This window comes from Phalacrocorax carbo, chromosome 3 (assembly GCF_963921805.1).
Source record: "Phalacrocorax carbo chromosome 3, bPhaCar2.1, whole genome shotgun sequence".
Classification (NCBI taxonomy): domain Eukaryota; kingdom Metazoa; phylum Chordata; class Aves; order Suliformes; family Phalacrocoracidae; genus Phalacrocorax; species Phalacrocorax carbo.
This window is the reverse complement of record NC_087515.1, coordinates 125,692,642-125,748,787: the sequence shown is the minus strand read 5'-3', so window position 1 is coordinate 125,748,787 and position 56,146 is coordinate 125,692,642. Positions and strand designations below refer to the sequence as shown.

Genomic DNA, 56,146 nt, shown 5'->3' with positions numbered 1-56,146 from the left:
GGGATCCAGGTTGCTGCTGGTGCCTTTGGTACCAGGAGCATCTTTTTGGCTGACTCTTGATCTGCAACTGGCTTTTGACTAGAGTCTGAACACACTGTGCGGCCTGTTTGGGTGAACTGGAGCAGGCCTGTGAGTAACTCTCCCATGCCCTAGGAGACACAGGAATAAAGTTCAGTCTTTTACTCCTGGTAAAGCTAATTTGTATGACCAATTAATATCTTTAGTTTCATGTCTTGGATCCAGGTAATGTTCCCTGACACGTTTTCCTCTTGAGCTCTTCCGAAAGGGATTTGGTTTGTGCTGCAGCACAGGAGGGCTTTCACAGCCATGTTACCTTGCCTGCTCCTCCAGAGGGTATGTCCACGTGTCCACACCTCGCTGCTGTTCACAGCCCCGTGGAGGCGGCTGCTGGCTTAAACGTCTCTTCTGGGCTAAAAGCTTCAGTGGACAAGGATGTCCCCTTGCTGTGGCAGGAGTGTGTGGCACTGAAGGCTTTGGTTCCACAGTCGCTCTGAGCTGGTGCAAGTGTGGGCTGCTGTATCTGAGCTAGCCCAGACCGCGGAGAAGCTGAGATGTTAGCATGAGGTGGGAATGCCTCTTCTGGTGGGGTACCGTGCACAAGATTACTGTTGATTTTCACATCAAGCTATCTCAGAGCTGCGCCAGGTAGCTCAGAGCCCCGCCAGGTAGCTCAGAGCCTTGTACTGACTGCTGTGGAGTTTGAAGCTGAGCCTCTGGTCAGTGCTGGTCTCTGGGATTAGTCTGCAGGGGGAATTGGCACTGTGGGATGAAAGCCAAACCACAATTTCCATGTCCTGGAGCCTGCTTTCCTGTACACCCGGTTGTGGCAGAAGTCCTCAGAAGAGCCGCAAGTGACATGCGGCTGGGATTTCATGCCAGAAATAACCCCTTATGTACTGGGGTGACTTCCTGGAGGGAGCTACAGCATGCTGTAGGATGGTGCTGCTTCACCTCCCCCTCATCCAGAGCCTTCTGATCCCAGATGCTGCTAGTGGAGCCGATGAACACTCTCTAACTGGCCCCAGGCCATCGCAGTCAGTGGGGCAAGCAGCTGGTAAAGCACGGGGAGGGGATGAGCTAACTCTGGTGCCCATGAGGGAGCAGTGCGTGCCTTGGTGGCTGCATCAGGAAAAGGATGGCTCACTGTGGCCTGCACTGGTTCTGGCTCATGAACCTCTATGTAAGGTTGTGTTCCTCCTTGGTACTGGGACGTCAAGGCTGTGACTGAGGGAATGGTTGGAATTAGGAGCTCTCGTTCCTGCTGAGGAGAGGTGTACTAAAGAGTAATTTAAGGTCTTTGATGACTCCTGGAGAACCTGCAGTAGGAAAGGACTTCTGGAGATCCCCAGGCCAAATTCCTGCTTTTGTGGGGTGAAAACTACCATTGGAGCAGGTTGCTCAGGGCCTGATTTGATTGAATGATGAATGTCCCCAAGGATGGGAATTCCCCCACCTCCCGGGGCCTGAAAGGAACCTGATTCTCTCCATGGACTTTGCCACAGGGACTTGAGGAGGAAAACCAGGGTGAGGAGATTGTGGTGAGCTCAGCCTCTGACTGGTTTTGTATATTTCTGAGTTGCAGCTTTCCTTCAAGTCTAGGGCACCAAGAGTTAGAAGGACCTGATATTCCCTCAACATCTGCTGGCGATGCCGGAGGGCCCATCAGTGAGGAAGTTCCAGTTGTTGACCTCCCCTTTTGTAGGACAAGTGGTGGCCAAGGTGGGGGGAAGCAGCCGGAAGATCAACGTGAATGACCTGAATGCCCTGAGGCTCCAGGACTCCCAGGTGAGCTGTACTAAAGATGAATTTACTGGTCCATTACCAGGCAAGTCTGAGGCAAACCACCGTTGTCCTGCATCTGGATTACAGAAGGTGCAGAACCTGAGAAATGGCATCAAGCTTGTGTTTGAGGTGGACTGTAGGCTTTGTTTATAGCCACAAAATAGGTGCATGTGGCCAAAGAGATGTGAATACCCGTTTTGGAGTACCGCTCTGTGTTGTAAAGTTTGGGATCAAGGTTACTGTGGGGAGAGGCTGCCACAGTGATGTGGCTAGACACAGAGATGCCCGGAATTATTTGCAGTTTTGAGTCAGTCATGCTAATGCACTGGTTCTGTGCCTCTCAAGGGATGAGGAATTGGTGTTGGTGAGGGCTGTTTGTAGAAGAAAAGAGTTGATGTCTTCAGCATGTGGATGTCAGAAGCAGCAGCCTTGTTTCCATCAGCTGGGAACTTGCACAGTTGCTTCCCTTGAAATGTCTGTGCTGTGGGCACTGGTGAAGTAGTCACACTGGCTCAGTCCTGCTGGGGGTTTCGCTTGTCTGATGTCCTTCAGGTGATGATGTGGCCCTGACTGACCAAATGCTGGTGCAGCCTCACCTCTGATTACACGATAGTATCAGCTGGGGACACAGATGTGAGCACCTCAACAGTTATTTGTGGCTAGCCTGTGGCTTCAGAGCCACCCTTGAGTTAGGTCACCCCAGCCTGACACACTTGAGGCCAGCACAAAGTGGGGAGGTGAGTAAGAAGCTGTGGTGACAGACTTTGAAACCCTGAGTGTCTGTCCTGGTATGTCTCTTTGGCCTGAGAGGAGCCTCTGAGAGGGTTTCACGCTGGAGTGGCACCTGAACACCTTGTGCTTCATGTAGACAGAAGGGATGCTGAGGGGATGACTGTGGCTCGGATGGGCATGGCTCAGATGCTAATGAATCCCATGTTCAGGGTGCCTTCTACTGAAAAAAAGGTTGTAGAAAATAGTCACCTATATGGAAATAGCCAGAGGTTACGTGGGTCCTCAGTATATCCCACCTTTTTTCTCAGGTTCATGGGAAGAACTTGTACCTGGCATTTGTGGCAGCTGACAGTCCCTTAGGACCAACTGCAGAAGAGACAGTGCTGCAAGGAGAGGCTGCTAGTGGGGCAAGTTCTCCTGCCCAGGGTGGGCAGGAACAGGTTTGTGGTCCGCAGGCACGTCCCCAGGAGGAGGAGCTGCAGGGACTCCTGCGCTCCAGGTCTGAAGCTCCAGATGCTGCAGAGGGTCCTGGCAGCTGGCTACGCTTCCACTTCGGCTTGTTTGGCAGCATTCGGGCAAATGAGTTCTCAAGAGCAAACAAAGCCAATAAGAGGGGGGACTGGAAAGACCCTATACCCAGGTACTTGCTTGAGTCCCCACAAATCCTGCTTTCTCCCTGCCTCTCATTCTGGAGAGGCACTCTTCTGTCTCAGACTAAATTTGTCTGGGGATGCTCTTAGCCCTGTCTTTTCTCTGATAATTCCTAAGATAAGTAGGCATGAGAGATGGCATGAGTGGGTGTGGGGTGTGTTCAGCAAGGGAATCCACAACGCGCCTGTGGGATGCATGTTGCCTGCCAGCCTGGGGATCACAGTACCAGCTCAGTTAAGATTTTTATTCAGAGAGAGAATTTTTAGGATGCCAGACTGAACCATGCCCTGAAAACGCCAGTTTCTCCCAATCACACCTTTAAAAAAAGCCTTGGGTAAATAGCATACGTCTAGGGCAGCTGGAATTGCTGGTTGGACTGATGCTGTTAAGGGCAGTAGTGTGTTGAAAACACAGGGAACGGTCTGTGTCCTAAGTCCCACTGGAGTCATGCTGAATGACGAAGGGGTGAATACTGGAAGACAGTGTGGACTCTGCTCTTGTGAGCTGTTTAACCTGAGTGGTTAATTATGTACAAGGTGGGTGTCTGGCCCGTGTGTATGCGGTGGGCTTGGTAGGGCACACTCCCCGCTCCCCCATCCTGCAGTCTTTTGAAAGATTGCTTTATTTCAATGCAAATAGTTTCAGACATGGTCAGTTTTGTGCTACTCTGAGCATTAGTTTCCCTGACTAATATTTCCCTGACTGGAAATATTTTCCCTGGAAATACTCAAACCCTGCCTGGACATGGTCCTGTGCCCCCTGCTTTGGGTGTGCTCAAGCAGGGGGGGTGGATGAGATGATCTCCAGAGGTCCCTTCCAACCCCCGCCATTCTGTGACTGTGGACCCTACTGCTGGAGCCCTTGGTCACCTGGCTCGCCTGCTGGGGAGAGCTAAGATGCTGATACCAATCTCTGCCCGCTGCTGTCTCTTGGCTGGGGTCCGCAGGGCAGCAGAAGGAAAAATTGCCCACAAGTTGTGTGGGTTCACAACCAAGTTTCTTGGCTGAAATCATTAAAGAAGCTCCCTTGCCTTAAGACGGTGACCTGGTGTGTCGGAGTGCCTGCTGTGACCCTGTGCACGCAAGCGTGGGTAGTGATAAGCTGCAGGGAAGGGACAGCTGGACTAAGGTACCGGGCTGGGGGACTGGTACTTCAGGATGTCTCCCTGGCTTTCATGAGAACGAGTAGGCACAGGCTTTCCATGGGCTGATGTCTCGCTCTGTGCTTCTGCCTGAGCTTATGTCGTGTACGGGCTCTCTTCTCACCTTCCAGTGGTTTTTCACTCCGTTGCTACGCTGCTGTCTCTCTCTGCTCTTTCCTTCCTGTGCAAGTCCTTCAGCCAGAGCAGAATATAACAAGTGGTTCAGGGATGTTTCTGGCGCAAGTCTTTAACTTCTCTGCTTCTCTCAGGCTGGTTCTGCACTTTGAGAGCGGAGGCTTCCTCGTCTTCTATAACTGCCGGATCCACTGGTGCTCATCTCCAAGGGCTGATCCTGCTTCCGACATCCTGTCTGTGGAGTTCCACCGCGGCCGGGCACTGGATGCCCTCCGCACACCCGATCCCATCTGCCACACTCTCTTAAACCAAAAATATTTTTCAGGACTGGGTGAGTTCCAGGGCATAGTAGCAGAGCAAATATAATGAAGGAAGGTGGGTGGGATGTCTCCAGATCCAGAGCTGTGTGTCTGAACCTTTTGCTCCTTAGCCTTGTGGCTTCTGGTTGATCCAGCTGAGGGTATGTGGTCATCTGGCTGAGGACAAGGCTTGCAGTCAGTAGTCACAGGCTGCAGATGCTCGAGTGCACCGTGTGAGCACAGCGAACTGTCTTTGTGTGTGACTATGGATCGCCTTGTACTTGTAGAAGAAGCGAAGGTGTGCTTCCCACTTCTCATGTCAATGGGAAGAGACTTTCTTAGAGCTGAGGTTGGACTGGAAGTCTACTTACTTGTATGGGGAATGGCATTGCTAGCTGTGATACTTGAGGCAGAAGTCATAGTGATTGGAGCTGTAGGTCTTTATTGATAAGAAATACCCTTATGTCCTTATTTCTGACCCTTTCCAGGGAACATCATTAAGAATGAGATCTTGTACCTGGCCAAGATCCATCCGTTAACACAAGGCTCTGTCTTGGCGCTCCCGGATCTGGAGCGCCTGCTTGACTGCGCCGTTCAGTTCAGCGCAGCCTGGCTGCACATCAAGCTGCGTGGCAAAGGGCTGCACCCTCAGATCTACCAGAAGGAGCACTGTCCCCTCGGGCACGCAGTGATGAAGGGAACCCTTGGAGCCTCAGGTGGCTTTAAGAGACTTACGTGGTGGTGTCCTCAGTGCCAGCCTGTGGTGCCGTCAGGGGATGGGGATCCCGCCCCAGCCACTGAGTGACCCGGCTTCCTGCATTCCCCCTTCTCTGGAGGGTGTCTAGGTGGTCTCAGAACCACGCTCCGAGTTGTCCTGAAAAGTGCTTCATGATTTCTTTGAGGCTGTTGAATTTCCTCCTTAGGGGCAGTGAGTTGGCGGAGTTAAGTGCTCAGTGGAGGTTACAGAGTCACTGAAGTACTCTGTGCTTCTGGGTGCAAAAAGGAAAGCGGTTGTAAATGTCTATTTTTTTCTGTCACCGTGACTTAACAGTGTAAATAGTTTGACCAGTTCTGAGGTGCCTTGGTCCCCCTGTTCCGACTACAGGGAATGGGAAGCGTGGGTTGTCGAGTGGGTGATGACTGTGGTCTGAAGTAATCCTGTCCCTTGATGCTGGCGCGGGTGCAATGGCTTATGGTGGAGTCAGCAGAAAGGAGTGTGTCCCTCTGCCTAAATGGCTTGATTAATTTGGTACTAGACAATCCTGCCTCTGCTTGTACCTGCGTGCTGGGCTGCGATTTAGGTGTGGTTAAAAGCAAGTGGCTGTTCCCTCTGTCATGTCTTGCAAAAACGGCTGCCTCCTCCTGAGGGGCGAAAATAAGCCTCATCAGTGCTTGGTGGAGCTCAACTCTGCCTGCCTGTCGTGGTCTCTGCCCCCACAGGTTGGATTTTTGTGGCAAACTGCCAATTCCAGATCTCTAGATCTTAAAAAAACAACAACTTTAACAGATTATAGGGGTGGCCCTAAGGGGAGGGACTGTGAGGCTCAGTCAAGTTGCTGGTTACAGCTGGGATCACAAGCCTTGACAGATCTGTGGGGTGTCTAACAATGTTTGTGACAGGGATTGCATAAAACTCATGATCTTACAAAATAACCTAAAAGCAGAAAGGTTTGGAAATAGGGATGTGGTCCTTTGTTTGAGCTGTGTGTGTCTATGCAGTAAGCGGGAGCTGCTGCTGTCCTTGCTCTCTGGGTCTAGGTTTAATTTAATAATAGGATGTTGAATGTGAAAAATAAAAACTGGAGTTAGAACTGGTGATGTTCATCTTGAGTTTTGTGTGTCTTTTCTGGTTCCTGGTTGAAAAATTTTTAGTTAAAAAATGAGATGTAGAGGGCAACTCTAGCATTTGGTGCTGCCCTTAAGAGGAGGGTACCAGCAGCTTTCCTCAGCTGTATGGGTGGCTTGGCAGGAAAACTCTTTTCATGGGAATTGGATCTAAAGGAGGATTGCAAATCTACTAGGAATGCTAGAGTTGAAGACCTCAGCCTCTCCTCTGTGAACTGCAGCACACTGGGGGTTATAGGATTGCTGAAAAATCCAATTAATGGGGTTATAGAATCACAGAATCATTAAAGTTGGAAAAGACCTCCAGGATCATCAAGTCCAACCATAAACCCAACACCCCCAGGCCTCCTAAACCATGGCCCCAGGTGCCACGGCTGCACGGTGTTTGAACCCCCCCAGGGACGGTGACTCCCCCACCTCTCTGGGCAGCCTGTGCCAGGGCCTGACCCCTCTGGCAGGGAAGGCATTTTCCCTCACACCCAACCTAAACCTGCCCTGACGCAGCCTGGGGCCGGTTCCTCTCGTCCTGTCCCTGGTGACTTGGGAGCAGAGACCAGCCCCCCCCTCACTCCAGCCCCTCTCAGGCAGCTGCAGAGAGCGAGAAGGGCTCCCCTCAGCCCCCTCTTCTCCAGGCTAAACCCCCCCAGCCCCCTCAGCCGCCCCCCAGCACACTTGTGCTCCAGACCCTGCCCCAGCCCCGCTGCCCTTCTCTGGACACGCTCCAGCCCCTCCAGGCCCTTCTGGGCCCAAACCTGAGCCCAGTATGGTGCCAAAGATAGAACCATAGAATCACAGAAGATGGTGAATGGTAGAAGATGGTTAAAACGCCTCGGGAAGTGCCGCTGGGGGAAAGGGCTGAGGGTGACTTAAACTAAACCAAAAAACAGCCTGAAGCGGGGAAAGGGCTGCGACCCCGGCAGTGAGACAGGGGGTGTGGAGCAGGGCTAGTGGCGGGGTGCGCTCCCCAGGAGCCAGTGGGGTCCCTTCCAGGGGCTCCATGGCGGTGGCGGCGCCCACTCCCTCCCGCCGCCTTCCCGCTCCGCCGCCACCGCGGCTGACGCGACCGGTGCCGCTACCCAATCAGCGCCGGCCGCCGGCCGTCACACCAGCCCCGCCGCTTTCCCATTGGCTGGATGGCCCCTGGTACGAGCGCTCCTCGCCCAATAGACTCCTCGGCCGGCCCACCGAGCGATGGGGCGAGCGAGCTGATTGGCGGAGGGGCGGGGCGGAGGCGGCCCGAGCCGGGTCCGGTTAATGCGGGGGGGCGGTGGGAGCGGGCGCCGGTAGCAGCGGTGGGGGGGGATGAGCGTGGCCCCCATGGAGCTGCTGAAGACATGGCTGGGGCACCCCGAGGACATCTACAACCTGCTGCGGTTCAAGATGGGCGGATACCGGGCCGTCATGCCGCGGATCGACCCGGTGAGCGGGAGGGATGCGGTATCGGGGGGATGCGCTTCGCTGTCTCTGTCGGTCGGCAGGTGCACGGGGCCTGGCGCGGAGGGAGGGAGGGAGGGGGAGGAGGAAATGAGGAGGAAGGGGGGGCTGTCATCCCCCTGCGGCGTTGCCACAGGTGAGCGCTGCATGGCCGCCGTGTGCTGCACCGGCCCGGTGTAACCGGCGGGCAACACCTTTGCACGGTTTCGGTGCTTCCTGGGCGTTGCACCGGTTCGGCGGGCATCGCACCGGCTTTCCGTGCATCGCTCGGGGCCGGTACCCTGGGTGCATCACACCGGTTCCGAGTGCTTTGCACCGGCTTCAGGCTTTCCACTCGTTGCACAGAACCGGTGCTTTGCCCTGGTCGTTTCCTGCTTGGCGGCCATCGTGCCTGCTCCGGGCCCTATGCGAACCCGGTGCCACCGGCTCTGAGCATCGCACGCTTCCGATTCTTCACCCGCATCCCACTGACGCAGGGTATTGCAGAACCCGGGTGCTTTGCATCGGCTTCGTGCTTCCCGTGCGTTGCACCGGTGAAGCTTTTCCATGCATTGCACGGCCCTGGTACTTTGCACCGCCTTTGTGCTTCCCGTGCATTGCATGGCCCGGGTTCATTGCACCGGTAAGGCTTTTTCATGCATTGCACGGCCCCGGGTGCTTTGCACCGGCTTTATGCCTCCCGCGCATTGCACCGGTGAGGTTTTTGCATGCATTGCAAGGCCCGGGTGCTTTGCACCGGTAAGGCTTTTCCGTGCATTGCACGGCCCCGGGTGCTTTGCACCGGCTTTATGATTCCCGTGCACCGCACCGGTGAGGCTTTTCCGTGCATTGCACGGCCCCGGGTGCTTTGCACCGGCTTTATGATTCCCGTGCACCGCACCGGTAAGGCTTTTCCGTGCATTGCACGGCCCGAGGCTTTGCACCGGCTTTATGCCACCCGTGCATCGCACCGGTAAGGCTTTTCCGTGCATTGCACGGCCCGAGGCTTTGCACCGGCTTTATGCCACCCGTGCATCGCACCGGTGAGGTTTTTGCATGAATTGCACGGCCCGGGTGCTTTGCACCGGCGTTGTGCTTCCCGTGCACCGCACGGCCGCGGGCGCCGAGCGGGTTAAGGGGGCGGGCGGAGCGGGGAGGGGGCGGAGCGGGCCGCAGCCCCCCGCCGCCGCGCCCCCATGGCGGCCAGCACCAAAGCCGTGTGCCTCTTCAAGCGGACTCTGGCCCTCTCCCCTCCCCGGGGACCCCCCCGGGCGCTGGGGCGGCTGCGGGGCGGCGGGCGGAGGGTGCAGCAGCGGGGGACCGCCGCGCCCCCCGCGGCCCCGCCGCCGGCCGCGCCCCGCCTCCAGCCGCCCCCCTGTACCCCGCTTTGCCTGCAGGATTCGCTGGGACGAGGCCTCCGCACCTGCTACCGCTACCTCAACCAGACCAGCCGCAGCTTCGCCGCCGTCATCCAGGCCCTGGACGGAGAGCTGCGGTGAGCAGGGGGGGCTGGGGTCCCTGGGTGGGCTCCGCGGGAGGCGGTGGGTGCGGTGTCCCCCCCGCCACCGGGGCTCCGCGGGAGGCGGTGGGTGCGGTGTCCCCCCCGCCACCGGGGCTCCCAGGCAGAGCTGCCCGGGAGGTGGTCCATGCAATTGCCCCCATATGCCATGTTTCATCAGCTGAGCTGCTGGGAAACGCTCCCCTCCTCCACCCCAGTGCAGCAGATCGCCAGGGCACTGGGCTGAATTGGTGGGGAGACCCCCAGTGCAACCCCACCCTGGCCATGGGGGTTGTCACCTCCGAGCAGGCGGGCTGTACTGCGTCCCCGCTGAGCCGAGCAGGCCACGGGCACTCCAGCCTCTTGGCCAGCAGACAGTTAAACGCGGCACCCGGCCATGTGCTGTTTGTGACACCCTGGGAATGTGTCCTGGCAGTGCCGAGGCTGGCGCTGGCTTTCGGGGCTGGCCAGAGAGACGTGGCCCCGCCGGCGGGAGGAGGTGAGCAAAAACCCAGGGCTGACCGAGGGTCTGGACCCTGCCTGGAGGGTGCTTTTGGAAGCAGCTGCCTCAAAAACCTGTGCATTCATCTTGCTGCGTGCTCATTCTTTGCTGTACAAATTTTCCTCGCCGGTGCAGGAAAGCTTCAGATGGTAACAGAAGATGCAAAGCTGGCCTCAGGCCTCATGCATGCATATATATGCTCTGTATAATCCCTTATATTTATATGGTAATTAGTGATATCTGTATGTAAATCTCTCTCCAGTTAATCCCAAAATGGGTTAATTGTCAAAATTAGGGGGTTCCTATAAGCTGTACTAGACATGTCTAAGGCTGCGGTTGCGACTCCGCTGAGCAGTTGCAGGAGTCACCCTGAACACTGGCTTATCTGTTGGGTTTCTGAGCCCTGGTTTGGCATTTTGGACGGTGCCCCGTAGCTGTCATCCAGCATCTACGAAATGGTCGTCTGCAGCCTGTTTTACAGGAAATGCAAAGAAATTCAGCGGCTTGGCCGGGGTTGCATGGAAAGGTATGAGTGGGGCCAAGAATTAAACTTTTTTTTTCCATGCTTGGTATATTAGCTAATGTAGAAACTTAAAAAAAAAAAGGCCAATTAATAAAACACCTAGAAACCTGTCAGCAGCATCAGTATGCGGCGCGCTTGCCTTGATCATCTGCAGTTAGTTACCTTGTCTGTCTTTTCTGTTCTTTAATCCTTGCATTGCTGATCGGACCAGGAAAGCTCCCTCCCTCAGGGCACAGAAACTTCTGCCTGGCATCCTGAAAATGCTATTGCCGGATCTTTGCAACCTACAACTGTGCAGGGATTGCTGCTGAATTACAGCTGGCTCTGTAGTGGGTCAGAAGAAACTCATTTTCAAAGCGCAGTAGCTCCGCTGAAGAGTTTAGGAACGAAGGAGGGAAATGCAGAATAGGCAGAATGTAGGAATAGGCAGAGCAGCAGGCTCACCGGCGGAAGTAATTTTGCTGGATCATGGCAAAGTGCTTTCGTTGATGTTGTAATGGGGGTTAAACTGGACCCCAGTGGTCACAGACTGCTTAATATTTGCCTCTGTGCTTGCTGGTTGGAGAAGCTTGGTGCTGTAGGATGCAAAACGCAGTGCTGGTGCCCTGTGCTGCAGCCCCGTGCCCTGTCCTGCCACAACTTCGCCTGCGACTTCATTGGAGTGAAATCTCCTTGTTTGAAGGCTGGGGAATGTGTGAAGCTCTTGCTCCCCGGTTCGCGTCCCTGCTTCTGGGAGAGTTTCCATGCGTCGCCCAAAGACTGCTGGCAAATGAAGAGCGTCTGGATGAGTGCTGGGAGCGATGCTTCCCAGGCCTAGGGCACAGGGAGTGGAGCTAAAATGTTTGCTTTCTTCCTGCCTAGTTTTTTTTGGCCCCGTAAACTGTGTGTTTGGCTGACTAGGGCCCTGTCCAGCCCGTTGCTCCATGGTTAGGGTGTTTTCTTGGAAGGTGGGAGGCTCAAAACTGCAAATTTATTGGCAGCTGAGCCAACGTTGCAATTGCTGGTGTGGGGAGGAGTTAGGAGCCACCATCATAGCTCTTCCCCTGGTGACGGAGAGGAGGAGAGGTATGCTCCAACCTTCCTTCAGTGCTGGCCCTGCGGTCCTACCTGTCCCTGGGACCCTTCAGCATCAGTTCCGGCAGGTTCAGCTGCTTTGTGGAGAACACCAGCCTTGTGCTGGCAGAGGGTGAAAGTGGTGGCAAGGAGAAAGGAGAAGAGACCTCCTTGCCTGGGACATGGGGAGCTGCGCCTAGGACAGGGCTGGAGCTTGGAGCCCTGAGATGAAACCAGGCTTGCTCTTTGGAAGCGGGCGCTTCCAGTTGTGCGAGGGGGAGGTAATGGCGTCGTACCCTCTTCCCAGCACTGTCACCCATGTTTTCAGGTGAAGACAGTTTGGCTTTGATTGGCCCCGTCATCCCCATGGATCTCAGGTTGGAGCCCAGCTGGGACCATGGTGCCTGGGAACCTTGCAGAGAAGTGGGGAGCTGCAGGCAGACCACGCTCACTGCGTAGTTGGTTATATGACCTTATATTTCATAGAATAGTGTGGGTTGGAAGGGACTTTTAAAGGTCATCTAGTCCTGCACCTGGGTCAGGGCAGCCCCATCTATCAACACAGGCTGGGGGGTGGAGGGGTGGGGAGCAGCCCTGCCCAGAAGGACTTGGGGGTGCTGGGGGTGAAAGGCTGGACAGGAGCCGGCAACGTGCGCTCGCAGCCCAGACCCCCAGCCGTGCCCCGGGCTGCATCCCCAGCAGCGCGGGCAGCCGGGCCAGGGAGGGGGTCCTGCCCCCCTGCCCCGCTCTGTGAGACCCCCCTGCAGCGCCGCCTCCAGCTCGGGGCTCCTCAGCACGGGACAGACACGGGGCTGTGGGAGCGGGGCCAGAGGGGGCACAGAAATGCTCCGAGGGCTGGAGCCCCCCTGCTGCGAGGCCGGGCTGGGAGAGCTGGGGTTGTGCAGCCGGGGAAGGGGAGGCTGCGGGGAGACCTTATTGCGGCCTTTCGGGGCTTGAAGGGGGGCTGTAGGAAGGGTGGGGGCAGCCTCTTTAGCAAGGCCTGTTGTGACAGGACAGGGGGTGACGGTTTTAAACTAAAGGAGGGCAGATTTAGACTGGATATAAGGAACACATTTTTCATAGTGAGGGTGGTGAAAGCCTGGCCCAGGTTGCCTTGAGAGGCGGTCGATGCCCCATCCCTGGGAACACTCAAGGCCAGGCAGGACGGGGCTCTGAGCAACCTGCTCTGGTTGAAGATGTCCCTGCTCATGGCAGGGGGTTGGACTGGATGAGCTTTGAAAGTCCCTTCCAACCCAAACCATTCTGTGTTTCTGTGATAGTTAACCCCTCCACAACCTCTCTGGGCAACCTGGACCAGGGTTTCACCACCCTCATTGTGAACAACTAATTCCTTTGATATGCCCAGATCACCACGGAGCTAAATTCAGTATGCGATGGAAGCTAGAGATGCAGTCATGGTTTGGGTGCAGAAGAGGGCTTAAATAAGTGTTTTAACCATGCTGGGCTCTGGAGTTACTGTTAGCTCTTCACTTGGCGTGGTGTAGATGTGAGAGGTGCTTCTGGGATGGCGTTTCACCTTCTGCTCTGCCCTTCTTGGGTGCTGCTGGTGGAAGTTGCTGCTGGTAGAGGTAGCAGTGCTGGGCACTTGCATCGTGTCGGATGAACGTTTGCAGCCTGGTTGAAACGGAAAAACTCAGTCGTGCAAAGGAACAGGAGGGCACGAGGCGGCTGCTCATGAGCACTCGGATGTCTGGTTTGACAGAGGTATTAAACACCCTTCAGTTAAGAAAAAAATGCCAAATTTAACAGTGTGGGCTGTAAGAGCCAGTCAGTTTTCACTGGCTGCTTAATCACCGCTTGCATGTTGTCATCCCAGGAGAACAGCTTTCACCTCGTAATTAGTGCTTAAGCAGGCCAAGCTAGCTTCCATTTGTCAAACAATTAATAAATGCATCATCTCCTTGAAGTATCGCTCTGCTCATTTAGAGCTAGGGGATTATTTCATATAAATCCTGGAGTCAGAGCTGATATTTCTCACCATCAGGACTCTTTCTGGGTGGGTTGTTTTTTTTTTTTTGCTTCAGCTGCAGAAATGCAGAGCCTGGGTGGGGAAGGCGGAGGTGGTGGGACTGGAAGGGGATGTGGCTCTTCAGCAGCTTTCCGCTGGGGTGTTTGGACATGTGGGCTGGCTCCAGCATCTTGTGCGTGGAGATTTAAAGATAAAGCGTGTGTTGGCTCTATCTGCCAGTCCTGGCAATCCTGTTGGGCAGTAAGGCACCCCCTTGTCCCCCCCAAAACAGGATAAAAGGATGCTGGGTGTGGAGAAGGGGAAGTGATAGGAAAACCACACTTGCTTTTTTTCCCTTCCTTATTTTGCCTTTTTTTTTGTTGTTCCAATAAGCTGACCTCAGGCTCTGTCCTCTGGGTCCTAGTGAGCACTGGCCAAGAGCTTTGGATCTTGGTTGCACGGTTGGATCTTTCATGGAGAGTTGGGTCTGGCAGTGCCCAGCTCTGCCCAGGGAGAACTTAAAGGCCCATCGCTTCCCCAGTGTCCATCTTAGAAAGCCAAAAACCATGCCGTAGTTCTCTGCATGAAGGGAAAAACCTGGGTTTCCTAACCCGGGTCAGGTGTGCTGGATGGGGAAGGCAGGGACAGGTCAGCCCATGGTGGGTTTGTGCCGAGGCACCTCGGTTGCTCAGAGTGGTGGTTCAAGACGTGGACCTGTTGGAGTGGGTCCAGAGGAGGGCCATAAAAATGATCAGAGGGATGGGACACCTCTGCTGCGAGGCTGGGCTGGGAGAGCTGAGGTTGTTCAGCCTGGGGAAGAGAAGGCTGTGGGAAGACCTTATTGTGGCCTTTCAGTGCTTAAAGGGGGTCTATAGGAAAGATTGGGAGGGACCCTTCATCAGGGAGTGTAGAGAGGGGACAAGGGGTAATGGTTTTAAACTGAAAGGGGATAGATTTAGATTAGATATAAAGAAGAAATTCTTCACTATGAGGGTAGTGAGACCCTGGAGCAGGTTGCTCCGAGGGGTGGTTGATGCCCCGTCCCTGGAAACATTGAAGGTCAGTTGGATGGGGCTGTGAGCAACCTGCTCTGGTTGAAGATGTCCCTGCTCATGGCAGGGGGTTGGTCTAGATGGCCTCTAAAGGTCCCTGTATTGGGTCTGGCTGAGATGGAGTTAATTTTCCCCACAGCAGCCCCCATAGTGCTGTGATTTGTGTTGGTAGCTAGAATGGTGTTGGTAACACACCAGTGGTTTGGCTATCGCTGTGCTCCCACAGCATCTCCAACATTCCCCCCTCACTGGTAGGCGGGGCGTGGGCAAGATCTTGGGATGGGTCATAGCCAGGACAACCAACCCAAACTGACCAAAGGGCTGTTCCATACTGTGTGGCATCTGCTCAGCAATAAAACATAAGAGAAAGGAGGAGGGAGGGTGTTTGTTGTTATGATGATTGTCTTCCAGAGCAACCACTACACATACTGAAGCCCTGTTTCCAGGGAAGTACCTGGGCCTGGCCTGCTGATGGGAAGTAGAGAACAAAATCTTTGTTTTCCTTTGTTTCCGAGCATGGCCTTTGCTTTTGCTTTATTAAACTGACTATCTTGACCTGCAAGGTTTTTTTCATCTTATTTTCTCCCCCCTACCCCATCCTGCTGAGGAGGGGAGTGATGGGGCAGCTGATGTCCTGCCAAAGTCCACCCGCCACAGTCCCTTCCAACCCAAACCATTCCTTTATGATCACGGTAGGTGAGAAGTGCTGCTGTTGATGCTTTCCATCCCTGACCTGCTCCCATGACCCGGGGATTTGAGCAGTGCATTTCTAATGCATTTATTTTACATTCCTGCACGGCACAGCCACTGTCCCCAGATGAGGGCTGGGGAAGCTGGCACCCAGGATTTGATGGAGGAGGGATTGGATGTGGTTATCCCGTGACCAAAGCTGGCTTCCAAACTGTAGGAGACACTGTCAAACAACAGTGGGGGCCAGGAGGGTTTTCACGTCACGGCTTTCCATTCTGCTCGGTGGCTGTATCACTTGAAATGTGAAAGCGAATTATCCTGGAAGTGCTTGAATTCAGTGCAAGACTTCAATGACCATGGTGGTGCTGGTGTGTGTTTTATTGAGCTGGTACGCTGCTGAAGACTGTGTGGTTAATCTAAACTGCGTGTCCTGCCTAATAGCCAATCCCAAGTAAGAGACGATTGTTTTTTCTCCTCCCCCAGACATGCCGTCTGTATATTCTACCTAGTTCTCCGTGCCCTGGATACTATAGAGGATGACATGACCATCAGCTTAGACGTAAAGGTCCCGATGCTGCATGAGTTTCACTCCTATCTCTATCAGCCAGAGTGGAAATACATGGAGAGCAAGGAGAAGGACCGTCAGGTGCTCGAGGACTTCCCAACGGTAAGATGTCCACCTCCTTGCTTCCGCTGCTTTGTGCCACCTCTGTCTGCACGGTGACCTCTCCGTGTTACGCCTGAGCTCATTCAGTCCCTGGCAAGCCCGTAGCTCTTCGGAAGAGCTACATCACCTGCGCTTGGGGCTGGATGTAGAGCTGGAGTGACAAACCCAAACATTGTGCAACTCTCTATGTGAGCCAGAGATAACCTGGCTGTGGAAGAGTGCCAGCTCTGAAAAATGGCTTTTTGCCTCCCCTGTTGGAAGAGTAAATGACTGTCGTGTTGTGGAGAACACTGTGCATTGTATGGGTTGGGTGTCCTGTGACCCCTAACAGACAGGGAGAGGAGGAAAGCTTGTCTGGCATCTGGCTTGTGGATGGGCCAGCGTGGTCAGCGGTCCTGCAGGATCTGCTCTAGAGCTACAGGGTCTGTCTGAAGGTCTTTGACATGCACATAAGATAAAAAACACCTGCACAGCTACTAACAGTATTTCCCAGTCTTACTGCTCTAAGGATCCTTCTAAAAGGAAGCCACTGAGAGTCTGCATCTCCACTGGCAAGCTAAGCAGTATTGGAGCCTGGTCTCTGACCTGGAGTCCAGCTGGGAAAGTCTGTCCGTGTCCAAGCTGTTAAACTCTCTCAGCATCCAGAACAGTGTGGTTGCATCCCAGACCGTCCTTAAGAAGCAGTTCCTGGCCCACACTACTCTCTAAGCTCCACCTGGGGATTGCTTGGGGTCAGAAGCACATTGGGAGCCATGCTGATAGGGTAGCGGTGTAGGTGATTGAGGCCATGCTTGGTATTTAAGTTACTGGTGCAGGTGGAGCTGTAGGGCCTTGACTCCGTGCTGTAGGCAGTCAGGACGGCAGGCAGCAGAGCTGAAACCACGGTGCTTGTCCTGGGCTCCTGCCAGGTTTCAGCCCCAGCAGGAGCACTGGGATGATGGAGCTTTGCCGTGCTGAGATGCAGCATCTCCAGCGCCGAAGAGGAACCCACCTGGCCAGTCGTCTTAGAGGGGATCCATCAACCAACAACAGAAAGAGATGCTGTGGTTGGAAGGCAAGGCTGAGCTCTGCTGAGTGGGGATACAGACATCTGGTTTTGGTGAGGGCACAAGGACCAGCCTTTGATGGATGCTGCAGTTTTGTGGTTGTTCACGTTAATCAAAAATAGCTGAGTTTATTTTTTAGGGTTTTTTTCATAGAATCATTAAGGTTGGAAAAGACCTCTAGGATCATCAAGTCCAACCATCAGCCCAACAGTACCATGTCTCCTAAAGCTCTGTTTAAGAAAAAGTATAAAAGTTACGGTGAGGAGCATTTCATTTTCTAAGGAAGTTCTATTTTGTTCAGCTTTCTACCATCTTAAATTTATTCTGCCCTTATCGGGCTTTCCCTAGCAGTGGGAATGGGATAATTGTTTGGAAAACTGAGGTGTATTGTAAATTTTGATGCTCAGCCTTGGGATAACAGTGGCTGTGCCCTATCTGGGAGGGATGTGCGCTATAGGAGATGGATTCTTGATGTATAGTGATAGAGGTATGGTGGGTATGCCAGTGGCTTTGTACTTTAGAAGAGCTTTTGAGAAGGTATCTATGACACTTTGTTTTTTTCGTGGTGTGTATGTGTTATTCACTTGGGTGATCTGAGTTCGTATTCAGGTATGATTTTAGTAATATTTGGCAGAGGTGTACTTGCAGGTCATGCTTCTGTGTAGTGGATTGAAGCCATGGAGATGGAAACAGAGCTGATATGCTTATTTTTTACAGACAGACTGAGGCACAGGGCAAGGATGTGCCAGCAGCCGTGGCTAGAGTCAGGAGAGCCTGGATCTGCGGTTGTGTCTGAGCTGTAATCATTCGGATACACACCTTGGGCTGCCTGTAGTTACCCACTGATGGAGAACAAAGCTCAGCACAATAAAATGTGATGCTCTGCAGTTTTGGGAAGGGGAGGAGGCACTTTTAAATTTTTTTCAGTATGAGAGTGATTGAGTCACTTCCGTTTGTGGAAAATGTGTCCTGCGGAGCCAGAGCTGGAGAGGGCTCAGGAGAACAGAGCACCAGAAACCTCGCCTGTTTTTTCCCATGGTTGGCGTGATGGAGCGCTCTCACAAATTAAAAAAAAACAAACAACAAAACCAGCTCTGTGCACCAAGCATAGCTAGTTTTGTCCCGTCACTCCCCGATGGTACCGGTCCAAGGCCACAGAACCTTCCCAAAGATATTGCTGTGTCTGATCTATCGCCAGAGACCATACCGTTTAGACTGAGAACAGACTGGGGCTGTGCTTTAAGGGCCTTGAAACAGCTCTGGTTGTGGGAGTTGTCCTAGATCTCCAGCCAGGGTGGGATAAGAGCCTGGTAAACAGGTTTTTTTTATTAAGAAAACAGAAATGTTGAGTTCTGCTATTTTATTCCTGATGCTTTTTTTTTTTTTTTTTTCGCTTGGGGTGGTTTGCACTGCAGATCTCCATGGAGTTCAGGAATCTGTCAAAGGTTTACCAGGATGTGATTTCGGATATTTGCCACAAGATGGGCATCGGGATGGCGGAGTTCTTGGAGAAGAAGGTGGATTCTCAGCACGAGTGGGATAAGGTAGGTCAGCCCGGACAGAGGAATGGACTGAACGTGGGTAGGGTCTGCCTTGTCTCTGCGGAAAGAGGAGACATTGAGCATCCCTGTGGGAAGAGAGTTCAGCTGGATGGAGGAGGCTGTGTGGGCTTGGGAAGGCTTTGAGAGACTGCTGCTCCTGTGGGTAACAGGAGGATGGCGTGGATTGTTGGCGTTGCCCACCAGCACGTGTTTTGGGTGACCCATCACGTCAGCTGTTCCCGCGTGGGTGGTTCGTTTGGCTGGTGGAGGCAGAGTGGCACCTTGGTGGGACATCCTTGGTGAGGTGTTTGCTGGGCATGGGAAAGCTGAGACATGCTAGGGAGGGCCATGAAAACTTGCGGAAAATACACCGTAGTTGCCTCCTGAGCATCACTTTTGTAGAACTCACCACGGCAAACAGACAGCTCTTTGTAACTGTTCCTTTTATCTTGTTTTGTTTTTTTTTTTCCTGCCCCTTCCCCTCTCGGTGCCTCCCAGTATTGTCACTACGTTGCTGGGCTGGTGGGGATAGGACTTTCCCGTCTCTTCTCTGCATCAGAGCTAGAAGATCCGATCGTTGGGCAGGACACAGAGCTGGCCAACTCCATGGGCCTTTTCCTGCAGAAAACCAACATCATCCGTGACTATCTGGAGGACCAGCTGGAGGGAAGGGAGTTCTGGCCCAGAGAGGTGAGGGAAAACGCCACCTTGGGGCGAGTGTTTCTGCTGTGCCTCTTTGGGAAATGCACTAAGTCTGAAGGTACTGTTGTTGCTGCTCTGATACAGTGAGTTGCATCCTTTCCTTAGACAGGCTCCTGCTGGAATTTCCTTCAAAATCTCCAAAGCCAGGGGTTTTCCCACTCTTTGTAGGTGTCCCCTGACAGTCTTTCCTACTTGTTTCCAAGAGCTGTAATGGATGTAACCAACCAGCCGTGCTTCGCAGGACACCTGTCTCAGGAATGCATTACGGGGTGCATAGCGGAAGGTGCACAGCTAAAATCACAGCGCCTCTCATGTCCATTTAAATCAAAGTTAACAGGAGAGACTTGACAGTCTGCTTTAATTTTAAGACCCTACAGTAAAGCTGTGCTGCATAAGATTGCTACTGTTGGTTGTAGCAACCAAGGTATCTTCTTCATAATAACATAATGGCAGTTGGCTGAGAAGTTCCACATCTGCCTACAGCAGCCTGGGTACAGATGTGGGGACGAGGTGATGTCTCCCCCCACTGCCAAGAAAGAACTTGTTGGGCAGCTTTTTCCCCCCTCTCCATTACATCGGTTCTAGGAGTGAGGGAGGATGAGACTGGGTGAGATCTTGAGGGGTTGCCTAGACTGTTTCCAAAGGCAGGACCAGCTCTGCCTGTGCCTGACAGATGCTTGTCCACTGTTCTTGAAGCCCTCCAGGAATTTTTCACTCTGTCTCCATGTGTTTGATCTGCCTCGTCGACCAATTCTTGATGTCAGCCTGGTATGTGAGGTGTCTTTTCCTTGCCTTGCCTAGAGAAGATGTGGAGCTGAGTTGCATCCGTCTTCTTTACAATCCCTTTGCATATACAAAGGCCACTGTCATGTCTCTGGAGCCTGCCTGCCCTTTTCTTTAGCCTAGTAAGCCCCAGTCCTTCAAGGCTTTCATGGGTCTCTCGTGGTTCTTGGAGCTCTCCCAGACCTTGAACTGTTATTGACGTCTTGCTTACAGCATTATTTTATCCTCCAACTTGTGAGTCCTTATCTTGATGTTTAGGTTTGGAGCAGATACGCAAAGAAGCTCTCTGATCTTGCGAAACCAGAGAACATCGATATGGCTGTCCAGTGTCTGAATGAGCTCATCACCAACGCCCTCCACCATGTCCCTGACGTCCTCACGTACTTATCCCGCCTGAAAAACCAAAGCGTCTTCAACTTCTGCGCTATCCCCCAGGTGAGTTATGTTTTCAAGTGGTTGTTCATTGTCTGTAGCCCAGCTGATGAGAAGCGGGGTGAAGGAAGTTATGTATCGTATCAATATTAGCATGTTTCATTCACCATCTCTTCTGTCTCTTCCTTCTTTCACATTACCTATCGTTTCTGCTGTGAGATTGTGGCTTCACGCCAGAATGTTTTACCATCCCTTCCACTAGAGCCAAGGTTACTGCCTTGGCAAGATACTTGCAATGCAGTAAGGGCTCCCGGTGTTTCTCCTTAGGTGATGGCTATTGCCACATTGGCTGCCTGCTATAACAACAAGCAGGTGTTCAGGGGTGTTGTGAAGATCCGGAAGGGACAAGCTGTCACTCTAATGATGGACGCCACAAACATACAAGCTGTCAAAGCCATCATGTACCAGTATGTGGAAGAGGTAGGTTAAGCAACTTGCTTTGAGTAATCTACTGTAATAACTCACCCCGAGCGCTGTGGGCAGCGTTGGGCGCCGCAGGACATTGAGGGTATAAAGGTACTGGAGGGTGTCCCGAGGAGGCCGTGGAGTTGGGGAAGGGTTTAGAGGGGAAACCGTACGAGGAGCGGCTGGAGTCCCTTGGGTTGTTCAGCTGGAGCAGAGGAGGCCGAGGGCAGCCTCATGGCGCTCTGCAGCTCCCTCCCGAGGGCAGGAGGAGGGGCAGGGCTGGTCTCTGCTCTCTGGTGACCAACGCCAGGCCCCGAGGGAACGGCAGGGAGATGTGCCAGGGGAGGGTGAGGCTGGGCATTAGGGGAAGGTCCTTCCCCCAGAGGGTGGTGGAGCCCTGGCACAGGCTCCCCAGGGAGGCATCACGGCACCAGCCTGGCGATATTCAAGCAGCACTTGGACATGGCCCTCAGAGACACGGTGTGAATTTGGGGTGTCCTGTGCAGGGACAGGAGCTGGGCTCGATGGTCTCCCTCCCAGCTCAGGGCATTCCTGTGATTCTGTGAATTTCTGCCTGGTCCCATCCGCTTTCCCAGTGTGGAACTGGGAAGACACATGAATCTTAATCTTTTGTTACATCCTTCGTTCAGTGGTGCCAGGGCACAGTGACCCTGATATGGTTTTGGCTTGGACCAAACTGGGTGCACGATGTGTTCCCTTGAGTGTACCCTTGGTCTGTGCCTGTGTTGAGAGGTAGAGACTGAAGTCCTGCCGTCCTTCTGGTGGAGAACCAGAGGAGTCAGCTGTCACAGCACAGGGCTTCACCTGGGCTGAGCAGACACAGAGGACCTTTCCCACAACACACTTCTGAACAGGTTGCATCATCTCCACATGGGCTGCTCCAGCAAGCAGTCTTGTTTTCTCTGTGTCCGTAGTTGCAGCTGGCAGCATGATGTGGTGGTTGTTTCCTTGTGCTGCACGGCCAGCAGTAATAAGGGCAGCTCTTCACAGGTGGTTAAAGCAGTGGGACTCTCAACTCAGGGTACTGCGGAGGTTAAAAGTCCACAGGGAGGAGCAAGTAGTGGATGTTTAATGCAGAAAAAAACCCCAACCCCAAAACCCAAATCCAGTGAGGGCTGTTAAATTAAAAGACATCACTTCTGCACCAGGGAGACCCCAAACCATGGGTTATTAGAGCTCCCATTGTTGGCTGGCCAAGCCCATGGCAAGGGACAGTTATGCCTCAGCACCGTAGTCCAGAAGAGGGTCTCTGCTTGTGCATGCCTCCCTAAGACTCATGCAGACAATTCTCTCAAAGGCCATGGGGTTTGCAGACCCAAGGAGAAAACCGTAAAGACCACGGAGTTATCTCATGGATGTGGCCGTTTTCTGGCAGTCACACTGGTCACTGGTCCCACTGGTGTGTCCTCACGGGTTTGAGGTGGGCTGCAGGTCACTGGCAGCGAGGACTGTGGGGCAAGAACCGCTGGTCCCAGCCACACCAGTTGTGATTGAGGGATTGTGTCTGAGGCTGTGTGGTCCATCTCCCGTCACGGGGTGCCCTCAAGAGGCTGCTTGGTTTAGTGCACCTCTCAAGGGAAATGGGCCCTGGCCCCATCCAGGCACCCCTTGCAACTGGTCCTTGCTCCAGGGCAGTCCACCACTGAAGATGCTCTTGAGGACATGGTGGCCCTTTACAGAATCACACAGAATCCCAGACTGGCGGGGGTTGGAAGGGCCCTCTGGAGCTCATCCCGTCCCACCCCCTGCTTGAGCAGGCACCCCCAGAGCAGGGGCACAGGGCCGCGTCCAGGCGGGGGGTGAATGTCTCCAGGGAAGGGACCCCACAGCCTCTCTGGGCAGCCTGTGCCCCTGCTCTGGCACCCGCACAGGGAAGGGGTTTGTCCTCATGTTCAGGTGGAGCTTCCCGTGTTCCAGCTTGTGCCCGTGGCCCCTTGGCCTGGCGTTGGGCACCACTGAAAAGAGCCCGGCCCCATCCCCCTGACACCCACCCTTCAGATATTTATAGGCACTGATGAGATCCCCCCTCAGCCTTCTCTTCTCCAGGCTGAACAGACCCAGGTCTCCCAGCCTTTCCTCACGAGGGAGATGCTCCAGCCCCTGATCCCCTTGGCAGCTCCCCCCTGGCCTTGCTCCAGCAGTTCCCTGCCCTTCTTGCACTGGGGGGCCCAGAACTGGCCACAGCCCCGCAGCTGTGACCTCACTGGGGCAGAGCAGAGGGGGAGGAGAACCTCCCTCGCCCTGCTGGCCACGCTCCTTTTCCTGCCCCCCAGGACACCGCTGGCCCCCTTGGCCCCAAGGGCCCGGTGCTGGCTTATGATCAGTCTGCTGCATTAAGGCTTCCTCTTCCACCCCATGGTCCTGTTTGTCTCCTGAGGCTTGGGTGGGAACCATAACTCCTCCTTCCTCCCTCCCCAGATCTACCAGAAGATCCCGAGCACAGACCCATCATCCAACAAGACGCAGCAGGTCATCGCCTCCATCCGCACCATGAGCTTGCCCGGCAGCCCCATGGCATCACGCCACCACTACTCCCCCATCTACTTGTCATGCGCCATGCTCCTGGCCGCCCTGAGCTGGCAGTACCTGAGCACCATCTCCAAGGCCACCGAGGAGTACGTCCAGGCGGGCGAGAACTGATGGGCAGTGGGCGGGCGAGGGGAGAGATGGTCGGTGGATGGGCATAGGAGGCAGGAGGCTCCTTGTCCCCTGCCAGTGGGGATGGCCAGGCAGCGGGGTGCCACGGGGCCTGGGATGGTGACGAGGACGGGACGCCAGTGAGCTGCAGCCCGGGGGCGATGGCGCGGCATTGCCAGACTCCGCTCCTCGCTGCCCTTGCCATCTGCTTGGATGGTTACGAACACTAATCGGAGTCTTACTGTTGGGGGGTTGAATGTTTTTTTTTTTCTCCCTTCTTTCCCGTTGGACAGTTTACCTGAATTTTTTTGTTCTGATAGGATGGTTTTAAATAGGAACTCCAGTTGCCTCCTTTTCTTGCTTGAGGCTTGAGACACCTCTCCAGCTCAGAGCTGAGCAAAACCTGGGTTTTACCGCCCTTTCTTAGGCAGCCTCTTCCCCATCACCTCTGGTGCCTGCTCTGCACTAGAAGGACGCTGCTTCAGCCAGGAGAGGAATGCGCTTTCTTATGCAGGGAAAAGGCTCTGGCTACCTTCTCGCCCTCAGCCCAGGCTTGTTGACGTTCTGCAGCCTGGAAGCAGGCAGAGGCAATCTTCACATTTGTTGTTGTGCTGAAGAAGATTATTAGGCTTGAAACAAGCCCTTATAATATTAAATACATAGGAGGTGGGAATGCGCTGTTCACTTCAGTGTGCCCCCAGCTGGAAGTCATCTATTGCAGCCCCCTGCCCTCTAGCCGATGGCACCCCGTCCTCACAAAGCTTCATATTTCCGCAGGTGGGGAGGTGGTGAGGCAGAGGAGATGGGAGCTGCTTGTATGGTGCTCAGCTGATAACCCCATGCCTGACTCCACCTGCGGGGTCTGGGCTCTGAAGCCCTTCTTCAGCCCAAGGGGATGGGTGGCCATGGCAGAGCAGCACCACTGGGGCAGCTCCGAGTGCCTCTGCAAAGCAGGGGAGTGAGGGTTTGCACCGTGCTGTCCCTCGTGGGATGCCTTTTTTGGGGGCCCTGATGCACTGGCCACCCTGAAAGGCAGCAGTGATCCCTGCCATGGGCTGGGAAGGGTTGAGCCACCAGGGGGGCCAGGGCAGGTTTTCCTGGCCCACATGGCTCTAGGTTGGGATGATGCTTTGGATTACACTAACACTGCAAACTGGAAGAGGCTTCCACTACTGTTTTGAAACACATCAGGCTGGAGAAGACACAATTCAAGAAGAAACAATGCTTTAAAGGCCCATCTTGTTTTCCTGGGGTGGATTTTTCTTTTTAGGGTCCCGACCCACCCCCCTGCTTTGCTTTGGTGAAGGGAAGGACAGCCCCTGTCCTGGTACGGGACAGAGCTGGTTCCCAGGTGCAGTTCAGTGGCCTTTGCAAGGCCAAGCCCCTGTGGCCAGACTTACTCAGAAGGAGGACCCCTACTTCACAAGTACTGATGTAGATACTTTTAAGCTATTGTTCAAAAGAAACTTGTGGTAGCTCTCTTTGTGCAGCTTCCTGTCTTGTTGAAAATAAAGTTTTCTTTGGGGGGGGAGGAAAAAGTACTAATTTTTTTTTAGCTGTCATTTCTTTTGCATTGGCAATTCTCCACCAAGCCACAGGTTACAAGCCCTCAGCTCAGATGAAAAGCAGATGCTGCCTTGCTGCCACTCAGGGCATCATAATAAAGCCTTGTGTGTCAGACCTGAAGGAAGAATTTTAACCAGGGTGAGACACAGCTAAAGGTCAGTAGATTAACTTTCAGTGGACCTTGCGCTGCAGGCAGCAGGAGCGGTGGCACAGCCCTGGGCTGCAGACAAGCTCTCCAGTGCCTCAGGTGCATCCTCCTCCCCATGCACCTCCTGCACCAGCGTGCAGATGCTGGGGCAGGTGTGGCTGTGCTCTGGTCCACGTCAAAGCCCCTTCCCCATCACCAGGAGCTGGCAATGCCCAGGGGCTCCTTGGGGGTAACACAAGTCACACGGTCACCAGTAGGGCCAGAGGCCAGGGCTGTACACACTTGGACGAAGACATGGGTCTCACCAGGCTTCCACAGTGCACAGAGCAACAGACTAGTTTGGAGGTAGTTTGAAGTCAAGCAGAAGGAACCAAGGGCCAAGAGACAAGACGTTGGAGAAGTCGTTTATTGGCACAGTTGTTCCATTTATATATATATACCGCAATGCTGTCTCATGGGTCTGAGAAAGCAGAGGTAAGGGGCTATTTTACAGTGCAAGGGAGAGCCTGCATCACCCATTTCAGGCCTGTAGCCTCAGCTCAGCAATATACTTTGCTTTAAAATTTAAAAAAAAACCAAAACACCACTTTTTCTATGTTAGTGTTGGCAAATCACATGATGCCTCCTACGCAGCTATCACCCCTCCCCCCAGTAAAAAGGTTTTATTTCTTCCCTAATGCCTGTAAATCAAAAAAAAAAAATTATTCAATTGTGTGCAAGTTAGCAAGATACCTCCAAGCACCTGCATGAGCTCCTTGCAGCAGGGCTGGGGAACATCCCTCACCTCTGCTCAGCGGTCAGCACCTGCTGTCCCAAAGCACCACACCAGTTCTGGCTGCAGCACCCTCCCTTGCCAAGGCGTGACCCGCTGCACGCACCAAGCTGCCCAGCCATGGATGAAAAGTGGTTTGCTCTTTCCAGCGTGCTCCTAGGTGATTGCAGGACATTTGATCAAAGGCTCCTGGAGCTCCAGCCAGGCCCTTCCCTAGGATCAGTAACCCCAGACTACAGCAGAAAAAATAAAAACCAAATGAAGAGCTGAGGAACAAGTGGTTTTTAAAGCAGCCAAAAGGATGGAGCAGAGCAAGCGATGGACAAAGGACCTGTTGCAGGCAGGAGGGACCTTAACAGCTCAGGTGAGAGGCAGCCCCACATCAAGTTCGTCAGTATTTCTTCATTATTAGGTCTAAATTTAGCCAATTTAAGGCACACACCTACATACCCTGCTTGCTTCAGGTGATAACAGTTAGACCAACCCAGCCAGGGGTGCACAAATCATCCCTGGCCGTGGCTTCCCGGCGGGATCCATCTCCATTGCCCCTCCAAGTCCCTAGTCCCAGCACAAAGCTACTGCTTCCTACCCTCCCAGTAACAGACTGGGCTGGAAGGGGTCCAGGCTAACCAAATACCATGGTGCAAGAGGCCAGTGAGCCGTCCAGCAGTCCTTTGAGCAGGGAATGCCCCATAGCTGTGACCCACCAGGGGCAGAGGGCTTGCAGAGAGCAGTTCCACCTCCAGCTCCACCATAAAATTGAGAAAAAAAAAAAAAGATAAAAAGCTTTAATAAAGTAATCTCAACTATAGTCTCTTAGAGGCGGGGCTCTGCACCCAACTCACTATCAGTTAAAAGCATCGGGGACTCAGGATTATTTGTGGTTTGATCAAGGTTACACCCTCTTCCAGTACTGCTCCGGCCTGGGGAGGCCAGCCACGATCTCGGACTCGATGCCGCAGTGGTCCTCTCCTCGGAGGATTTTGAAGAAGCCTGGAAGCACACCAAAGAACAAAAGTCAACCTCCCTACCACACCAAGGAGGAGAATGGGGAGAGGGTTCCCTCCGGCAGCGCCCCCAGGCAGCGTCGAGGGGTGGCCTCACCGTTGTCCCCCCAGTCGGTGTTCCAGGAGTTGGCGGCCAGCCAGTATGGAGTGCCGTTGTCCACCCCCCAGCCCAAGATCCGGATCGCGTGGCCTCCAACCTGCTCGCCGGACACGTGCTGGTAGACCCCTGCAAAGCAACAAGCCAACGCGTCAACGGGCGCCGCATCTCCCCCCACCCCCAGCTTCAGACCACGGCTGGCTTGTGAGACGTTCAATACTGAAGCCCAGAAACGAGCTGAGAAGGTTTTTTTGGTTAAATGGAATCCTGAAACTTAATGCAGACTCTGGAGGAAGGACTGGTGTTACGCGTCAGCTCGGCACGCAGGACGCCCAGAGACGCTCAGCAAGGGGCACGAAGGCACATCCCAAGCAATTCAGACCAGGGAATCGGGGCACACCAGGAGAGCCACCTGCCACGGTTTTACCTAAAATCCTAGCTGTTTTTCTCAGCTGCAATTCTGGGGGGGTCCCCCACGGGGGCTTCTTCCCTAAGCCAGTCCCAAACACCTACTCCCCTTGCTATAAACCAACAGAGACAGGAGATGGTATCTGCCCTTGTTCTTGCAACACCAAATACAGAAGCATGAACTTGAGATCTCCCTTCAGACTCGAGTAGAGGGACAAGGGCCACAAAAGACAGACCCTGCGGATGAAGTAGGGAACAGGGCTCCCTCCAGCCTTGATGCCGATGCTCACCAGACTTGTACATCAGGAAGTCCTCATAGACAATAAAGGCTCCTTCCACTGGGCCATTCTTGTAGATCTCAGCCATGATTTCCTTCTCACTGCGAGGGACACCGTAGGATGTGATGCCTATGGAGAAAAAAAAGTCCTACCATTAGTATGGCATCTTCAGGCCACTTGGGTCTGGGGACAGCTGGGCAGAGACTGCTCAGTGTGCCCCTGCAAGAGGCCTTCTCCACTTAAAGGTTAAATTCAAACCCAGCCACTCCAGAGGCACTGACACAGCCAGGCAGGGAAAGCAGGCTCCAACCATCCCTCTCCTAGAGGGAATGATTTAACTTGAGTCCTTTACTCTGTACCCAAAGACTTATTCCAGACAGCTTCAGTGGGAGTTTTCCCCTCATACATCCTCATTTCCAAAACAAACCAAATTACTCGAAGCTAAGACCAATCTCCAAGAAGGAGCCAGACTCTCCTACAGGTATAGACTGGCTACCACCAAGGAGTAGGAAGGAGGTGGCTTTGACACCAGACTCCCCCAGGGCTCAGCACCGTGCTCTTCAACCCAGCCAGGTGCTCCATGCAGACTCAAATCTGTTCCCCCGTCTCAGCAAATACAAACTGTGCATCTTGCCACACTGAGGTTTGCTCCAGCACCACCCAATCCTGAGGGCACAGAAAACACCCACCATAAAACAGCTTCGAAAGAGGTCCAACCCCACCAACCCCATCGAGGTACCGCTAGGAGCAGGTCAGGAGCTGCTGTGCGTTGAGCTGTGTCGGAGACCACCTCCCTTACCATAGTGCTTGTCATCGTTGTACGAGGGCGAGTAGCCAGGTTCGCAGTGCCGGTTGCACCTGGGGGTTTCCCCCCCCTCCCCGGTGCACGGTGGCCGGGAGCCGTTGACATGGTGCTCGCAGGGTGGGATGGAGTAGGGACGGCAGCCTGTTGAGAACAGAGGCGGTGTGAAGTGGCTGTCCCCAGGCACCCCTGAGCAACAGCCACGCTGGAGAAGGCACCAGATGCCCCAAGAAAGGGTATGACCTTTCTGACCCAGAAACCCCACAGATCAGTGGGGTGTGAGCAAGAGCAAGTCTTCCACTGCCACATGAGCAATCCCTGCATCTGCAATGGGCTTCCCTCTGGACCTGCTTCCGACCACCTCCCTCCTGACAAGGTGAAGGGAAAGATGAAAACACAAACCAACTCATGGCCGCGCTAGGAGGAGGCAGAGGTTTCCAGTCTGGAAGTTGCTTTTTGAAGGGGAGACATGTCAGGAAGACTCCTGCCCTCATGCAAAGTGTATTGAACTGGTCCAAAACCAGCAATAACAAAACATTTACAGCCTGATTCCTTCCTGATATGGCAGCAGGAGCTTTGCGGGGTTTTTAGGTCTGTCTACTGTGCTCCCTTTCTGGATGGGTGTCCTGCCACTAGGTGCTGCTCAGGGACCCTTGTCCCAGAGCGGTGACCAGAGGCTGTAGGGACAGGAGCGGCCAGCTGGGATAGCAGAGGTGTTTGACCCCAGACCTGAAGGAGGGAGCAGCCACAAGGATGCAGACCAGAAGAAAGCACCCTGAAGGACATGAACCTGTAACCGAGCAGAGATGCTCCTCTTTGCTCTCACAAGGGTATCTGCCAGGACTTACCCACATGGGAATTGTAGAGACCCCCAGACACAAGGCCCCTCTCTGTCCAGTACCTCCACGCGCCAGAGGGATAACCACCGTTGCACCTGGACAAAGAGGCAGCAGTTCCAGCTCCAGCCTGCTCAGAGCCATCCCCTTTTGGAGGAGGCAGGGGAAATGGAGCCAGCTATGGATGGCTAAAGGGAAACTTTCAGCACGTCGATCCTTTTTAAGTCTGTCCCTGCCTTCCTCAGGATTTCTGGGCCTGGAGCCACTGAAGCCTTGGGGCGAGAAGGAGCTAAGAGCACCCACTCCTCCAAATCCAAGCAGTGGTGCCTTCTTGTCTTGGAGCCTCCTAACCAGGTCCCTGATCAGCCTCTGCTGTCAGGAGCAGCAGAAGACACACAACTTGGAGATCCAGCTCCCCACCCTGCTCTCAACAACTGCAAAAAGCCACAGGCAAAAGGCTTGTGCTTGAAATCCAAGGCTTTGGCCCTATTAAAGGTCCATCCTTTGGGTTAGGCAGCTGCCAACTATGTATGGGAAAGCATTGCTATGTGCTTGCCCTCCCTACACCATCCAGCTACTGCTGGGGCCCGACTGTGGCCCAGAGGGGCTTTTAGTCCATGCAGCCACCTTTATGTTCCCACCTAACTCCAGCATCTACAGCACAAACCACTGGCAGGGCTTCCTGCTCATTAGGGAGACCAGGAAGACAGGGCTGAAGTGATCAGCATCTTCAGGTCATATCCCCACTCCTCCCACCCACTTTTAAGAGCAGAGGTACCAAGAGCAGCTCACCCCATGCCACACTCGAAGCCACAGCATGACAGCAAGTCCTCCGCCGAGACCTCCACGCTCACCTTGGCATTCGTGTGAACACAGATTCTGTCTGAAATTGCTTCTACGGCACCAAAAGCCTGCGGGCAGCCCCAAAAATGCACGGGAAGACCGTTAGAGCTGGCCAGGGGAAGACAAACCAGGTAACTATCTGGAATGAGTCGAGCATGAGCCTGGCTGGGAGAAGCCCACCAAGAAGCTCAGACGCTGCAGGAACCCCTGTGTTCCCCCGTTTATGCAGTTCAGTAGCAAACCCAACAGCATGTATTTTTTTGTCCAAACTCTGTACCGATACGGCCTTAAACCGCCCATGCTCTTACCCAGCAAGAACCACAAGAGCCCTGGTCTCTTATCTCACTGATGGTAGGACAGTTAGGCCACTGCGTCCGTGAGTCAAAGTTATCAGGCAGTTCCATGTCTGCAGCAAAATCAACCCTGTAAGTGAGAAGAGGGAAGTCCTGTTAGAGGAACACCGGTGTAACAGGATTGGGTGCACAGGACTCTCCAACCTCCTCTGAAGGTGACCTGGAGGACGAGTACTCTTGTTGTTTGCTTACTGAAGGAGAATAAGTACTTCTGAACACCTCAGACCAGGTCAGCAGCTCCTCCAGTGTTTCAAGTTTCAAGGGGTACAAATTACATGAATGGTCGAGCATCTGGCAAGACAGAGGATGGATGTTCCCCCCATGCTTCCTTCTGGCTTAATTCTGTGCAGGACGTCCACCAAGCTGCACCCAGGGGAACCCTGCTCACGGTCTGCCAGGAGAGACCCTCACCCACTCCAGACACACCAGGAGCATCCACACAAGCTTATACAGGGCCCTCATCATCTTCTCCCGCCACTCACCTCTCAGGGAGCTTGGGCCCACCCAGGAAGGTGCCACAGAGCTTCTTCACATAGCTCATGTCAGTGTTATGGAAATTGTGCCCAGCCTGAGAAGAGACACAGAGAAATGGGACATGACGCTCCATAGCCATCAAGTGCATCGCTGGGACCAGCCTGGTGCTCCAGATCTCCCTCAAACTCAACTGGTGTCTGACACTTGCTATAAAACCCAGGGGCCAAGAGCCAAGCTGCCTACAGACACAGAACACAGCCCCTTCCAGGATCAGTCCATCATGACCAGTAAGCTAAGGTCCAGCTCTAGGCTTTGGCCACAGCAGCATGGCCAAGGTGGGTTTGGCCAGGTCACCAATATAGCTTAACACTTGATGCTTGTTTCCAGCCTCCCAGAGAGTCTCCTCTCGGCATTGCTACTAGTCTATGAATTCATCAGTACTCTGCTCCAAAGAGGAGAAGCTGCACAGTTACTCTCACTGCAGGAACCCCTGACAGCATCAACTCACTGGAGAAGTCAACTGGGACCAAGACTGGTTTGATGCAACCACCGTGGCAAGACACCCAAACCTCAGCTACTGAGTCCCACAGACAGACTGTCGATCAATGCATCCAAAAAAAACCCAATCCCCCCAAACCCCAAAATAAGCAACCCGGTACTCACCTTCCAGGTGGTGTTGAGCTTGTTTATGTGGTTGACCAAGTCGCTGGAGAGGGGAGGATAGTACGGAACGCTGCGAGCATTGGCGAAGGCCACCAGGACACACAGGATGGACACGGACGGCCACATCTTGGCTACAGAACGGAACACTCCACCTGCAGCCAGATTTGGGCACCATTGGAAACCTTCCCAAGGCGGGATCGCTCGGACCGCGAGCAAGGGCTTGGCAGAAGGACCGCTGCAGCAACACGTGGGAGGATAAAGCACGTGGCTGCACAAAGTCCCTCCCGATCCTGATTTACCCCAAAGGTCAGGAGAGATGCAGGAGAGGACTAATAACCCCCCTCCTGCAGCTCAGAAGAAATCAGACAAGGCAACCCTGTTCAGCCGACCACTGCAGGATTAGCGGCAGCAGGAAAGTCTCTTTTGAAGCAGATCCAAAGGATCGAATTTGGAGGGTATTAAAAGCTGTGTTTACTTCCACAACACGGAAGAATAAAGACCGGGAGAAGGAATAGGTATCTCCCTCCACCATGGCAAATTGCAGGCAGGGCTGCAGTCATGAGGACCTGCTGTCCCCCGCCCTAATGCAGTGCTCTTCCCTTTGAAGATTTGGAGTGATCTCCAAATCACATTTTTGGACTTTATGGCCTCATTTTGGCCAGCCCATTGCCCTGGGGACCCTGACTGGGGTCAGAGCCCCGGGGTAGCGACCCTCTGCCCATGCAGAGTGGGGTCCGCATGCACCGGAGCTGCCTGTGGCTGCTGCCTGTGTTCCCCTCCCACCAGGGCTCTTCTCGAGGGAGGTTGTGAAACCACAACCCTCGGCCAGAAAAGTCCCAATTTGGGGAACAGAGACGCAGGGGAAATCCAGGAGCACAGCAAGAGCCTCCCGTGCAGGAGCACAAGCATCACCCAGCCCAAAGATGCTCCAGGGCTCGGAGGTTTCCTTGCTCTCCTGCCTCCTTTAACCTAGTCCACATTAAACTGCCCAACTCCAATTTAAGCCCCAACACCAGCAGCCGCCGCTCGCTCCGCGTCCCTACGCCTGACTCAGACATGCAGCTGGGCCACGAGCTGCTCAACCTCTGCAACGCTGCCAGGGTGCCCTCCTCCTTGTCCAAAACCTCCCGGCTCGCCTTCCGCCGACCCCTCAGCCACCCGACGAGCTCTGCTCCTGCTGAGTGACCCGAGACCTCGCATACTCCACAGCAGCCTGAATAACAGAGATATTTAGGCTCTAATTCCTACTCATCTCAGCAAGCTGAACATGTAATCACCTTTGCAAGCCTGGGCTTAAACCCTTCTGGGCAAATACACCCGAGCAGCCGGACACACAGCTCTTTCCAGCAGCTCTCCGTCCCCACGGCAGCGAAGCTTGCTGAGCAGGGGCAGGGGACGGGGAGACACACACACATTTCCATGCAGGCTGCCTCCACCCACTCACTGCCAAGTTTAGCCTTTCCAGAAAAGAAAACCCAGCAAGTGTGTCCTACTTTCTGCCAGCGACAAGCCCAGGCAGCTGCAGCAAACTGTACAAAGGGGCTTTTTTTTTTTTAACTTCCCCCTCCTCCTTTCACCCATTTACGTATTTTTCTTCCCACTATCCGTGCTTTCAGCAGGATGCTCAGCCCAAAAGCTAGCTGAGTTTCAGCAGCACTGGGGTGCTACCCTTAAATCTCACCTCTTTGAAGGGGTTTCGTGTGTATTTGCTTGCTGAGAGGCTTCTCCCAGACAAGAGACTCGCTGGCACTGCTGGTGTCCCCGCCGTGCTCCCCTGCTTACACAGCAGGAAGGAAGTTACACCCACAGAAACAAATACACATTTCTAATGCTAGCGTGGTTTTTGCCTTGTGCCCCTTCAACATGGCCATAGAAAGCCTACAGGTGACTCGCCTGAACCGAAGCACCTTTCCTAATGAAAGATCTTTTTTAAAAACAAAACAAAGCCCCCAAACCTCTGCACTTCTTGCAGTCGACTTCGTATTTTCTGTAGCACAGAAGGGAGGCAGTTTTAAGGCCAGAAGCTACCCGATATACTTTTGTTTTCAGCAGGATGCTTGTAAATTTGCTGACCCGCTGAAACCTGCCCTGCAAAGCCTCCCACACCGATACAGCTGCTTGCACTGAGCTCTTGACAGGCGGACGGGGGACCTCTTGCATCCTCAGGTTACCAGACCACACCGGCTGCAGGCTGCGAGCTCCAGGCAACCTGAGACCAAACTGGAAAACCATACCAGGCAGTTTTCCCTCCGACAGGTGCTCGCCTTTTAAGCTCTGCTGCATTGCATCTGCCCCACGACGTGGCCAACAGCCAGCAAACCCAGCAGAAGCAGCGAGACATCACCCAGCTCCCAAATAGCTGGGAGCCAGTCGGTTGTTCTTGCCCTCCTATGGGCATGAAGTTTTTTGGGGGAAGCTGATAGTCTTGGCTGGACGACACAGATTATCCCAAAATCTGTGTCGATAAGGAAGAGGAAATCCTTGTTCTCATGGGGACAGACTTTTTAGCAGGGCCTGTAGCAATAGGACAAGGGGGTAATGGTTTTAAACTAAAAAAGGGGAGATTCAGATTAGATATAAGGAAGAGATCTTTTACAATGAGGTGGTGAAACCCTGGCCCAGGTTGCCCAGAGAGGTGGTCGATGCCCCATCCCTGGAGACATCCAAGGTCAGGTTGGATGGTACTTTGAGCAACCTGATCTGGTTGAAGATGTCCCTGCTTGTGGTGGGGGGTTGGACTAGATGGCTTCTAAAGGTCCCTTCCCACCCAAACCATTCTATGATTTGATTAAGTGTACGGGCATGAAGTTTTGGCAGGGGGGAGTTGACACTCTCAGCTGGATGGTATGGAGTATTCCAAGATCTGGGTGGAGAATGAAGGGGAAACCCTTGATCTCATGTGATTTCTTCCTCCCTACCTCCCCCCCCACCGCGGCTCTAGCAAGCTCCCTGCGTACAGCAAGTCTATATATAGAGAGCACAGGCATGGGACTCCCAGGACGAATTTCCACCAACAGCAAGTCACATGCAGCCGGAGGCACGCAAGCAAGAAAAGGCTGATGGTTTCCACTATCACCCCCCTTTTCCCCCGCAGATACGAGCGGTAAGACTTCCCGTGGCAGCGTTATTGTGTGCCTGCTTCCCCCACCACCATTATCTCCTCCGCACGCGCCTCCCTCCCCCGAAAGCCCCATGGCCATTTCAAATACCACCGAAAGAGCAGCACCAAAACCAAACTTGCGTAACAGCTGCTGCACCCGACAGATATCTGCTAGTCTTTCTGCACGATGAACGGGCCAGAGAAGTTTCTCCAGCAACCCCAGGAGATCACTTCCCTTTGCACCCCCCCAGGTCTCTGGAGGTGCCTTGCAGCTTCAGGATAACCCTGGCAAAGGCTGCCTTCACAGGTCACATCCCACAACAGCTCGAAAACAGAAGCAAAGCTTGGCTGTCGGACTTCTTAAGATACAGCAGCTTCACCCTCGCAAACTCTCCAGATGGCAGGAGGACGTTTGGGGCTTGCAAAGAGCCCCCTGAGCTGCTCTACCTCTTCTTGGGCTGCACACGTGGGAGCTGAGAACAAGTCCCCTGCTTTGGGATCCAAAGTATCTGGTAACGACAATTTCTTGAAGGATGAGCAAGAAATAACTCCAGAAAACTGCTACCCACCAGCGCACCTGACCCTGGGCAGGACTTTGTCAATTCATACAGCTGATTGCTTAAAAAGAGGAAATTTGGGCCACCTGAGTGCAGCCCTTGAACCCCCCCTCCCTCCCAGCCAGCAAGGAGGAAGCACTGAGGCCGAAGGCCCTCTGACATGAGCTGCTCAGAGCAGCTGCAGCGTGCGAAGGAGAAGAGTACCCGAACAGAGATGGCTGCGGCTGCACCACCCACCTGCAGTCCCTCTGCGCCGCCGGCTGATGCCTGCAACGGGAGGAGGGAAGGAGGTGACATCACCCAGGTGCCTCCTCCATCCTTCCAGATCAGGAGACCTTGAAGCCAGAGGCAGTTCCCTGCCTGCTTTCCCAGGGACAGGGCTCCAACTATTTAGACTGCATTATGCCAGAGATCAGCGGGGTCCCACAGCCTCCTCCCAGCAGCCGAGGGAGATGCACAGCGTCCGCAACAGCAAATCCCTCTGCAGAGCCCTACCACGAAGGTCTTCTCCACATCACCCAGAAATCAAAGCCCACAAGTCCCATTTAACTGGGCATTTCTCTGCACAGTCGATAAAACACCCCCCAAAACAGGCTATTTGAAGCCCAGCTCCCATGACTCAGTTTAGGCAGGTCAGGCCATGTGATAAGTCCTGAAGCACCGCTCAGCTCCTCCACTGTCTGGGCCAAACCCCTCCAGGCACAGACAGAGGCACCCACACACCCTTTTCCAAAGGTTTGAGTAAGATAAAAGCTGTCCCACCACCCTCACAGCTATAACACCCCCACCCCTCCAGGGTCAGAGGTAGCAAAGCCCAAGTCATGCGTCCTCCTCCAGCAAGCAGCCCTTCACCCAAGCCGAGCTTTGTCCTTTGTTCTGGCTGCCAGTATTTGTGTGTGACTCTAAGCCACAATAAAGCAAAGTGTATAAACAAAGCAATCTAGCTTAGCTTGCCGTGCCACCAGGTTAGCTTGGTGGCCCCACAGGCATGCACCAAACTCATGGCCTGGTGACTTCATTACAGCCATTACTGCATTAGAAGAGGTGATTTTTTTTTTGTCTTAAAAAAAAAAAAAGGAGCATGAGCCACTCTTCCCCACACCCATCCCTTTCCAGGAAAGCCAAACCATTAGCACAGGTTAGCTATCTGGCAAAATGAATACAACTTGAGACAAGCTGCAGCGCTCGCCTCTACAGCTTGCGTTCACAGAAAGCGCAAGATTCCTCCCAAATGGAGCTGCACTGATTTTTCTCTCTTTTTTTTCCTTCCCCTCTTACAGACCACTCCATAAACCAGAATCTTGCGCAAGACCTCAGTTGCTGCAGCAGACACCCTGCGCTATGGAAATTCCTCGCCCTCATCCGCACCCTCAACTTTGCAACCTGGAGGCAAATACAAGAAGGAAGCTATCTTTGCTGTATCACGCCTGCGGCGCAACACATACCCTGAGCGTGATATAGGGATGACAGATATATAGCACGGCCAGACAGAGGCTTTTATCCAACGCCACCTCCAAGCCACGGTCACGGTGTCAGACCCAAGTTCGGCCGTGCATCACGGGATGTTCCCAGAAGCACTTCAGCGGGTGCCAAACCGACCTCCTTAGTGTCGGCTGACGAGCTGAGCTGGGCTGGTTTGTTTTTTTTTTCCATCTTCATTACGAAAACAAGGTTTCCTCTCTTCCTCTACAGGAAGGTTTGCTGCTTTTGAGACGCCCTGAGGGTTAATGGCATTTTATCCTGCAGTAAACCTTACCTCTGAGCTGCAGAGCATCCCTCCCACACCCGCCACGGCCAAAAAAAACCCCAAAAACAGTTAAAAACCGCTGGGAGATGCTGCCGCTCCCCGAGGGAGTGCTTGGCAGCACCCCGCGGGCGCAGAGCGGGGGTCCCCCCGCAGGCGCAGGGCTCCCCGCCCGGCCCCGCTGCTCCCCGCGGAGCCGCCCCACGCGTGTCCCCCTGCCCCACGCCGGAGCAGCATCCCCTCCCCTTACCTGCCCCCGCTGCAGTGCCCGCACCCGCGCCCCGCTGCGCTCCTTATGCCCGGCCCGGCCCCCCCCCCCCCCGCCCCGCGGGACTCACCGCCCCGCACGGCCCCGCACACGCTCCCTCGGCAGCCGCGGAAGGGGCAGCTCTCGGCGGCTGAGTCACCCCGGCCCCGGCCCGCCTCCAGCGTGACTGCATCCTGCCTGCTCCCCGCCTCCAGCCCGCCTCCTCCAGCCTGCTTCCCTCCTCCAGCCTCCCTCCATCCCATCTAGCTTCCTTCCTCCAGCCTGCCTGCATCCCATCCGGCATTCCTCCAGCCTCCCTCCATCCCATCTAACTTCCCTCCTCCAGCCTGCCTGCATCCCATCCAGCATTCCTCCAGCCTCCCTCCATCCCATCTAGCTTCCCTCCTCCAGCCTGCCTGCATCCCATCCGGCATTCCTCCAGCCTCCCTCCATCCCATCTAGCTTCCCTCCTCCAGCCTGCCTGCATCCCATCCGGCATTCCTCCAGCCTCCCTCCATCCCATCTAGCTTCCCTCCTCCAGCCTGCCTGCATCCCATCCGGCATTCCTCCAGCCTCCCTCCATCCCATCTAGCTTCCCTCCTCCAGCCTGCCTGCATCCCATCCGGCATTCCTCCAGCCTCCCTCCATCCCATCTAGCTTCCCTCCTCCAGCCTGCCTGCATCCCATCCGGCATTCCTCCAGCCTCCCTCCATCCCATCTAGCTTCCCTCCTCCAGCCTGCCTGCATCCCACCACTATCCTGTCTCCATCCTACCTCCATCCTGCCTGCTTCCCAACTCCAACCAGTTTCCATCCTGCCTGCTTCTCTGCTCCATCCTACCTCCATCCCCCACCCGTCCCACCTCCATCCTGCCAGTGTTTTTTGAAGTTTTTACGGAATCATAGAATCATTAAGGTTTGAAAAGACCTTTAAGATCATCAAGTCCAACAACCTAACACTGCCAAGTCCACCACTAAATCATGTCTCCAAGTGCCACATCTACCCTTCTTTTAAATACCTCCAGGGATGGTGACTCAACCATCTCCCTGGGCAGCCTGTGCCAGTGCTTGACAACCCTTTTGGTGAAGAAATTTTTCCTAATATCCAACCTAAACCTCCCCTGACGCAGCTTGAGGCCATTTCCTCTGGTCCTGTCACTGGTGACTTGGGAGAAAAGACCAGCCCCCCCCTCACTCCAGCCCCTCTCAGGCAGCTGCAGAGAGCGAGAAGGGCTCCCCTCAGCCCCCTCTTCTCCAGGCTAAACCCCCCCAGCCCCCCCAGCCGCCCCCCAGCACACTTGTGCTCCAGACCCTGCCCCAGCCCCGCTGCCCTTCTCTGGACACGCTCCAGCCCCTCAAGGCCCTTCTTGTCCCGAGGGGCCCAAACCTGAGCCCAGCATTCGAGGTGGGGCCTCCCCAGGGCCGAGCACAGGGGCCCCATCCCTGCCCGGCTCCTGCTGGCCACCCCAGTGCTGACACAAGCCCGGGGGCTGGTGGCCTCCTTGGCCACCCGGGCACTGCTGGCTCATGCCCAGCCGGCTGTCAGCCAGCACCCCCAGGGCCTTCTCCGCCGGGCACTTCCCAGCCCCTCTGCCCCAGGCCTGGGGCGTTGCCTGGGGTTGGTGTGACCCCAGGGCAGGACCCGGCACTTGGCCTTGTTGAACCTCTTAAAATTGGCCTCAGCCCATCGATCCAGCCTGTCCAGGTCCCTCTGCAGAGCCTTCCTGCCCTGGAGCAGATCAACACTCCCACCCAACCTGGTGTCATCTGCAAACTTACTGAGGGTGCACTCGATCCCCTCATCCAGATCATCAATGAAGATATTGAACAGGACCAGCCCCAAGACTGAGCCCTGGGGAACCCTGTTTGTGACCAGCCACCAACCGGATTTAGCCCTGTTCACCACAACTCTCTGGGCTTGCCTATCCAGCTTGATTTTTACCCAGCGAAGAGTGCACCATCTAAGCCATGAGCTGCCAGCTTGTCTAGGAGGATGCTGTGGGAGACAGTGTCAAAGGCTATGCTAGAGTCCAGGTAGACACATGCACAGCCTTTCCCTCATCCACTAGGTGGGTCACCTGGTCATAGAAGGAGATCAGGTTTGTCAAACAGAACCTGCATAAAGTCATGACAACTGGGCATGATGCCCTGGTTGTCCTGTACATGCCGCATGATGGTACTCAAGATGGTCTGCTCCATAACCTTCCCTGGCACTGAGGCCAGACTGACAAGCCTGTACTTTCCTGGATCCTCCTGTACTGTACACACTGTACTGTGTCCAGTTCTGGGCCCCCCAGTGCAAGAAGGGCAGGGAACTGCTGGAGCAAGGCCAGGGGGGAGCTGCCAAGGGGATCAGGGGCTGGAGCATCTCCCTCGTGAGGGAAGGCTGGGAGACCTGGGTCTGTTCAGCCTGGAGAAGAGAAGGCTGAGGGGGGATCTCATCAATGCCTATAAATATCTAAAGGGCGGGTGTCAGGGGGATGGGGCCGGGCTCTTTTCAGTGCCCAACGCCAGGCCAAGGGGCCACGGGCACAAGCTGGAACACGGGAAGCTCCACCTGAACATGGGGACAAACCCCTTCCCTGTGCGGGTGCCAGAGCAGGGGCACAGGCTGCCCAGAGAGGCTGTGGGGTCCCTTCCCTGGAGACATTCACCCCCTGCCTGGACGCGGCCCTGTGCCCCTGCTCTGGGGGTGCCTGCTCCAGCAGGGGTGGGACGGGGTGAGCTCCAGAGGTCCCTTCCAACCCCCACCAGTCTGAGAATCTGTAATTCCGGCCCTTCTTGTATTTGGGCATCATTTTTGCTAACCTCCACTCATCCAGGACCTCCCTGGTTAGCCAGGACAGCTGATAAAGGATGGAAAGTGGCTTGGTGAGCACTTCCACCAGCTCCACCTAGGTGTGTTTCATCTGGCCCAACAGACTTGCGTGTATCTAGGTGGTGTAGCAGCTCACTAACCATTTCCCCTTGGATTATGGGGGCTCCATTCTGCTCCCGGTCCCTGTCTTCCAGCTCAGGGGGCTGGGTATGTGGAAAACAAGTGACCTTACTATTAAAGACTGAGGCAAAGAAGGCTTTATGTACCTCAGCCTTTTCCTCATCCTTTGCCGCCATGTTTCCCTCCACATCCAATAACGGATGGAGAGTCTCCTTGGCCCTCCTTCTGCTGCTAATGTATTTATAGAAACATCTTTTATTGTCTTTCACAGCAGTAGCCAGAGTAAGTTCTAGCTGAGCTTTGGCCCTTCTAGTTTTCTCCATGAATAACCTCACAATATCCTTGCAGTCCTCCTGAGTTGCCTGCCTCTTCTTCCAAAGGTCATAAACTCCTTTTTTTCCTGAGTTCCAGCCAAAGCTCTCTGTTCAGCCAGGCTGATCTTCCCCGCCAGCTTGTCTTTCGGCACACGGCGACGGCCTGCTCCTGCGTCTTGAAGATTTCCTTCTTGAAGAATGTCCAGCCCTCCCGGACTCCTTTGCCCTTCAGGGCTGCCTCCCAAGGGACTCTGTTAACTACTTTTCCAGCCATCTGGAAATCCAGCAAGTTTTTACTGTGTTGTTACTGTGTAACTGATTTTTTTGTCCCTCATTTTGGCTGATTTTCAGAAGAAGTATGAAGAGCACAGTAAGGCCATCTTAAGAGCCAGGTTCAAGTTCTGTTTTAAACTATGAGGACGCTAATGCTTCTCTTTAATAAGAAACACATCCGTGTTTTTTTTTCATTTCTTGCCCCTCTCTGGGAGAATGTGGGGTTAACATATATTTTTCACCACCCTCAGAAATGGATGAACCATTTGGCCTGAAATAGAAAATAACTACTCTAATCAGTGAGCAAAAGTCTGCTAAAATCCAGCGGCCAGCGTGGAAAATCGAAGCTCGGCAGAGGCTGGGAAGGGAATCACCTGGGACTTATTTCAGACATTGAAAAGGGGAGCCCTGGGGCCTTGTTGGCAGGAACAGTGAGCAGTGGGGTGGTCTGTGGTGCTTGGTGCTGCATGGATGGACTGGTCTGCAAAGGCCAGAGGGGTGCAGTGCTACTGACCGGCTGCTCTAGACTTTCAGGCAGCTTTAGGTGCCTTACAGGAGCTCAGGCTTTATGGCAGGACACAAGGAGATGGTTAATCCTCGTTTCTTCCCAGCTTTGTCTGTGGTACCTGGGCAAAGCTGCTCCAAACTCTCCAGCCACCTCAGCGTGTTTCTGCAAGGTAACAAATGCATCCCTTGGCAGCTGGCGAGATCCCTCTCTCTCTGCTGGGGTTTTATGAGCGTTGTGCCTCATATACATATTTTTACATATGTTTTAGCATTTGCATTCTGTTTTTGTGAAGGTTTGTTATAATGTTTTCTCTAGCAAATCAGCGAGTATGCATTCGTTTTCCTGCTGCCATTTATATCCAATCATTTTTTTGGGGGGGTCACATTCATGTTTTAAAGATTGATTTCAGTTTAGAAGGCTTCCTAGCGAAATAATTAAAAATATCAGTGAAATAATATTTAATACGCTTGACTATATACCCCAGTATTTAAACAGAAAATTGGAGATGTTGCTATATTTAAGTGTATTTGTGCTTTGATACAGTGTGTGCAAAGGCCCTTGGACCATTGCCTGTCTTTACAAATAACTTTTAACCAGCAAAGAGTAAAGCCCTTCACTATGTTTTTATTTATGCTTCGGCGATTAAAATAATAATAAAAAAGTAAACAAATCACTTGTGACCTGCCTAATCTCCCTCTGACTCACACCAGATTTCTTCACTTTGCTCACGACTGCTCTTGCACTTCTCCATGTTGCCTGTGAGGTTTTGTTGACATAAATCACAGGCAAAAGAACCTGATTCTTGTCCTGCCCTTTGTACAGTCTGGCTCAGAAGTCCTCGGCGCCACCGGCCATGCAGGCACAGCGTGTGACGCCGGGGAGCCGGCGTCAGGACGTCACTAATGCTCATTTTCCCCAGCAACTGCTGCATCTCTCTATTCCCAATGCCTCCGTATTTCCAAATAGTTCCCCCCCCCCCCCCCAGAAGTTGCATATTAGCAATTTTAAACCTGTGCAGCCCTATAAAACACCTTTTAGTTTGTTACGGGGCGTCACGGAGCCCATCCTCCGGGCTCTGCCGATGTCCTCCGCCATTTGTGCAGGGGGAACAGCTGCCTGTTTTTCTGTAGATGCTTTGTGGCTTTTTTTCAAGAACCAAAACTACAAACTAAACTTTGCACAGACCACTGACCTTTCTGCCCTGTTTGGGGAAATGCTGAAGTTGTCATCCTTTTTCAGTCAATTTGGGCCAAAAACATTCCAATTTTTTGAGATAAATTGATTTTATATATGAAGCTGAATGCAGCCAGGAAAGTTTCCCCATTAGAGGTGCTCTCCAGGGAGCCTGTAAGTCCCTTGTGTGCCCAAACCAGGCATGAAACAACCCCCTTTTTTGCTTTTGTGGTTTTTTTTTTTTGGTGTATCAGAGAAATAAATGGCGTTTGTTCAGGCCACTACAAGCTTCAGCCTTTGGAGCAAAACCCACCACTACAGGAGTGAGATAAGGAAAACAGCCAGAGGTCTTGAGCAACCTTCTCTTCTTGCTTGTTGACTCACTGCTGATTGACTCACGGTGTCCCTGCTTCAACATTAGGCAGCAAATAGCTCCTAACATGGTTGTTGCAGGACTAATGCCTCAAAATTTTTAAGAAAAAAGTGTTTCTATGCATATTCATCTCCCACCAAAATAGAAAAAAGTCCTAAATTATGTGGGTATGGTTTTTTTTTTTCATCTCCAGTGTTTAAAATGATTATTGCTTAGGACAAGGGTATGAAATGCAGATTTATTTAATAAGGAAATGGCTTGGCTTGGCTTAGGATAGGAGTGAAGCGTCTCCTTCCTTACCCCAAAGACTGCACTGCTCACCTGGTCTGCCAGACCTTCTGGGTGTGTCAACCCAGATTTTTCCTAATTCACCTTCATCAGCCACTTTTAAACACTACAGTGTTACTACCAAAACAATACTACAGATTTTGCTCTTTTAGATCTTTACTGTTCTTGCCCTCTCCTCGTTCCTTCACGTTTTTATTCTTGACTTCATGTCCCTCTTCAAGCATCACGACATCCTCAAAAGTCAACACTGCCCTTCTCAATGCCAGTTTTCCACTTCCCAGGTGTCTTGTTGGGCATTGAACCACCTAATCTACAAAATATTGCAGGTTACCCATCATGATGCATTTGGGAAACACATTAAATGGAATAAATGGAATTAATGAAATAGAAATGCATTTTTGGCCTAAGGAACATTACTTCAAGGGTGCATATCAGCATTTATTGTTTACATTGAGAATTCGCCAGCCTAGATTAGTCACCCATGTAATTTTAGACTGCATATCTGGGGTTTTCATCTGTAAAACAGAAAACCAGCATCTTGGCAAGTTGAAAGGGTACATGAGATGTACATCTTGTACCCAAATGTGTGAACTAATTGATCTGAATGTGAATTATAGCTACATCCCTAACAGTGATCTATCAATTCTGTAGATTTTGGAGCTGACTTGCACGCCCTCGCAGCGGCACAACATCTCCCTTGACTCATCAATTTGGTTTTGATGGGGATAATAATGGTTATTACTCCTGGATCAGCTGCCAAAGTAAATAACTCACCCAGGGCAACTGGTAAGCAGGATTTTATAAAGCCATAACCCTGCCTGATAAATCCTCACTAAAAGGGTTAGACACCGATGTAATTCTCACCTCTCCGTGGGAGCTGGGACAGCCTGGGTTCAAATCCTCACTCTCGAAGCTTTCAACGGCTGCCAGAGCTACTGCTGGAGCACATGGCTTTAAAAAAATTCATCAAAACGTGCCTTGGACTGGCTGTTGGCTAATTCTACTGGATTTAAGCTTGGCCAGTGGCAGCTGGGGGTTTGTTGATGAGGTTTTTCTGCCCAGAGAGAAAATGAGATCCGCTGTCTGCATTGAGCAAGAGGCTGGACAGGCTGCCCCAGGTGCTGGTCCGGTGAGGGGTCTGCATGCTCCTGTTGTGGATGGGAGGTAAGCAAAGAGCCATAAAGCCACGGGGATGGCCCCCCACCATGGGGGAGATGTGAGAAGGGTTGCTCTGAGGGCAGAGCCTGGCTTTGCAGCTCTACTCCTTCCTCCTTTGGAGATCTGTTCCATATCTAACCCAAAAATGGCTAAGCAGGAGGCAGCAGCACTCGGCCATGCCGTAAAGGCATTAGCAGAGCTAAATCCAACACTGAGCCTGGATTCCTATCCATGCAGCAAGGCAGGTGGAAACTGGGGGGCTCTTGGTGTCATCCAACCCCTGTGCACCCTTTTTGCCTTGCACTGCTGCTGCTCCTTAAGAGGCTGAAGGCTCCTTATGGATCTGGCAGACCCTGCAGCACCCTCTGCCCTGCTCCCTGCAAATCCTTGCAAACAGGGAACACCACAACAACTGGTGACTCAGCTGAGCTCACGAGGAAGTGGGTGACTTTGCCAGGACGTGACTAAAGAATGGATGACATAAGCAAAGATCTTCTTTTCCCACCATTGCTGGGACAAATCAGATCCAGATCTGGGTGAGCAGAAAGGTGGTGAGGGCAGAACACGCTGGCTCTGGCTGGGTGTGGGAAGGCAATGGCAGGGCTATCATGTGCTCCTGCAAAGTTTATGTCCCTTTGCACAGTGACAAAATTGATCCTTGACTCTAACACAAGGCAAAATCCTTGTCTAAGTTAAACTTTAATAGAATTTTCTGTATTTTATGTTGAAAAACTCTTCTTGGTTCCCTGGTTTCATTCATCTTATCTTCCTGGGGTGTTTCCCCTCCTTTGACTCCAAGCAACCACAATCAGCTGTGCTAAGTTTATGCTGCACCCAAGGAGATGCCAGACTGCTCTCGTCCAAAGGTGGAAATGTCTTTCTGCATGTCTGGCACGTAAGAGAGGCTGAGAGCAAAACTTGTCCTACATCTGGTTTGAGACAGGCCTTTCCAGCATCCAGGTATGAACGTCACTGCTCCTCTCTTGCCAGCTCTCCCAGCAATTTCTGGCTGCTGTACTCTTGGAGCCAGAGGTGGACCTTTGTGTTTAGCAGCCCAGAACGGATTTTTTTTTTCATGACTCTGGCAGATTTTTGAATCTATAGGAACCTTTCCTGTCTACTCCATCCCCTGGGTTTCCTTCCTCAGCTCTCTGGGCTGGGCCAGCTCCCCAGTGCTGTCTCCCCGTCAGCGTGGGGCTGGTTGGGGCAGCTGCTATGGTCCCAGCGAGACCAAGATGTTCCTCTTGGGAAACACTTTACTTCCAGGGCACCTTTCCCATGTGCTTTTCATATGAGGTGTCAGGCAGGCTCAGACACTTTGAGGAAGATGCTGTGACCTCATTTCCCTTTGCGGTATGTATCTGACTTTGGTCTTGCTCCTACCATACCCCAACATCCAGGAAATTAAAGAGCGGTGGCAAGTGCTCAGATCTCAGCTGCTTTCCCCGGTCACCTGATCCTGATGTCCTTCCATCATTTCATGAGCTTGTGCTTTCAGGCTGTCTGGCCACAGTCTCTGTCCATCTGTCCTGGCCTGTGATGGAAAGCAGAAGCTGACTTCCCATCCATGTCCCTCTGCAGTCACCCCCCACTCAGATGACAGGTTTGCGTAAGAAAAGCCAAGGATGGGGACAGCGCTTTTGCCTCAAAAAGAAACCTACAGCTGGTCTCAGAGGAGGAAATCCACTGGAAAGAAGAAGTGAGAGAGAAGCCAGGGCATGGGCACACACCATGAAAATTTGCTTCTAAAGCATTTTTCTGTGGGTGCTTGACAGAGGTGCAGATAAAGCAAAGCAATGTCCTTTACTCTCCTGCAGGATTAGCATGTCAGTGCCTTCCATCGAGAGCAACTTTGACATCCTGACTTTACAGACAGAGCTTTTTGGAGGAGTGTTTAACAATTTTGCCTTCCTCTGCAGGCTCAGAGGTTGGCTGTGGCTCAGGCTCAGGCTCAAGCCTGAGCAAAGTGGGCACCTGGGCTCTTGGCTGACAGGGCTTGCTCCTACACCCACGTGAGCCTTCCCTCCCAATACACAGTTGGGAAGATGCTTTCCCGAAGTGACTGGCCAAAAAAGGGGGCTCTACTTGCCCTTGTCTATTCAAAAAGACCCCCAGACTCTTATCTGTGTCACTGAATTTATCTCCATCTCTTCATGTCTCCTGCTGACAGCATGAAACACACATCGAGGGGGGCGTTCCTTAGTTCAAAGTATTCATTCTGTATCGCGTTTGGTTTGATAGATGATATGGGGATTGAGGCTGCGTCTTGTATGTGCCGAACTCAGGTTCAGCAAGATATCTGTTTCTCTGTAGAGCCATTATCAAGATCCACTTTGCAGAAAGGAAACTGGGGCATAAAGGGTCCATCCCCTGGTGAGCCCGGATGGAGAAAGCAGCAGTCCTGGTCCATGGGAAGCCCTGCTGCAATCACTTGGCCACCCTGCCCGCACCCTTCTCCTGCTTGCAAAGCTAGAAGGGTTGCTGGCTCCTGGCAGGAAGGGAAACCTCTCAAGATTCCTCAGAAATGGTTGTTTTTTGATGCTGCAGTGAAAGGTTATCTCATCAGGCACCATGCCAGGCTCCCAGTGACGTGTGCGGGTCCATCGCATGCCGCCAGCCACCCGGGACCTGTTTTCTCCTCGTAACCCTGTTTTTCCCTGTTCTTTGCTTTGTTTATACATGAGCCTCAGGGGGGAAATGGAAATAGGAGGAGACCTGGTGGGACTGGAAACCGAGGTCATTCCTAAGGAGCTGGGGCAGGAAGGGCAAAGTGCTGGGAGGGTTTTCTGAGGGACTGTGGACCGGGTGAGACAGGTACCTAAGAGCCACCCTGGTCCTGGTTTGGATATGGGGGAAACTGGAAGGACATTTTATTTCATTTTAATTTATTTATAAAAATTGTGCAGGACGAGGAAGCTGGCGGGGACTTTCCCACGGGCAGAAGGGATGTCCTTGCGAGGAGGGACACGCACCGTCCATCCCAGCAGGATCCCGCGCGGGACCTCTGGGTTTGCTGAATGAGGCCAGACCGGACGGGAAACCAGTCTGGTAGAGGCTACACTGGTTTTTTTATGCCATCTAGTGGTCCGTGAAGGCTTTACAAAGGGATCTGTGTGGAGCAGATTTGCTTGGCTATGCAGAAAACTGCAGTCAGCCAGCTCCTGCTGCGGCTTCCCAGGGCATCGTGGAAGCTGGACTTGGCCCCATCACTGTGAACAGGTCTCATTCCTGGAGGATGATTTCCACCACCTCATCCCTTGTCTGTTTGTGAATTGCCACCCCGAATACCTATAGGAAGCTGGGACATCTCATCCCGTCTCATTTTAAGCTCCTATGGGGGAAGGTCCCTCACCCCAGCATTGCTCTAAGGGAGTGGGGAGAGGTAAGCAGGGACGCTTCTCCTCACCTTCAGTCCTAACCCTCTCCAGGTGTGCTCATTGCCCTCTGTCCCCACAGAGAGGGCTCGAGTGGTCCCCTCCTCTGTCTGTCCCTCCCTAAAAGAAACAAAGGCAGATCCACTTCAAAGGTGGGGAAAATCAGAGGGAGATGAGACAGTGGAGCTGCAGCATCCTTATCTGTGTCTACAAGAGAGATTGAATCAAGTCCCAGCCCAGTGACACCATTGTCAGCTGCTCAAGCTGGCAACAGCCTCGTTGCACAGCATTTAGCAAATATTGACCCTCACAGAAATCTTTGGGAGCATTTAAAATGCCTGCTGGCAGCTAAATAATGCAACTGCAGAGTCCTGCTTCATCAAGGCACAGGAAGAAAAAAACCACATGAGAGACTGAAATACAAGGGGTGTGTGCATTGGGAATGAACAGGAAGCGGAGAACCATAAAATCTCCACAGCAAAGTGGATTGAACCTCTGTTGCGGCAAGCGGGCTTGCCCAACAGGAGTCCATGTGTACAGCAGAAATCTCTTGCAAAGCTTGCCCAACGTCTGCAGCTGCAGAGATTTGAGCAAGTACCTCCTGGCTGGCACGGGCAGAGCTTACAGCTGGGAACAGATCTTACCCAGGGAGGCAAAAAAAGTGAGGAGTAAAAGGCAGCTGCACACTGTCCTTTCTCACTGTGGGGGTTTTGGAGAGGTTTCCCATGTTATTCTCCTCTGGTCTTACTGCCACAGGATAGTGTGGCGGTGTCTAAACTTTTTTAGGTACTTAAATGCACCAATCTCACTTGCATCAGTAAGAATTCCCATGTTTGGCTGACTATCCCTGTGGGGGATAGCAGAGGAAGGACAAATTGCTTTGGACCATCTCCTGGGCAGAAGAAAAGTGGCACCAGCTCATGCTGGAAATTTCCAGTTGGAGATGAAGATTGTGAAGGTTTGGGAAGCAAGCAGGTCTCCAGCACAAAGACAATGAGCCCAGCTGGCCGTGCTGAAGACTTCAAAATTCTCTGTAGAGCAAGAGCAATTCAACAAATGATGCGCAGCCTCCCAGCTTGCCACTGACATTACCCCGAGGGAGGCGTGAGAGCATCTCACAACAGCCACATCAGGATGGAGGCGGCTGCAGGTTTTCTCCCATGGCTGATTTCCAAGGTCGCTCCGCCCCCGCTGCTGCCTCCCCAAGTACTTTCCAACCAGCTAAATCATTCTGATAAATATAGCAGGAGGAAGGCGGCAGGTTTGGCTTGGGAAGAGCAGATGGGGCTGGCTCTGAGACAGCGAGCGTGCGTCGTACTTATTGCAACAGAGTCACGTGCATTTATTTAAAATGAGACTTAAGTGTAAAATTATGCTGTTCTGGGACTTTGGAGAAGTCTTGAGTTTAGGAGGGGAAGTTGGCAGCTGGGTTGTTTCCTAGCTGATGAGGTAGCAAGTCAGCTAGATTGAAATAGACCTTCTCTAGCTATGAGGTGGCCTTCTTCACCTGGGGAAAGGGAGGCAGATGTCCCAACACAGAGTCCTTGTGCACAGTCCTGCTGGTATCTCCAGCTGCGCCTGTGCAGTGGGGCCTCCGGGGCTGTCCCCCAAGTCCTTGTGCCTGTTGCCCATCGTGGGTCATCACTTGGCTGCTGGAGGTTCTTGGGATGGAGAGCCTCTGGGATGGGGAAAGAGGTGGCGGTGACTTCTGGCTACAGCCTCCACGGTGCTAAGGCAGCCAGTCACTCACGGTGGGATGGACCTCAGTGTTTGAGGGCTGACAAAACACCATGGCGTTTTCCCAGAGGGGCGCCTCACTGCATGCTCTGAGGACAGGAAGCATCTCTAGCCTCCCCAAGGACTTGTAGCCACCAAATACTATCTGCTGGTGTTTGCAAGAGCCACAGGCTCCTGAGACTGGCCCACCAAGGTCCAGTCCTGACCACCATGACCATGGTGGACATCATCTATCGTAGTCCTTATGAGGCAAGCAGCTGTCCCACGGGATGGGCTGTGTCACCATGGCCCTATACATGCACAAAATGCCTGGAGATCCCACCTGAGGGTCAAGGGACAGCCCCGAGTCCTTCCAGCATCAGGCACAGTAAAGTCCTATCCCTGAACTGGCACCCACCCAAGGGAACAAAAACCAAAGAAGGGGGGACCCTCTCCTGGGAACTGCTGTGTCAGGGCTTGGCCCTCCTAACATCATCTCCCCATGGCCTTAAGCATCTTCTTCCCTGCCGTGGTGCTGAGCTGCACGTCCCAAGGTGAGCAGAGGCTGAATAAACAATTGCCCCTGCTCCAGAAAGGATACTGGCGCCTGCTGAGAAAGCCCGGACTGGTGTTTATGCCAGAAGATGCAGAAACATCTCAGACGAACAGCCCTGACCTCCTCCCTGCCCACCCCCAAATTAGGCTTTTACTGCTTATCTCTGCATCCCTGGGGTAGCCCTTTGTGGAGATATTCTGGGAGCCCAGTGCCGTCGTTTCCTCCCAGCGCTGTTTCCTTCAGCATGGGGTCAGCACCGCCATCCTCTCCCAACAGGGCCCTGCGGGATGCCTTCGGTACCCCGGGATGCTTGAGGCTATCGCTGGGAGGACATCGGCCAGAGGAGGAGGAAGCGCTTCGACAGGAGACGATGGTCCAGGAGCCAGGGAGGCTGGAGGGTGCTGGGTGAGGAAGAAAAACAGGAAGGTGGTGGCAGATAAGGAAAAGACCCTGGAAGAGGAATATAGAGGAATAATGGAGGGTAGGGGGGAAATGAAGATCCGGGCTTCTCCTACGGCAGACATTGTGCTGTGAGAGGAAGCTGCTGAGACAAAGGCAGTCCAGAAGAATCTTTCTCATCGTGTTAGGAAATAGGTCTTAACAGGAAAGTGGGAGCTGGGGGTGCTCCAGCAGGTCTGTCTGCAGGGAGTGTCACACAGCCACCACCCGTGGGGTCGTACCTGGCCTGGCCAGGAGACACCAAGTACAGCCCTGAGGGAAACTGTTAATTAGCCTGTTGTGAAGCCCGGCTAATTAGTGTTCCTGGCACCTTCTCATTGTGGTGAGACTGAGTTACTGCCTCGTGCGTAACAGCCCTAGAGAGGGAGTGTCCTGGGGACTGGACTTGATGTGAACCCAACACCTTGCTAACCTGCTGGGGTGAAACATACCTGAGACCAGGGCTTGTGTTCATGTCCGAGGTCTGTCCTGCCTCAGGGTTCCCTTTGTAGGTGTCCCAGTGTTTAATCCTACTGTGGTAGAACATAACTGTGTTTCCCTACTGATTTCTGCAGACACCACTGCTTTCCTGCTGATCACTTAGGCCTATACATTGGGTATCATGTTTGAGCAGGTCTCACACGTGGCACATGGAAATCCTGTCCTTTTGCATAGTTTCTCTAGGACACAGCCTTTCTTCTACACCTGCATGGATAAAACCCCAATCCAGGCGCATCAACATCTTCCATCCTGATTATGGCTGTAACCTTTGGTGTAACCCTCCCCAAAACACAGAAGGGTGCAATAGAGGGACACATCAGCATAATTTCTCTACCCACAGGCTCCTGGGAGTATGCCAGGTCTGACACTTCTTCACTGCAGGAGAGCTTGTTGGGAATGTACTGATGGCCAAACTGGTCCCACGGCTTGTTTAGCTCAGTGCTCACTGGTCAGTGTTAAAAGCAAGGACTTAGTTATTTAAAAGCGTAGACACTTATTGTACAAGGGCACTTATTTAATTCACTCCTTAATAGGATGGATTATCCGTGTCCTGTCAAGGTACCCTGCCAACAGTGAGGGTCTGGTAGAAGATAACCCCAGAAGGGTCTTCCCTTGACCTCTTGGTCAATCCTTCAGATACACCAGAGGTAGAAGAGACCTGCAGGGTGACTGCATCGCCCGTGATGGGATGGGATGCAGCACACCTGCCTGCGCTGCCAGGCAAGGGATATGGGCACAGGAGCCCCAGCAGAATCATCTCAGTAACCTGCTCCAGGAGCCATCACTGATGGTGCTGGGGATGGAAACCAAAAGCCCAGTTGAGAGAGACAACCACGAGTGCTCAGGGAACTGGCTGACTTGGCCAGGGCTTGGCTGGTGTCCACCAATGGCAGAATCCATTCCTCTAATACTGAGGATGAGGGACATGGGCCAAAAAGAAAGAAGGTGAAGTATCTGTGGGTTGAATCCCTCCATCCATGACACAGGGTTGTCTTCCATTCCTCTCTTTTTGTTCCCTCATCTCTCTGGTGCAGGGTGGGCCATCATGCAGGGATAGAAGCTAGGTAATGGTAGACAAACTCCACTGGCATTTCTAGGCATGGTATGGGCAGCCTTGAGAAGAGGCGACAAAGGAAGAGTCTGGCCACAAGGCTTCTCTGCACACAGTCCATCTCATCCTACCACTAACATCAGTGATATGCTGAAGCTCAGCCTGTGCTCATGGCACTGCTATCAGGTCTCCAGCTGGAATCAGCGGGGCAGGGTTGGACCACAGGCACTTGGTGGAGAAGCCTTGCCACATCACGTGGAGAGAGCAATGAGGGAACCCCATGGGCTGTGTGATCCATCCCTTGGCATCCTGCTGCTGGTCTGGATGTCCCCAAGCACGGTCTAGAGATGGATACTATGAGTCCTCATCAGATGGGTCTGGCGGTGGACATGTGATCACATCATGGGCATGACATGGAGGGTAGGCTATGAGGAGGTGGTGCCTAGGATGGGCCATGACAAGGTAGAACCATGTTCCTAAATTACATCTAGTTAGCAAAAGAAAGGTGGCTCAGTGAGTTGGTGGTACATGGGCTGCATGAACCATCTACCCTTGTTTCGTTTCTAACATGAAAAGAAGAAAGTGAGTGACATACAACGCTCTGTTGCACTAGCACGGGGTGCCTTGGCCAAGGAGACCAGACCAGCTTCTCCAGACCAGCTTCTCCAGACCAGTTTCTCCAGGCCTGATCAGAAAGCCTTAGGAGGGAAGGGCAGGCTCCCCTATGGCCTGTTAGGTGGTGAAATGCCTCAAAAAAAAAGTCTGGCTAATTTTGCACATGAAAGTGGTAATGCCCAAAGCTGGGTCATTTCCAGGACTGTACTCCAGGAACTGCTGGGCCCAAGACTGGATTTGTCTCCTTTGCTGAGCCACTCAAAGGCCAACATCACTGGAAGAGAGGAGACAAGTGATAGCAGAAGCCAGCCCCTGAGGCATGGTCTGCTCCTTGCAGCGGCTTCGCTTCCTCCATACATAAGTAAAACGTAGCCAATCTCCAGCAACAACACTGTTACGAACATCATTGGGTTTGGGAGAGCACTTGGTAACCCATCACCTCCAGCTCTCCTACCGGCAGGCTGTGTGACCTCGGTCACATCACTGTATCCCCCCTCCCCTGCCTGCAAAGCTGGAGGTGAAGAGGGAGAAGAACAGGGGTCCACATCAGGTAGTGGTGACTGGGTTGTCCTCACTGAAGGGGTGGGGAGGACATTTTCTGAATGGAAATTTGTCGCCAGGTCCCTGCCTGGGTCAGTTATCTCTGCTCCTAATTTGGTTGGCAAGAAACAGCTGAGCATGTGCCAGATGTGGCTGTGGTGGGGGACAGAGGGGAGCTGGGGAGGCTCCTCTGCCATCAGAAAACTCGACCATGAGCCAAGGTCTCAGCTGGTGCCGGAGACAGCAGGGGTCCCCCAGAGATGGAGCCGGCCCCAGGGTGGGCACAGGGTGGCTGAGCTAAGTGGGATCGGTGACAGGCTGCACGAGTGACGATAAGAGCCGGGAAGCAGCAGCCAAACTCCCACGGTCTCTTCAGGCACGGCTGGGTACCCTGAGGACTGGCAGAGGGGGAGGCAGCCCAGGGGGACACCCCTGTGGACAGCTTTGAGGTGCCCCCACCTATGGGGGCTGCATGACCCCCACCGATCCATCTTCTCCAGGGAAGGAGAAGGGTGGGGAGGGAAACAGGTTTATCCGCAAGAAGGAAAGTTTAATGGTAAGAAGTGAAAATTGCTTTTTTAGTCTTGATTGTGGGGGCGGATAGTATATGGAGGCATTTTCTTGCTGAACGTTTTTGCTTTTCATTTTACACGTGTTAAAAAAAAATAACACAGGGTCACAGGAGGGAGTTTTAATCCTGTCAAAAATCACTTTCTTCAGAAACGATGTTTCTAACAGCCCATGTCCCAAAATAGCCTTTACTATTGTAAGATATTATAAAGATAATATTCTAAGATATTTCTTAAAAGTCTAATAAATGGTGTCTGACACCCTGGGACAGCTTCTTCAGCTTTCCCTAAAAGCAGCTGATCTAGACTGTCCTGGCTGGAGCAGGGGGTGAATCAGAGATCTGCTGAGGTCCCACCCAGCCTCAGTTACCCCATGTTTTCATGAGCTGTTCTCCAGCATTCATCTTTAGGACAGACATTTCTTTTTGCCCCCATCTTACAGATGGATAAACTGAGGCAGGAAAGCTTGCAAAGCCATTCGGAAGCAAGAGCGGAGACCAACTGTCCATGTACCTCGTCACATGCTGTAGGAAAAACTATCCTTAAGCTGAATAAGTGCCAAACCTTAAATAAGGTTGTTTCCACAGCAAGCCTTTACTGACCTCTTGTTTGCTGGGACACTGGCCCAGGCAGGCTCAGCCCAAAAAAAAACCCCACTGATTTTTTGATTCAGCATTTCTGTCACTGTTTGGGAGGAGCATCTGGCACAAGGGACATTTCTGGGCCAGTGAATTAATTCATCCAGACAGGCAACACCTTCTTGAAAGTAGATGTTGTTGGTAGCTGTTTTGCTGTGTGTGTCTGTTGACAGTGGGACTAAAGGAGTAAAAAAGATTTGGTTTAATCCTGGGATTCCTCAAGGGGGACAAACATCATGGGGAGGCTCTTTTCTGTTCCCCCCATGGCTCGTGCGAATGATTTCACTAGCTAATCAAGTGCATGGTTGAACGTTCATTTGGGGGCTGTCTCCTTCCAGAATTGTATCGCTGGGGTCGCCAGCGATGCCCTGTGTGACTTTGGCAAATCAATGACACAGGCACTCCCAACTCTCTGTATCACCACTGCCTATGGAGGGAAGAGGGAACCCTGTTTTTGCCCGTTGTTGTTTTGCATGCTGCAGAATTGGGTCTGCAGCCTCATAACCTCTTGCTGTGTGGTTGCCTGGTCCAAGCCAGGACGGGCCCACAAGGAGGGGTTCCCGAAAGGTTTTGTGGTGTGTGGATGCCTTGGCTTTACCATCTGTTACGTCAGGTTTTCCTGGCTAATGGAGGACCTTCTCCACATCCCTTAAAAGAAGCATATCTGTGTACTCACTGCCCTGTGGGAAAAAGGAAAGGTCTGCTAAGTCCCCCCTCCATCACTTTTGGCACCCTCCAGATGTTCACTGATACCTCTTGAGCTCAAAGGACAGTCCCAGGCACAGGGAGCAGAGCTGCTGGCTCAGGTAATGTGACCTTTGGGGACAGGTCACATAGACACATGAGCATGGCAGGTTGAAAAATATGATCTTTTCAAGGAAACAGGATTGCTCTTTTGCTACACACAAGAGGTGGCTTCTTGCTGATCCTGATGGTGTGTGGTGGTTTGTCCTCTGATGCTGGGCCGATATATTCCTATCCGGTTCCTATTTCCTTGTGCTGTTGTGTCTTGGTACATCAAGTTGGTCCATTCTTCACCTGCATTATCTAGCCCATGATCCCAGCAGTGGGGCCCTTACCTCCAGTACCATTAGCTCACCTTCCTTCCCTGGTGCAGACACAACCCCTCCAGAGCAGGTTCTCCCCGCTTTGGTGACCTACAAGCTGTGAAGACAGAGAACAGTGAAGAGAAGGGCAATGAGCACCTGGGCAAGGAAACAACTGGAGCTGTCTCTGACCTCTGTCACGCTGCACTCTGGCAGTCCAGATGAAATGCTCTTCTGCTGGATGGTCAGGTTTGGAAGACTTTCTGAGGGTCTAGGGAAAACCCTTCGCCCTTCAGTTGTCAGATGGTGAAAGGGCAATCTGAGCAGCACAAGGTTGACATGGATACATTGTGCTTATGTACAATGAATTTAAAAAAAAACCCAACCAAACAAGGCATCTTCTCCTTCCCCACTCTACTGGAGTATATCTGTGGGCCTTGCAACACCACCTTCCTTCACAAACCTCATTTCTCGGTCTAAGGATGACCACTGCCCTCATGACAGAATTACCGCCGCAGATTCATCCATGAGAAACCCACTCGTCTCTGTCAGAGAAGGTGTCCACACGTACTTTGAGATGCAATTTTCTCCCAGGATGGTCCAGCTGGTGCCCTGGGGGCTGGCGACGGCTGGTGGGGTGATT

General features: G+C 53.1%; 3 protein-coding genes across 7 annotated transcripts; 2 read left to right on the top strand and 1 right to left on the bottom strand.

Annotated features, from left to right (window-relative positions):
• The first annotated feature begins 873 nt into the window (after nucleotides 1–873).
• On the top strand, nucleotides 874–6,579 carry NEIL2 (nei like DNA glycosylase 2). The gene is made up of 4 exons (XM_064448256.1): nucleotides 874–1,806; nucleotides 2,844–3,175; nucleotides 4,597–4,793; nucleotides 5,250–6,579. Exons 1-4 carry the CDS (start codon nucleotides 1,669–1,671, stop codon nucleotides 5,564–5,566), a joined length of 984 nt encoding a protein of 327 aa, XP_064304326.1. The 5' UTR covers nucleotides 874–1,668; the 3' UTR covers nucleotides 5,567–6,579.
• A 1,285-nt stretch (nucleotides 6,580–7,864) lies between these two features.
• Nucleotides 7,865–25,077, top strand: FDFT1 (farnesyl-diphosphate farnesyltransferase 1). 3 transcript variants are annotated; one of them, XM_064448251.1, is made up of 8 exons: nucleotides 7,865–8,025; nucleotides 9,417–9,514; nucleotides 15,790–15,973; nucleotides 18,435–18,563; nucleotides 19,059–19,250; nucleotides 20,304–20,480; nucleotides 20,745–20,897; nucleotides 23,322–25,077. In XM_064448251.1, exons 1-8 carry the CDS (start codon nucleotides 7,909–7,911, stop codon nucleotides 23,541–23,543), a joined length of 1,272 nt encoding a protein of 423 aa, XP_064304321.1. In that variant the 5' UTR covers nucleotides 7,865–7,908; the 3' UTR covers nucleotides 23,544–25,077. The 3 variants fall into 3 exon arrangements, with proteins under 3 accessions (XP_064304321.1, XP_064304322.1, XP_064304320.1); XM_064448252.1 differs by lacking the exon at nucleotides 7,865–8,025 and adding an exon at nucleotides 8,400–8,662; XM_064448250.1 differs by lacking the exon at nucleotides 7,865–8,025 and having other exon boundaries at nucleotides 9,070–9,514.
• A 569-nt stretch (nucleotides 25,078–25,646) lies between these two features.
• Nucleotides 25,647–37,670, bottom strand: CTSB (cathepsin B). 3 transcript variants are annotated; one of them, XM_064448253.1, is made up of 10 exons: nucleotides 37,527–37,670; nucleotides 31,788–31,939; nucleotides 31,133–31,218; nucleotides 30,606–30,720; nucleotides 30,247–30,365; nucleotides 29,467–29,552; nucleotides 28,616–28,762; nucleotides 27,829–27,945; nucleotides 27,131–27,259; nucleotides 25,647–27,019 (listed from the first exon to the last, which is right to left on the bottom strand). In XM_064448253.1, the coding sequence occupies exons 2-10, from the start codon at nucleotides 31,911–31,913 to the stop codon at nucleotides 26,922–26,924; spliced, it is 1,023 nt and encodes a 340-aa protein (XP_064304323.1). In that variant the 5' UTR covers nucleotides 31,914–31,939; nucleotides 37,527–37,670; the 3' UTR covers nucleotides 25,647–26,921. The 3 variants fall into 3 exon arrangements, with proteins under 3 accessions (XP_064304323.1, XP_064304324.1, XP_064304325.1); XM_064448254.1 differs by lacking the exon at nucleotides 37,527–37,670 and adding an exon at nucleotides 37,439–37,457; XM_064448255.1 differs by lacking the exon at nucleotides 37,527–37,670 and adding an exon at nucleotides 33,469–33,488.
• Nucleotides 37,671–56,146: the final 18,476 nt, after the last annotated feature.

Excerpts from the sequence above, each read along its gene's own strand:
- NEIL2 (XM_064448256.1), top strand. The coding sequence starts at position 1,669 with ATGCCGGAGGGCCCATCAGTGAGGAAGTTCCAGTTGTTGACCTCCCCT. Across the intron at positions 1,807-2,843 it reads TGAGGCTCCAGGACTCCCAG|GTTCATGGGAAGAACTTGTA; the intron begins GTGAGCTGTACT and ends CTTTTTTCTCAG. Across the intron at positions 4,794-5,249 it reads AAAATATTTTTCAGGACTGG|GGAACATCATTAAGAATGAG; the intron begins GTGAGTTCCAGG and ends GACCCTTTCCAG.
- FDFT1 (XM_064448250.1), top strand. The coding sequence starts at position 9,216 with ATGGCGGCCAGCACCAAAGCCGTGTGCCTCTTCAAGCGGACTCTGGCC. Across the intron at positions 15,974-18,434 it reads TGCTCGAGGACTTCCCAACG|ATCTCCATGGAGTTCAGGAA; the intron begins GTAAGATGTCCA and ends TTTGCACTGCAG. Across the intron at positions 19,251-20,303 it reads GGGAGTTCTGGCCCAGAGAG|GTTTGGAGCAGATACGCAAA; the intron begins GTGAGGGAAAAC and ends CTTGATGTTTAG.
- CTSB (XM_064448253.1), bottom strand. The coding sequence starts at position 31,913 with ATGTGGCCGTCCGTGTCCATCCTGTGTGTCCTGGTGGCCTTCGCCAAT. Across the intron at positions 31,219-31,787 it reads AGCTCAACACCACCTGGAAG|GCTGGGCACAATTTCCATAA; the intron begins GTGAGTACCGGG and ends GTCTCTTCTCAG. Across the intron at positions 27,260-27,828 it reads CTTCCTGATGTACAAGTCTG|GGGTCTACCAGCACGTGTCC; the intron begins GTGAGCATCGGC and ends GTTGCTTTGCAG.